The sequence below is a fragment of the Chenopodium album genome, chromosome 4 (genome assembly GCF_948465745.1).
Source record: "Chenopodium album chromosome 4, dcCheAlbu1.1, whole genome shotgun sequence".
NCBI lineage: Eukaryota > Viridiplantae > Streptophyta > Magnoliopsida > Caryophyllales > Amaranthaceae > Chenopodium > Chenopodium album.
The window spans coordinates 12067343-12139431 of NC_137837.1; the positions used below are offsets into that span (position 1 = coordinate 12067343).

Below are 72089 nucleotides of genomic sequence, written 5' to 3' on the forward strand. Positions count from 1 at the left end.
TAAATATCTACACTAAGAAAAAGAAAAATTAAATGTAATTGCAACCGGCAGAAGTAGCATTGCATTCATTCACCCAAATTCTTCCTCTCACAAAGATCCCTACACTACTACAAAAATTGGATAAGAAACCATACCAAATAGGCCTAAGAGACCAGAAAATGTATGGTTTATATCTCAATGGTCTCTTAGCATAAGAAACCATGTTTTTAGTGTTGTTAGTTTGATTTAACAAAGAAACCATACTATATAAATATGTATGGTTTCTTAGATACCTTTTAAATTTATAAAATAAAAAGGCAAAGAGACCATATATGTAGGAAATGCGGTGTCTTTGTACCTTTTTTTTAAAAAAAATAAAAAATAAAAAAAAATTGGTAATTTTCCCTAATAAATCTGTTAACTCTTTCAATTGCCTTGCAAACCCACGCGCCACCACTATAAAATCATAATCTTTGAAGAACAATTTTAATCTTCATTATTTACATTGCAGCAACACCAAAAATAGTATATATATACATATGAAATCGTATAATCGTTATAAGCATCTAATATTACAACAATTAATCAATCAACTAAAACTCTAATTACAAATCAAACTCACTAAATAGTTCTATTGTACTGTATTTTTTCTAATACCACCATAAAGCTCTTGTCTCTTGTTGTTTCTTCTTGCTTTTGTAGAACCTGTTCATTCATAATCACCAATTTATAATTAGTTTAAAATTTAATAGTCCAAGCAATTTCTAACAACAATCACTCTATATCATTGTTTTTAAATCATTACTGATAGTAAGTTATTGAATTAAATTCCACTTAATCAACATATTCAATTTATCATAGAAACTATAGATCCAGTAACAACATACCCAATTTTCTTATTTTATATTTAAATTATTGAATCGAAAATTGGACATATTACATAATGGAAGCATATTTTTAACTGGACTATATTAATAAATCAACGAAATTTAACTAAAAACATCAAACAAAAAACAAGTAATGAATCAACAAAAAAATTGCAAACTCAGACAAAGTACATATCTTAATCATATAAAAGAAGGTGAAGAAGAAAATGAGACCTTGAGGAACGATTGATGAAGAAATATTGGAGCAGCGATTAACGACGACGACCTCAAAGCTCCGATTAATGACGAGACCTTGGAGCAGCGAGGAACTCGGAGTAGCAATAGATATAGACGACCTCAAAGTGGTGATTTAATCGTCTACGCTTGTGATTGACTGTTGGTGAGTGGTAATCGGCGGCTTGCAACTCTTTGTATTTGTTAGGGTTTATTTTGATAGTATAGTTGGAATTTTAAGGTTACAAGATAGAGATAAAGGAAGGAAGTTACTAATATAATAAAAGGTTGAATAATAATAAAAAAAAATGTCTCTTTAACCAATAAAATAAGAATAAAAAAAATTCCCCTAAAAAAGAAGAATAAAAATATTAAACGTGTAACGGTGTAAGGGACCAGTGTTTTTTTAATTCATGGTTTCTTTGTCCTCAATCTGTTATACAATAAATTTTATTTATTTAATTTGTTCTAAAACACCATATTTCATAAAGTGTGGTTTCTTATTTATATCCTAAGAAACCATATTAGTTTGTTATATGGTTTCTACACCTAAGAAACCAACTAAGTACATTATATGGTTTCTTATGAATGGTTCCTTTGCCCTATTTTGTAGTAGTGCTACAACAATATATATATATATATATCTACTTGGGTAACTATAATTGACCAAGTTGTGGTTGAATTAAATGTCATTGTTTAGTGTTGAAGCTTAAAGGTTTTGATGATGATGAACTTAAAGAAAGCACACTTCAAACTAATAAGAGTTCTCTAAGTGTTGTGACTAAGACAGATGAAGTTGACTTTGGAAGTGGAAGAGTAGCCTAGCTTTTGAAGACTCATAAGAGAACTCAAGGAAAGTTATAGAAGCTAGAAGAGTTCCCTCACAAGAACTAACGAAGTTCCTTAATAGGAACCTGAAGACAACAAGTTAAGGAGTTGACTTAGTTTGCGTTGAAGACAACAAGTTTTGGAAGAACTTGGTCTGCGAAGTTCCAGTTTGGAACCGGAATGAAGTTGACAGCAGGAACTTAGTCATGGACTGCGTGAAGCCAAGTATCCTACGCAAACAAAGTATTTATGCAGCAATAATTCAGTTTTGTTAAGTCTTTATCTTTTAGAATTGTTGTAAATATGTTTAGTAGGTTTACGCATGAGATTATTAGAAACATGACAAAAGCTTGGCAAGCTTCTTAAAATTGGAAAGTTTAAAAAGGATAAGATTTTAGGAAAAGATTTTCTTAACAAGATTTATTTTCTTGAAAATCGGTTATCAAAAAGATATTATTTTTTGAGATAATTTATCTTTGATAGATTTCCTATAAGATTTTCTTCTAAAAAAAATTTACTTAAAAACCGTGTTTTTGGATTTAGGAAAATTATCATGTTTATCTTTTGAAAACCCTACTTTCTATACAAGCAAGTCTTGTATAAATAGTAGAAATCAAAATTCATTTTTTTTGTGAGTTTATGCGTGAAGAAATCGAAGTGTGCTTAATTGTGTAAGTTTGCCAAGTCTATATCTTTGTCATATTAGTTTCGGATTTCATGCGTAGCTTGCCTCTCATATATTAAGAGTGTTGGGTTCTTGGGCGTGTATGTGCATTCATCTTTGCATACAATAGTGTGAGCTTCTTGAGTGAAGCTGAGTGGGTAGTGCTCAGTGAGTACGAGTGAATCTAAGTCAGGGACTTAAATTGGGTAGGATAGGGTCCTACTGTGTAGCAAGTTCATTCTGGAATTTGTGAGTATAGGTCTGATTATAATAGGTTTGTAACTTGTGAAGTTAGCCCTATTATAGTGCATTGGTTTGGTTTGGAAATCCCCTGAGTCGAGATTATACTTCCAGTTGGGCACTGGAAGGTTTTCTTGTAAAATATTGTGTGTATTGCAAGTTCCTTTACATTCTGTTTTACATTCTACAAAAGGTAGTCAATAGAAACTCACATACAATTCACCCGCCTCTTGTAGTGTTCGTCTCATCTAACATTTAGTAATTGATCTTTATGTTGTAACTTTTTGAAAAATTGTTTCTAGTTGATCTTTTTTTAGTTATAAAAAAATTATTGTGGTGTAACATGATATTGTACTATAAAATTAATTTAATTTCGTTCTTTTTTTTTTTTTGAAATTTAATTTAATTGCATTATAGTTCAAGCAAATTTAGGTTTTTAATAATCTTTATGTTTGTTTGTATCTAATCATTCTCTTATTTTGTGATTCAAGGTCTATAACTCTATATGAATCATAGTGTTTTTATCGGTTCATTATGCTTTTACGTTATTAATTGTACTTTTTTAATCGTTTTGTGCATCTTTTTTAAGTACGCTATCTTAATTGTTTTAGTGCTTAAATTGTGGGTTAAAACATGAAAAATAAAGAAACCAAATCTTTGACTATTTAGTGGATTTCATTGTGGGAGGGAGCCCCACTATCTCAAATAGAGTTTTTGTATCTCAAAATGGCATTTTTGTAAATAAATAGATTTGTGCAGGATTGAAAAAGAGGTTAATTCTTAGCTTCAATAACAATCAAATGAATTAGATGAAAATTTTCTTCATGACTACAATAGATTGATAAACTCCCTCGTCGAAAAAGACTAGAAATCACAACAATTTGAAAGAGGGTATGAAAAATGTACGATTTGCAGCAACGATCGTTTTGAGAGAATATGTTTATTTGATTCAATTGTCATGTACTTCGTATTAATTAGATTTAAATCTCTTTGTAGATTTCGTATAACTTTATTTATGAATTATTCTTTTTTTTTAAAAAAAAAATAAAAAATTAAGGGTTCGTTTGGCATTGTTGTGGTTTTCTGTTTTCTAAAATTATATGATATGTGTCCCATAATGAATCAAAAATTATATAAACTTATCAAAATTATGATAATTTTGAAAACTGACAACAGAAAAGTGGAAACACCTTTTTCTTGTTTCCTACTTTTGGTTTTTGGTTTTCAAAAAAACAGAAAACTGAAAACCAAAACTGATGCCAAACAAGCCCTAACCTTTTATATATATATTTTTTTTTTGAAAGAACCTTTTATATTTCTTTATAATATGTAATTATAAATATTTATGGTCAAAGTTATGCATTGACATATGTAGCAATCAAAGTATTGCAACTATTACGAAATGAGGTAGTATTTTTTACATTTCCCTTTTCCATCACCAACTTCGTATGCTCCGGTGATATGTCTAGTGGCGTCGACAAGGCTGGCCCTTAGGGTGTGCGGCCTGCGCAACTGCACAGGGTCCAACGTTGTTTGGGGCCTCAAATTCTTACAATATATACAAAATGGTTGTAACAAATGTATAGTGAAACTGTTGTGCTTAGTGGTAATACTGGTAAATGTGGAGGTATTGATGCCTGTAGATACAAGGTTCGAATCCTGCTATGCATTTTTTTTTTCCAGTTTTTATTTTTTATTTTTTTTTTTATTTTTTGTTATCTTTTCTTTATTGTAATTTTAATTTTATTATTTAAAGGTTTGGATATTCTTTCTATTTTCAAATACTCCGTTAATCCGTTTGTGCTTTACTTTTCATTTTGGTCTTTTTTTTTTAATTCCATTCCTATATTTTGGAAGATCACTAACTATATACTAAAAGACACACTAGTAATGACACGTGTCATTTTCTAGTGTGTCATTCAGTTTCTTTTTTTAAAAAAAAAAAAATTCAATAACTATATACTAAAAAAAACACACCAGTAATGACACGTGTCATTTTCTAAACACAAATATTTATATAGCTTTAAAAAATTCTAAACACAATTTTGCTCATTTTCTACATCAGTTCATATCTAACATATCTTTCGTAATCCTTTAATTTATTTTCCTCAAAATTTGTCAACTATATATATTTTTAGATTTTTTTTTATTTATAAAATTTAATTGTAATGATAGTTTAATAATAGTTATTGCATATTACCGTGCATGGCACGGGAACTAACCTAGTTTTAACAATATTTTATACTTTTATCCCCACTAATGGTCCCTTAACTCAGTTTCATTTTTAGAAAATATTACCATTCTCTCTCCTCTTTACAATAACCCGTAAAAACTTTTATAACTTGTGTTTTTTTTTTCTTTTCAACATATTTCAATCGCTTCAATAATATTACAAAAATTACATTTATTTCTTTATTCTAAACCTCTACAACAAATCATAGTAGAGTATTTATTTTTTAAAAAAAATGCAATATTATTATACGTTTCTTTTTTTTTTAAAAAAAAGGGGGCCCAAATATATCTCAATCTCACAGGGCCTCCAAAATAGTTGGGACGGCCCTGGGCGTCGATGGTCCCTTGTAGTCATCCATAGTTTTTGTGGCTAGTTGGGGTTAGTAAATTAGTTGTCAAGAGTAATGTGAAACTTTCAATCTAGTATTTTTTTCATGACGTGGTGGTTGCTCGTTGTCATTGGTGGTGGCGGTACTTTGCAGTAAGAAATGTGGAGAGTTTATATAAAAGTGAGAATTGAAGTATCCTTCATTTTATAAGGGGGCACGTTCAATAAGTCAAGTCAAAACACGGGCGTTACCTGGTTATTAAAGTCAATTCTTTTCAAAAACTTATCGAAGAAGTATACGGCTTTCTTCAAAGTTTCAAACTTCGTCGGAGGAAAAGAACTAGTACTCGTATTAGCAAAACAAAAAGCAAGGGATCGGAAATGGTAGCTCGGAAGCTACTCGTCCGCCATGAAAACTCAACCTTCGACATCGATTACGACACCGATGATGGCCTCGAAGTACTCTCTCTACCAATCTCTTTCTTCAACCTTTCTCTCCAATTACATTTTCTGCTGTAAAATGTTGTGTTTGAATCAACAATCTTTTGATTTTTCAATTTGCAGGTGTTCAAATTTCAACTATTTTCTCTCACTTCAATTCCTCCAGATGATCAGAAGGTGAATTAATCTCTAATTTTGTTTGATTCACTTTGAAATTGGAATATTTTGTTGATCAATTTTTTCATTTTTTCGCTTTAATGTTACAGATCGTTTGTGATGATGATCATCATGATATTAAGATCATTTCTGATGATTCTGACCTAAATTCAATTGAAGAAAAGGTTCGTTTGATTTCAATTGAAGAAGATGTTGTAGCTGAATCGTCGGCAACTGGTGATTCTCATGTTAATGAAGAATTGCTCAAGTCTGATGAAGAATTTGCTCGATTGCTTCAGGTAATTGCCTTTTGTTTTACTTTGATTTCGCCTTTCTTTTTCGAAATGATTGAATTAAAATTCTAGCATTGATCTACTGAGCTGTCGAATTTGTGGAAAATTGTTCTAGTTATTTCTAATTGCAAACTTTATCAAGAAAATTATGATGATTGACTGTATTAAACCATATATTTTCGCCTCGTAAAATCCAAGATTTCTCTATATTATTAATGTTTTTGTACTGTGATTTTCCGGTGAAATTTTCGTATTACTGATAATGTTACAATTTTTTAAGGCTGAGGAGGAAGCACTGCTTTTTCAACAGTATGTTGCTCCTGAAGATAATGGACAAATAGAAGAACAACTACGGGGTTATATTGATAAAGTTTTTATGGTGATTACGAATTGTGATTTTAATTTTTTTTTATTCAGTCTAGATTCTTTGGTTAATCAAGAGTGTTACTTGCTACTGCTAACTGTCTTTTTTTGTAACATTGTAGTATGAGGACCCAACTCGCCAGGAAGCTGCTCGTAAGACAGTACCCATTGATGAGTTGGAGGAGAAAGCATTGGTGTCCATAGCGAAAAAGGTTGGGTTACTAATCATTTTCATTCAATGTTATGTTGCTAGATTATGGATGATGAATTTGATGTTTACGTTGTGTTCAGTCGTCACTTCATATGTGGGCAAATCATTTTTTGCTTGTAAAAAGTTTAACTCTTGATTCGGTAGTTTAATTACCTATTATACTAATTCCTATGTAAATATCTTGTTAAGGTCATTTAGTTTCACCAGCAAGCATTTTTTTTTTTTTGGCTTATAAAAATTTTCTTATCTGTGTTGAACGGTTGTACCTATAGGTCTAGTATAAGAGTAGCTATTTTTCATTTAAGGGCAGGGGCTGAATATCTATTTGTAAAGTCATAAATTAAGCATGGCTATATTTCATCCTTGAGTGTCACATATCTGCATTTTATACATGTCTTATAGGTTTATACTCTAGATCTCCTTACTTTTCATTGAATAACACTGTACCAGCAAGGGTGATTGCATCACATGAGATGGAAGTGGCTGGATTTCTAGCCATTGCTGTCCATAGGATTACAAAATAGGATTAGAAGTCATCTTGTCCATTAACCATTGTTTGCTTTTCTTGCTATGACTTTTAATGCACCTCTAGTTGTGTATTGTGGGCTAAAGTACTTTAGATGCTTTAACTGTATACTTTTGAGCTATAGACTTTCTATGAACATATTCAAAAAATTTAAGTTTATCTCTTTGCTTTTTAGGAGGGGAACTTTGAACCAACAAAAGATGAACGGGATCATGCTTTCTTGCTGGAGTTGTTGATTTGGTTCAAACAATCATTCAGGTATTCTAGCTATATATTTTATTTCATCTTCTCTTCATTAGACCATTCTAGCTGAGAGACTTTCTTATAATCTTAGTTATTTTAATTAGGTTTGATGCTTATTTGACATGTTACATGAGTGAAGTCCTCATACTCAAAGGCTCTCCTATTGTTGAGTTTCTTCTTCTTAGGGATAAAGTTAATGTTTAACATCTAGGGGGGCTAACCAGAATTACAAAGGAAATAGGTATTACTATTGGGAACCTATTTATGGTAAAACTGAGGTCTATCCCTTATCGGGGGAAAAAAAAAAGTATTCTGGTTTTAGAATATTCATGGTATTGTTAAGGCTCTTGTTCTAAATTTGAAATTATATAATCTTTCAAGGTTACATAATGTAACAATGTTAGCTGTTTTCCACTTAAGCTTTGACTTAAGCTTTGTTTTCTGCATCTTATTCTTGCTTAAATCAGACCAACCAGACCATGAGACCAAAAAAAAATTCAAACATTACTGTTATAGTAGGTTTAAAACAAACCTTCACTTAGGTTACCTTTGATCATCCAAATTCTTGGTGGTTAATTTTTGAACATTACTTAAATTCAAGGCTACTATGAATTAATTCGCTTTATTGTTGTAACTTACTATTGTAAATATTAAATCAATTATCTTTTGTCAAACTGTGATGCTTGGACATGGCTATCACATCACTCCTGCAATCTTGCTAGTATACAAGGTCATAATGATATGATAGACCGTATACTCTGTTGTCTCCACCCGAAATGGGATAAGGGTCAAACTCCTATTTTGGACTAAATTGAAAATTCCAATTAACATAGTCAATATCTTCCAGATATAAGATTTAAATTGAAATCCCTAAATGGAGTTTGTATATTCTAATTGGTATCAAAATCTTAAAGCATATAAGGGATCTCTAAAGCATAAAGAATAATTTCTCTTTGACTATCAACTTAAATGGAAAGGAGAATGATCTCTCTAACACAAAGGGAATACTAACATTACTAAGTTCTCTATTATTTGCCCTAATTTCCTTTATAAATTTTCTCTTTGAGTTTGCCCAATATGATAAATGAATTAGAGGGAATACAACTATTCTCTTAAATACACTATATTTGATCCTACTTATTTTGTTTCTTATCAACTTCACCCAACCAAAAACTTAACATGTAACAAAAGCTCAATGAGTAAACAAAGGGGACGAAAGGAATTATGACTATAACTAGTGATTAACAATCGATTACTTTGGTATCTGGGCATTTTTTTTCCTCTCTTGACAATAGTTAGATATATGCTAAACATGATTCTTAGTATGTGGGGATTATTTCTTTCCCACAAGGCATGGAAATTAATATGATGAATGGTTAAATTCATGAAGAAAACTCCTTTGCGATGTTTCTTATTGAAGTATATTAATTCATTAGCCATAGCTTATGGAGTGCAATACACTTAAATGACACAATTAAATTTCTATGTTCATATTGAGACTATGGCAAATTGACCATGTTAGTAATTGGTGGCACTTTGTTTCTGAAAGAATCTGGGATTCTAAGGGATGACTTATATAATTGATTCTTGTACTATCCAATGTGTGCTCAATCACTCTAATGGCACGTCCAAATTCATATTGTTATTTTCAACCATGTGTGTTTTAAATGGCTTATTGCCTTCTGCAGTTGGGTTAATGCTCCTCCTTGTGATAGCTGTGGGAATCAAACTATAGGCCAGGGCATGGGTGTACCATCGCCTGCAGAAATGAAATATGGAGGTTCACGAGTTGAGCTATATCGGTATGAAAGAAAATTTATATCTATAGCTGTTTTCCAATTCTGGTGTTTTGATGGATTCTTTTGTCCCGTAGCTATACTGCCATTTGTGAGTTTTGATCCTTTTGATATTATATTGCTGATCCTAGTTGCGTTAGCCTCATGCATCTTTCCATTTATTATATTAATGTTGCTTTACACTCGTTAGTCACTACTTTTACTTTTATCAAACTTAAAACTGAAATCCATCTTTATGTCGAATTCTAGATAGGCAAAGTGAAGCCCTTATTTGATGTTATGTTAGTCCATATATAAGTTTCAAGTGTCAATATCTTAGATGATGATGTTAATTCTGGCATTCCCAAAAAAAATTCACACATGAGATTGGTACGGTAATTTTTTTAAAAATTAAAATTAAAAACATATTTGTCTAATGTAAAATAAAAAAGTTGGAAGTGGGAAGAGAAAAAAAAAAAAAAAAGAGTAGGAATTTATTTTTGAAAAGAAAATTAAAAGGATCAACGCAATAGGAAGAGAGAGAGAAAAAAAAAAAAAAAAAGCAAAGTATGAAGTTTTTTTTGGGATATCTCCAAATGAAATGTTTTTCATTGTGGGCAAGATATGGTTAAATGTAAGATTAGTAAGATCCTCGTATCGTATGCATTAATTTGTCTATGGAAATATCTTCCTTCGACCACCTTTGTTGATGGAGGTAGTTTTTGTTCAATCATACTACCTCCATTTCTTTTTAGTTGACACGTATTCCTTTTAGAAAGTTATTTTTAGTCGACACGTTTCTTTTTGGGGTAAATTTTTTACCTTGCATTTACAAGCTACCCACTTGCTTTTTCATTCTCTCTCACTCTCTCTCCTCTCCTTAATATATGTGCCTAAATCAAACGCGTTAACTAAATAGAAACGGAGAAAGTATGAAATATAATTAGGATCTGATAAGATGTTGAAGAACATATAACATATAAATAATAGATAAGTAGTTTTTGGGATTAGAACTTTTATAGGATATAGAAATATTAATTAGGATCTGCTAAGGATATGATGTGCTTGAATATTAGCAATTTGGATAATTTGAATTCTGTAACTTAGCATTAGGTATAATGATATGTTTGGGGGTATGATGCCAAACTAATAGATCATGATATAATATCCATATTGTATTGGTGGATGAGAGTGGAGTTTGGGGGATGCAAATTTTAATATCTCGAGGGATTTAGACCAAGCTGATGCGAGTACATGGAATCTAGTTTTAACACTCCCAGGAATTCATGTGGGTATATAGTAATGTTGGATGATAAAGAGGTTTCGATTAGCGAGTGTATAATTACCTTGAGTCAATTCAATTTGCAGAAGAATTGACCAAGATGTTACCCACAAGATGAAGTCAAGTTGGTTTTAATCGTCTAATGGAGAGCACTGGGGTATTGTATGACTAGAGCATACCTTTGAACTTAAAAGGAAAATTATATTGGATGGCTATTAGACCAACGTTGTTATATGGATCTAAGCTGAAGGATCATTTTGGGAAGATGGGGGTAGCAATGATGCTTGTGTTGAGATGGATGTGTGAGAACACCTTAAAGGGCAAAATCAGAAATTAAAAATGAAGATATTAGAAGGAAGATTGGAGTTCATGCAATAAAGGAGAAGCCGGAGAACCGATTGTGTTGGTTTGGACATGTTAGATGGAGATTGTAAATACGCACTGGTAAATAATGTAGAGGGTTGGGAGTTTGGGATTGTCAAGATCTTAAAAGAAGCAAAGGATGACCAAAGATGACTTGGATGAAAGGAGTTCAAAAGGACATGAAGTTGGATTTGCAGGAGCATGGAAGGAGACTAGGACAGGATCATGGCTGGCCATTTTGCATGGTCCATGTACCCGACCTCTTTTTTGGGATTAAGATTGTGATTGTTGTATGAGTAATTATCAATGTCGAAAAAATTGTCTTGTTATTGGCTTATTGAATTATTCAAATTATTGAGTTATGGCTGGATAGTTGGATTGGAATTTTTTTATCCAAAAGCAGACCATTTACTTCTACTCATGTGGTGCTAGAATTTTCATTCAAATCTCTGACTTCATTTGCTAGATTTTTATAATTGCTTATTTGGCTCTCCCAAAAAGTATATTTATGTATTATGTGGCTTAAGAATTAATTTTATACGGAGTAATAAATTGTAATTTTTTTTTTTATTCTAGTGATTATATTTAAATAGTTTCTTATTTGGTGCTCTAAATACTCACGGACTTTTGCTGTCAACCTACAGCTGCAGCTTCTGCTCGAGGATTACTCGTTTTCCACGCTATAATGACCCAATAAAGGTACTTTTTTTTTTACTTTATTTGTGTGCTCTTATTTGCTTGTGCTTAGCTTCTGTTTGTTCTATTTGTATCGTTTGTCCATGCAGATCCTAGAAACTAAAAAAGGGCGTTGTGGGGAGTGGGCTAACTGCTTTACTCTGTATTGCAGAGCATTTGGCTATGAGTCACGTCTTGTGAGTGTCTTTATCTACTCTCTTTCCTCTTTCATTTTGCCTTGCTGATTATTGAGGTTCTTGCAATTATTACCTTCCCAAAGCTAACATTATATTGATATGTTTTTGCCTTTTCTTCTCTTTCATTTTTCTGTATATCATTTGCTACAATTAAAGTTATGTTGCAAGCTTCTCATAAGTCATAACTATAGAGTTGTGGCTCCTAGCTCAGTGTGCCGGATTCAATTATTATGATGAAGCATAATGCAAACAAAACCAATTTTTACCCACGTTTTTTTTGGGTAAGTAAGATATATATCAATCATGCGAGAGATGTACATTTATAAAGACCCCCCTATGTACAAACAAACAGCATCAACCAAACACACAACAAACTACACAAAATTCTTAACACTATACAGCCAATCACAAGATCTAGTACATCATTTGTCATCAACAAGTTGCTGAATTCTCCAATAAATCTTTTGTTTAACCCTCAAGATCAGAGCTTCTGGTCTAATAAAAGCTTTCTGCCATCATGCATGATTTCTAGCATGCCAAATATGATAAGTGAGAGCTTCAAACGCTGCAAACCCCTTTTTCCTTTGCCTAGCATCTCTAAACATCCTGCCTCACTTCCTCCAAACAATGTTCAGATCAAAATGCTGATCTGCATTCCTTCCCCAGCCATTGCAACAACTTCAGGCAACTGCTACTAAGGACATCTGAAAAACTGGTGTGTTTCAGACTCAGCCTGTTCATGACATAAAGGTAGCTAGCATCCTCACCAACAACACATCTCAGAAGTATCTGCCAAGTTCTTAGCCTGTTGTGCACGGCCAATCAAGCAATCAGAGAGTTAATTATTGGTGTCAAACTGTCAACTGTCATTCAATTTTTAGTTTGAATGACAGTCTTGCTATATATATTTGGTTGTTAAGACATAGTTATTAACCTCAATATTCTGTATATCATCACAAGACAATGTCGTGCTTGCTTAATTGAGTGAATGGTGTCTAGTGTTTCGAAGATGTTTTTACTGTAATGTCTTGAATGTTACAAACAAATTAAAAAAAAAAAATTGAAAGAGATCTAAAGTAAAAAATTACAAGACAATTGCAAACACTAACAATACATAGAAAGACTGAACATATTAAGTAGGTGAAAATCACACCATGTATACTAATCTATTTGACAAATATTAGTAATTACACACCTCACAATCACCCTAGATTGGGCATTGCAAAACCCTTCTCTGACAAAGACTTAGCAAAGCTCCCTTATAATGTTTCTAATCTCCCATTAGGCAATGGAAGAATATTAATCCTTACCTTCAGTAAGTTGACTGTTACTAATTCTGGAATATTACATTATCTACGATTTCATTGTTTTATCATTAACAGTAAACATTTATGGAAAGGAGAGACTAGAGTTCGAAAATACCATAGAAAAGAAATCACAATCATGACAAACAGCCTTCAAAAAAGTGCTGGGCATTCTGCATGGATGCACTGGCCTCTCTGGGATAGTGGGATGGACACGCCCACAGAGCTTGAACAGTATACCAGTTGTAGAAATTAACAAAACAGACCTTCCAAATAACAGGTGTAGGGCTGTGTATATGTATTGCCCTTAATCACTATCACTTTGTTTTGTCTTAATTTGTATCTCCACTATCCAACTCAAGACCTATCACTTTTAGACTTGCAACCTAAGCATTGATCATAGGATGGTTTTTCTATGTCAACGACTCGACTAGTGCTTAAGGTTACTTCAGCTAACCCTCAGGCCTCAGAACACAGATAAAAAAAATGGGGGGGGGGGGGGGGGGGGGGAGGTAAAGTAGCAAGACATTACAAACTATTATCATTCCTGGTGGAGTGGCAGTTGTGTTTCATGTGTACTTCCATCCTTCTCTAGTTCTCTTTCAATCACTACAACTTGTGCTTTACATATTTAATATTACCTTGCCGGTAATTATTTAGACTGGCTAATTGATTTGCAGCATTTAGTAGCTCTGTGTCTAAAGACTTGCAGTTTAAATAAATTGTCTTGGAGATGGCATTTTTGTCTTTTAGGTGTTTTTTTTGGAGAGAATTGTCATCTTAAATTTTGGTATTGCAGGTTTTGGATTTCACAGATCATGTATGGACAGAGTGTTTTTCACATCATTTAGGGAGGTAAGATAACTATTTGTCCCGCTTTTATGTACAGATATGCATTCTTGATGTTTGTGGTCCATTTTGGGGAAACCAAAGATGCAGTTTGGAAATTTTTTTAATGCAGTTGCCTCTGGCTTTTTATAATCATGACTACTGCCCTCAGCATTTTATTTTTTTATTTTGTAAATTTCAAACAATAATATCAGTACCTCTAGGGACATCCCCTTTAAGTTTGTCTCATGTCATTTTTAAAATCTAATGCTTCATCCTTATTTATGTTAAAAGGGAGCTAGATTCCTCAAACGGTATTGTTTGTCGCTGAACTTTTTCTTAGTCTTGACAAAAAAATTAAAAACGATTAAGGCAACAGTTTGATACTTTGACTGCATAATTACCATCCATCAAAAGTACATACTGTTCTAAATTTAGGAAGGTGGTATTCCTGGACATGGTAATCTGTAGGCATTTGATTAAATTATTTATGAATAAATTGTATGAAACCTCCCTTCTGTTTTTTCCCTATTTCCTTTGTGCTTTTCCATAGCTTTTCGAAGACTGATCACTTGGGTGGACTTGTATCTTCTTATACTCAGGTGGATGCATCTTGATCCTTGTGAAGGAATTTATGACAACCCGTTGTTGTATGAAAAAGGGTACTTCCATTTTCCTCCTCATGTCTGTGTGTGTATATATATTAATATTTGAACTGTGAGAACCACATGGGGTACATGTCATAGAGTTGTAAGGTACATCTCTTATAAGGTACATATCCAAAGTTTTAAAACTGAATTTTTTTACAAAAGTTGTAAGTTGCATGTCTTGCCACTACATAATACGTATCTTAGAGCTATAAGGTACATCACATTATTCACATATATTTTATAATTGATTTTTTTCACTCGTAAAGTAGTTATATAAGCTAGAGTCAAATTTGCACATTTGCCGAGACACAATTTTGACCATCAATATTTTTTAATGAGAGATTAGTAAAAAATTATGAAAAAATTAATTTTTAAAAGTAGACATTATGACAAATCCAACAACATATTATATGATCATATTTATGCATTAAATATTGGTAAAAAAAATTAAGTCTATGATGATATATGAATAGTGGAAAATCTCAACTCTAGCTTGTAAAAAAAACGGAGGGAGTATGAAAAATTAAAAAAATGTCTAATGTACCTGATACTTCTATGAGTATATGACATGTGCCCTATGTGGTTCAGTGGTTCTTACCTTCTTCTCACCATAGCCTTGGTTCTTACATGAACCTAAATTTGAATTATAATGCTTTCTTTGTTCAATAACTAATGTAATTTAGCACCTATATTGCATAGGTGGAATAAAAAATTAAACTATGTGATTGCTATTGCAAAAGATGGGGTATATGATGTCACAAAACGTTATACAAGACAGTGGCATGAGGTAATTTGAAGTAAAAATATTATATTGGATGCCAACACTGATTATGGTTCTTGGATTTTGTATTATTCTGTCATAACTTATACTGCCATCCCCCTTCTATATCTTTCAGGTTCTAACCCGCCGGAATATTACAACAGAGCAAAATTTATGCAAAGATCTGGAAAAACTAACAAAACAATGCCGAAAGGGTTTAAAACCAGAAGAGATATCTTTGCTTGAAGAACGTTACAAAATTGAGAAAGAAGCTATTGAAAGAGATCTTCATTCAAAGGGTGATGCTGCTGTTTCACTACCTGGGAGACTAAGTGGGGACAAGCAATGGCGCATTTCAAGATCAGAATATGAATCTGGCAAGGATGGCTTGAGTTGCACAACTTGTCCTGTTCGTTTGTGTGTCGATGAGCATGTTTCTAATATTTATAATTCATTGGGAGTTGTCATTTCCCAGTTTGCGGATAGCTCTCTTTCAGTCTCCAGTGGGGTTGATGCCCTAAAGACCCTAAGAAGGATCCTGACAGATTGTCAGAAGTGTCCTTTTAGATCTAGAAAGATAATTAAAACTTCACATGGTCTACAACCTTCTTTGCATCATTTATTGCCTGCTTTTGGCAAGCTAATGAACACCCTCTATCTGAAGTTTGAGCTCGACACTAAAAATGAGGTGCTTGTGCATATGGTTGGCCATCCTATAAAGACCTCCTTAGCTTTGCCGGTTGCACTAGATGCTCTGGATGATATGATTGTGAGCCTTGCTAAATGTCCCAGCATTTCAAAAGATTCTCTCTCTTTGCCTCTTCTGAGATTGAATAGAATACATTCAGGTTCAGTCCTTGCAAGTGGAGAAGAGCTTCCTTTTGGAATTGTAAGTCAACTGATGGAATCTTTGTGTTTTCTGCTCTATATATGTGTGGTGAGAGGTTCATATCTCTTAAGATTTTTCATCGATATATATAAACTGTATTTTCAGGCTACATCAGCTTTTGATGGGTTACAGTCATCAAAATGGGAAGAACCAAATGGAGCAAGAGGTATCCCCCCCCCCCCCCCCCCCCTCTTTTTTGATGGGCTACAGTCACTGAAGTTTATTCTTTTTTAATTCTGTCTACTTTCATTTTATCACTACTATTTCTTCGTTCCGTTTTTTGGGGACAGTTCCTTGTGACGATTCATGTTAGCAATCTTTTGGGGATTTGGGCTTTGTGCCATCCAATGTTTCTTTTTATGCAATCTCATAATATTATATTGTCATATGTGATCTATCCTTACGTTACCTTTTGAATTTTGGTATTGCAGGTAGTTGGATTGCATACAAACTGAAAGAGGAGCAGATGTGTGAGGTTGTGGCGTATGAGCTGATGTCTGCTAATGATGCTCCAGAGAGAGATCCAATGGATTGGTATGATCAGTACATAACACTACTACACACCCATCCCCAACCCCTCCCCCCCCCCCCCCCCCCCCCCAAAAAAAAAAAAAAAAAAAAAAAAAGGTGGTGCAAATAGTTTACAATAATATGCGCGAAATATTACTATGTAAATTAAATACCATCTTTTGAACAAGTAACAACTATGGAACAGAGAAAATATAACTTGATCTTTAGAATGAAAGAACAAAAGAGCTAAGCTAGTGTATTCAGTGATCTCTCTAGAATTTTTCCCATATGAACCATTAAGGTTGAGGTGGTGGAGTAGTGGCATTGCTCCTTAACTCATATCCCTAAGGTCTAGGGATCAAACCTCATGGAACTCATTGAGGGGTTTCTCTTATCTCCTCCTCCAAGTGAGTCCCTTCTTACATTTTATGAACAATCAATAGTAGTTAGCTAACATAAGAAATGACCTTAGCTCTAAAATGTTCTTTGGACCTTGCCTAATACATATAGTTTGTGTGTTTTACATATTCATCCTTATCGGCCTCCTGTCACGAGATGGCTTAAGTAATTTGAATTACCTATTAGTGAAGACACAGTTCTTTCACTTCAAGGACTGAAGGTGTTCCCTAAATTTCTCAATTATCTTCCTTGTGTTCAAGATGGACTAAAGTACACAATTAAAAACTTGTTGTGGTATGCCGGTATCTATAGAAGACTTGGTTCATCGCATGGAAGATGCATTCGTTAGGATGAACATTAAGACAAGTCATTCAGTGCTCCACAATTTGTGACACAAGCTGTTTTTAGCTCGTTCCTCTGAGAGGTATTGGTTATCTCAATTTTAAGTTGGCGAAGTACACTGCGTCCCCCAAGTAGTCAATGCCATCAAAGGAAATGGAAATGGTTTTGTGCTGTACCTTGTTTCAGTAATTATTATTGCATAATAGGGTACTTTTTCCCTTGGATATCATGAGTGTACCATAGGAGCTTCAGAGGGGTGAATAATTCCAGCCTTCAATAATTCATCCAATTGTTTCCTCCAAGTAGTTCTGAAACAGCTATCTTATAAGGGCATGTAGGTTAGCTCTATTTTAAAGTTTAATTTTATGGTTGATAGTCCTTATTGTCTTATTGATTGGAGTATATTTAGTAGCTGAACTAGTTACCAAGTGCTTTATTCTCACTCAACAATATGACTGTAAGGAACATGGGCTCATTCATCTTTTCTTATGAGAACAAGTAAACTGAGCCCTTTCTCCAGTTGAATAGCTGAGTGATTAGTTTGTCATCTCTTTTCTTATGAGAACAAGTAAACTGCACCTTGAACTTTAATTATTTGTTGTTATCTTGGAAGAATTCATAGACACAGTGGACTTCTTTTGGCCATAGTTGATTATTTCATTCTGGCAACACACAAATTGCTATTATGGCCTGTGACATAGTATGTACATGAAGGTCTTGTGGGGAGAGGGGCCTCTTTTGCTGGAAGGAGACAAAACCTCACTCTTTGAAAGAATATCCCTTCATTGCTGCTATAAGCTGTCTACTTTTTTCCGTGACCATTTTTACATTGAGCCCATACTTTTAAACAACCAATCTTTTTTTTTTTAGCATGTCTCCAATCTCAAGCGTGCAAATAGAGTATCCTTTCACATAAAAGGGAGCCCTTATGTTGAACAATGACTACTTTATAGTCCAAAAAGTACTTCATGTTGAAGTTAAAGATGTCGGCTTCTATAAACTCTCTTGTGCCACTGAGATTTTGAGATTTAGCTGGTTTAATTCTCCTTTTGCCAACACCCTTTAGGTTTGTTGCCACGCATTAGGGTGATGCATTTATCAGGTATCTCATCAAGACATCAACTAACCCTTGCACAAAAAGTTCTTTGCGCGCATGCACTGCATAAGTCGCCGATTGCAGTCGTTCAAGCTGTTTTGTTTTGATAGCCCAATCACTTTCTCTTCAAGTTGGTTTCCTCCTTTGGACTTTCCTGATAGCCACGCAAGTTTGTTTAGATGATTGTCATCTGGTTTAGCTGTCACTCAGATGCTTACACAGATCTCTTGATGCTTAGATTTGAACTCAACTCTGATAATAGTTATTATGGTCATCATGCACACAACCTTGCCTATAAGTTGGCACTTGAGTGCACATAACAGCACAAACACTTGTCTACTGGTAAACAGAGTAAATCAAGGGTCCATCAGGGTGGTTGTGCGGGCATTCATAAAAACTGGTCCGACGCAATCTTATGGACTTCAATGGATTTGAGATGCAACATTTGTTTAACACAACGTTAGTATAGATTATTATAGCAATGCAACATTTGTGGGTACTACCTTTGGTTATCATTAATCATCACTCTCTAAAGTGCTTTATATTAAAAATACATTCCCAAAAGTGAAAAACTTGAAGTACACTATAATTCTTTCTGAGCCTATTGAAAAGCATTGATAAGGAAAGTTCATGGAAATGAAGGTTGGATTCTAATGCCTGTTCCCTTTGATCCTAGCTTCTGTTTATTAGATATTGTGGCTATGTTACTCTGACACTCTGCTGTGCGTCTCCTCCGACACGTCAACACGATATGACACCCAAATATATAGTAGCCTTATATGAAATGCTATAAAATCCGGAGTGTCAAAGGATCCGATTCTGTCAGACTCGACATCTAAATCCAGTTTTGTGCAACATAGGCTTTGTGTATCTGTAAATATTTATGTCCCAATCTTCTGCAAATGTTTTCAGGATTGTTGAAGGAAGCAGTGATGGAGGATCCAGTTGGTATGTTTTGGACAGACAAACTTCTCAGAAATTTGATAGCCGTTTCCAGCGCAAACTATACAGGGTTGGATCACGGCATACACAATCAAACGCCATAAGGTATTCACCCCACCCCACCCCACCCCCCCCCCCCCCCGGCTTCCCCTTTCCCCTCCTTCCTTGGTAGAAAAGTACCTGAGTATCTATTAAATGCTGAGTTTTGCAGGTTCACCTTTCTGTCAGTACGAGATGTTAAGTCGACCTCAAGGCTACAAATTGGTAGTATTGACTTGTATGCAGGAAACTGCTAACATCCAGTGCAGGAGGAAAGGGGAGGCAGAAAGGGATTATGTATAAATGACTCCAGAAGGAAGAAATGTAATATTGTTACTACTGATTACTGGTGCCAGTTTAGTCTGTGGCAACTATTATGCTGCTTTGATTTTGACTGACATCTATTTATTCAAATACGAGGGTTGTATTTATTATTTTTATTTCAAAATCTATCAGGTTTGAGAAGTTATAGGCTGAATAAAAATATTGTATTCAGTTATCCCTCGCAATGTTGTAAAGATGTAATCCTTATATAACAACTAATTGTTATGCCCTTGCATTGCCTAGGTGCTTCGTATTGCACAGATTTGTAAATGTTGTTATTTGATCTTGGCTCTTTTAAGAAATGTTCACATTGTGTTCGAAGTTAATAATTGTCCCTACTTGAAAGAGTTGAAACATTCGTTTAACAATCGTACTTTAGACTTAACTTTTCTTATTTAATTTGAAGTACGAAGTATGAAGTGAATTATAAGCTTATAAATATGGAGTACATTGTAAATAGATCTTGTTTCAAAGTTTACTACGTAGTATGTTGTTATTTGATCTTGGCTCTTTTTATTTCAAGTTTTTTGCTAATGGCGTAGTGGTATGTACTCTTTCACCCTCCAAAAAAAAAGGTATATTGGTATAATGGGATTTACAGTATTACGTAGCTTATGATTCTTTTATTTAATTAATTTTCTTTAGAAGTTTTATTCAATTAAGGATTTTTTTGAAAATAACACCACAAATTTTACAAAAAATGGATTATAACACCACAATTTTTCAAATTTTGATTATAACACCACAAAAAAAAATCAAAAAATTTGGTTTCACCACCAACTAACGGATTCTTGGATGGAATCCGTTAGTAGGGTCCACTGTGGACACGTGTCACTCAGCGATTTATTTAAAAAAAATTAATTAAAAATAAAAATAAACCCTAAATCCTAACCCAACCCAGCCCCACCACCGGAACCACCAGCCAAAACACTGATATCCCCTGACCTCCCGCCGAAACCACCTTATCTCCAATCGGAACCAGCCGGAACCGGCGACTCCATCATTTCCGCTCCCAGAAAACTACCCCAATCCCACCTAGCCTCACATCTCCAACAACACCAAACTAGCCCGCGCAACCACCTCCGCCACTCCAAACACAACCAAATCGCACCCACCGAACTCCGCCTACTTCGACAACCCACAGATCTCCACCTGGGCAACGACCCCCGCCCTGATCCCCACCCTAGTTTGCGACCCTACTCCTTGCTAGCGGCGGATGGGGTGCTTTTCGGTGGCTGAGGTGTTTCAAGGATGGGTTAGGTGGGTTTTCGGTGGCTGGGGTGTTTTGAAGTTGTCTCCGGTGGGTTTTTCGGTGGCTTGAGGTGCCGACGGTGGGGCTGGGTTAGGGTTTTAGGGCTGCCGGCAGCAGTTCATTGTTGCCGGTGATGGATCGGAGCTAGGTTAGGGATTGGTATTTTTTTTTTTAACCAATCAATGAATGACACGTATGCTTAGTGGGTCCCACTAACAGATTCCATCCAAATATAAGATTAAATGGTGGTGGAATTCAATTTTTGGATTTCTATGTGGTGTAATAATAAAATTTTTTTAAAAGATGGTGTTATAATCCATTTCTTTGAAAATATGTGATGTTATTTTTAAAAAAAAATCCTTCAATTAAATAGCTCAAATATATTTATAATAGTTACTGAAAAACGATTTTTTTTCCCTGACCTTCAAGTAAAACTTTTTATTGACATTAAACTCACATTTTGGTTTATTTCAACATGATGAAAATGGAAATAAACATTTTTTTGTTGTTGTTGAAATAAACACTATATTATGGGATATATGGAGCATTAATGTATCAACTAGTCATACAGTAATAATAAAGTAGGAAAATTTGCTTTATTATTACTTTTCTTACCTTTTTTTTTTTTTCAATTTTTCCTACTTTTCAACACAACACTTTCAACCCTAATGCCTAATCCTCAAATTCTATTCGACTCTCCCTTGAAATAAAAAATTGAAATCTTTTTAAAATAAATTCTCACCTTAATAGCTTTCATCATTATTTAACTTTGCAAATATCTTGTACATTCTAGTTATAAAATACGTAGTAAAAAAGATGCATTTTTTAAAATTTGAAAGGGCAATTGAGCATCCCAGAATTTTTTTTTTTAAAAAAAAAAGAGAGAAAATTTAAATTTCTGGACAATGTTAGGTCAGAGCAATCAATGCTTGTTGTATGCACTCCTGTCTATCTCAAGTTGTGCTGCCCAAAAATCAAGCTGACTTGAAACACATTCTGAACCTGTTGAACCATATGAACAGAATTTCTTGACAGAATTCTCCACGCCGAGATAGTCATACACGTCCTCACTAAATGAAGGACTAATACTCTTAAGCTCGTCAAGGGTTAGGTCTTGAAGCTGGCAGCCCTTAGAGACGCACAATGCGACAGATCTTCCCACAATATCATGACCAGTTCTGAAGGGTACTCCCTATTGGATAATGTAGAATGAGAAGGATCAGAAAATGTGAAGGCAAGGAAACAATTGCAGAAAATATGGCCAGCAATTTAAACAGCAAAGATATTTTACACTAGCTAATTTAAATAATATGGGTTAAAATAGGCTAACACTTGAAAGAAAATTAACCAAAAAGAAATCATTCTTACAAGAATTGAACACTCTCACCTTCTTTACAAGATAATCTGCAAGTGTTGTGGCATCAAGATGGCCAGCGGGCAGAGATTTCTGAATTTTGTTTCTGTTAAAGGTAACATTTTGTGCAAACTCAGAACTTACTTCCAACATTCCTACGATAGTTTTCACACTGTCGAAGACAGGCTCCTTATCTTCCTGTTTAGATGACAAATGAGAACCATCAGGTCAGAAGAGCCAAATGGGAAAGAAACAAAGGAAAACCAGACAAATAGTCTCCAGAAATAGTCTTTCAGGATGATAATTGAGGATAATCAGCTTGTACCTGTAGATCACGGTTATAAGCATGGGGAAGTCCCTTGCATAGTACAAGAAGAGTTACCAGGTCACCTACAACTCGTGCAGATTTCCCACGAACAAGTTCCATAGGATCTGGATTTTTCTTCTGAGGCATTATACTACTTCCAGTAGAAACTGAATCATTAGGAGTCAAAAATCCGAACTCCTCGGAAGCCCATAACACCCACTCTTCACCAAGCCGGGAGAGATGGATGGCTGTGATAGAATTAGCTGAAAGGAACTCCAACACAAAGTCTCTATCTGAAACTGCATCAATGCTGTTTCACATAAGAAAATGAAAGTAGCCATTACAGAAACGCACATACCAAATTGGTTTAGAGGACAATCTATGGAGTCCCTATTCATATCCACGGAAGAAGACAAGCCTGCTTGCAGTATACAGGCAGCTAAACAGTGCCAAAAAGCATTGTATATAACAGCCCCACATTGAACAATTTAGAAAAGAAAAAAGTTCTTAAAACCAAAAGCATGCAAGGATAATCTAGCACACAATCAATTGCAAAACAAAAGAAACATACTGTAATTAAACTATTGAAGTATAATACACTATAACAACGAAACCTTTTAACAGTCAAAAGTTTGTTCATTAAACTATATTGATAAGGAAATTTGTCAATTATAACTCATTAAAGTATCCATTTTCAGGTTACAAGCTTACAACCATTTAAGTTTATTTTTGCAAATTACAACCAAAAAGTCACCTTATATTTTAAACTACAATCAAAATCTAATTTATGGCCACTTTCATCGGAATGTAACCTCATTAAACATCAGGTGATGTAAAAAATGAGCCCTAGCCTATACCAGTTTGGAATCAATTGATGATATAATGACAAATGACGTCATGTTTTGGTGAAAGTAGTTGAAAATTGGATTTTGGTTGTAGTTTAATATGTAAGGTGACTTTTTTGGTTATAATTTGCAAAAATCAACTTAAATGGTTGTAACCAGCAAAGTGGATACTTTACAGTTTGTAATTGGCAAATTTTCATATTGATAATAATAACGAATTAACAGTCACTCAAGTCATCATCTGCTTTACTAGATATAGTTACAAGGCAAATCGGAACAGAGGGATAAAACAATGCTGACCCAGTGACCCCACAGGAGTTAAGACTAGACAGCAGATTTCATGTTTAGTAAATAGAATGCTGAGCAACTCCGACAGTTCATGAATACTTGCTATCAAATACTGAAAATTTACCTGTTTCTCAAGGGAGCAGTGAATCCTAAAGCATCAGAAGTCATAAACCTATCGATTGGTAGGCCGGTGCCAGCCAATGCACATGCACCCAGAGGACAGAAATTCAACCTAGTTCTGCAATCTGTCAGTCGACCAGCATCACGTTCAAGCTACAGATAAAGACCAAGGCAAAATTAAAAGATTTATTTTTCTCAGAACAAGAAAACACGAGCAAAAAATGAATCAACTCCATTGATGTTGCAGTAACCAGACAGAAGAAGTAAGTAACTTAGTATGATACAGAAATACAGTAACTAAATGAACGGAACTGCACAAAATCTACATAACATTAAGAAGGAACATCTTGTCTCTAAAAATCTTAGGAAATAACAATAAGAATGAACATCAGAGATTTTAGCAACCATGAATTCTGAACAGAAGCATGAAATTTAAAAGTCAATGTACCTGTTCAACATAAGTTAAAAGAAGATGTTCCAATAATACAGGTTGTGCCCTCTGCAAGTGTGTGTAGCCAGGAACAATCAAGCCTTCATTCTTAAAGGCCAAGGTAACAAGTGAAACCTGCACGTTATATCATAAGAAAATTTAGTTAAGCGGAAATTAGTGAGAATTTCTATATAAAGCATTATATGCATCACAATAATTAAAGACTTTGTGCGGATAGGCAAGCAGCAATGGAACAAGAACTAGGTGACAAAATAGTTTTATAAATGTAGAAGAGGAAGTTGATCTATAAAATGTTTAAACACAAAAGGCAGGGCAATGTGTCAAGTTTCTGACCCTCAATGTCAGAGAAAATCTAAAAGTAATAAAAACAATGCATGCTAAGCTCGGCTAACACACCCATCAAACAGAACCTGGTAAGCTGCAATGAAAATACAAGTGCAGCTGTTTATTTGAAGTTTTATGATACTTCTCAGGCAATTCAATTAGAGGGAAAGGACATAACCTGAAGTTTTTTAATCTTCTTGAGGATCTCATCAATAGCATCTCGACACCACAAACGAAAGTCAGTTGAAACTTGATCATTCCGGCTTCGTGCAGTGTGAAGCTTCTTCGCAGGCTCCCCAATAAGATCAGTAAGTGCTGCTTCAATGTTCATGTGAACATCTTCCCTATCACTCCTCCATACAAATTCACCTGCCTCTATACGCCTCTTTATCTCATCGAGCCCTTGGAGTATACTATCTCTATCTTCAACACTAATTAACCCCTATAAATATATCAATAACTCCAGCAATCAGATTCTCATTTACTCTACTCATAATAACAAATCCAATCAATAAAACTTACTGCAATAACTCTTCACCTCAAATAACTAAGCAAATCATCAGCATTATGACAACATACTCCGGATTTTGCACAATGGGCATTCCAATATCACTTCAGTGAATCATGGATTAATAGAACATAAGTTTCAAACATGATATCAACGTTCCAATAGGTCTTGTATATAACGGGTGTATTGTATCATATATAAAGCACGCGTTATCACCACAAATCACATAATAGTCGACTACCCGCAATATATTGAACTCATTATTCAAATAAAAAAAAGTCAATTTACAATTCACATGCCAAAACTCATACTAATAGCTAAACAAATACACAATAAATAACAAAATTAATAAACCCTAAAGAAATAAAGGTAAAGACCTGATGAGCAAGCATGGTAGCATGAGCACGACTGCCCATAATATCATGCTTGTAAAGAGCTTTATCGAAGGAAATTGACTCAGTAAACTTCTCAACAGCTTCAGTGACACTCTCCTCGAATCTACCACCCCACAATTTGACCTCTTTTTCTGGGTTTTTTAGGTCATTTTCAGAGGAACTCATTGTAGTACCAGAAGAAGCGCAACGAAGAAAAGGGAGGGGTTTTTGGGAATTGGGTTTTCTGGGAATTTGAAGAAATGGGTTTGGAGTGTGAGTTTGGGAGGTGTTTGAGTTAGTGGGTATTGAAGAGAAGATTGAAGTTTGATGAAGAAGGGAGGAAGAAGAAGCAGCAGCCATTGATAGTTGAAGAGAGAATTTGATGCGTTATTGAGTGGGATACTGATTACTGGGGTTCTGCTTACTCAGTGGTGTAGGCGGCGATTATAGCAACAATGTGTTAATGAATAGAGAGTTTTGTTGTTGTTGTTTTTATTTATTTTTTTATTATTATTTTAAAAAAAATAAAAAATAAATTAAAAAAAAATAGATTATCCATGCAATGCACAATTTTAAATATATATATATATATATATATATATATATAGTGTAAGGCTCTGTTCTTTTGAGCTATTACTTGGGTTAGTAATGTTAATTGTTGGTTGTTTGTTTTAGAAAGTGATTATTTCCTAGGAGACTTTTAATTGAGTATAAAAGTGATGTGTTGATAAAGTGCTGGAAATATATTCTAAATACTACTTTTGATGTTTTATAAAGAGGGTTTAATCACCCATTAAAAATGGAGATTATTAGGGGTTTTAAAATAATTTTCATATTTTTATTGAACTTTAAATTTGCTGTAATCTCATGTGTAAGGGTGTACTTTAAGGTTTGTTATGAATAAAATTTAAAGAACTATGTACAAGCCTTTAATTTTAAGTAAAGGGAAGGTTTTAAAGTGTTGTTTAATTGGATTTTGAAGGTTTTTAAGTAAGTTAGTATTGTTGTAAATTTAATTGCTTGGGTATTTATTAAATTATTGTTGTTTTGTTTAGGGGAAGACTTTATAGAAGGTGATTTCTAGTTAGTAAAGTGGCATACCAACTCGTATATTCAAGGTACGTACGAGTTACGAAACCTTGCTTTTAGGTGCATGTTTAAGGACGGATCGAGAACTTAGTATCATGTATAGGGATGACTGGGTTAAATTATTTGGTTATACATTGTGAATTTTCGTATGACGCGTACTATTCTATATTGCAAGTATTGTTTATACTCTAATTATGCAAGGTGCGCTTAGAGGCAAAGGTATGTGATTGGTGAAACGGTACGATTAATTTATTACTCATTCATGATTATGGAAACAGAATGAGTAAAGGAAGAATTTAAGTCTTATATAACGAGGTTAAGTTTGTGGGGTGCCTTATGCACTCAAGGTGTTTATACACCGAGGTAGTTAAAGGATTTAATAATAAATGTTGCTTGTCACTAATAAATCAAGAATTGAAATTTGAAAGTTTGCTTTACTTTATTGAACTAATAATGGATTGATTGTGTTGTTTGCAAATGAGTCATCACCAAGTCTAAACTTGTAAAACACGTAAAGTGCAAGATGGATGAGCAATAAAACTCTAGATTTGTGCACTGATGTGTCTATTTTATACAGTATTTTACCCCCGTCCCTTGGTCATAATTAGTAGTGTTTTTGGCTCTTTAGAGCCACTTTTATTACTAATTGGTGTTTTCGTAGATTTGGTTGACTTTTGCAGGGATTTATGCTTTTGGAGTATTTTCCCGAGATATTTTGGAGCAATCACGAACATTGGAGAAGCACGACCAGATTCTATAGCCCAGGGCCGGTTAGAGCCATCAAACCGGTGATTAAGGGCTCGGTATAGGTGATACCGGGGCATTTGGACCGAGTATTCAAGACCGGAAGAGGAAACCCAGATTGGCCCGAAGAATTAAAGCCCAATCGTAGTCCAAATAGTGGCCCAAATGAGCCGCCCGGCCAAAGAGGCTGGCGCCCGGAGAAGCTTAGGCTGGCGCCCGGTGACGCGCCCGGCCGGGCGCGAGATAAGTATTATGAGCAAAAAAGGCGCGCCCGATCGGGCGGTGCCTCGCCCGATCGGGCGCGTGTATTTATTAGTGGACGCTTAACGTCGTTTTAATTTGTTTTAGTTTAGGATTTTTGTACAGAGTATAAATACTCCTCCATAATACGATTTTAGTATCTTCTTCTTCTCCTTTTTACACTTTCTTTACTCTCTTAATTGTTCTCTTAGATTTCTTTCTCTAAAAACCTTTGTTCTTAATCTACTCTTAATTCCAGATTTATTTTGGTAACGATTTCTCTTCCCTTAATCTTAGTTGTTTATTTTTTTTCCTTTCATCATGATTTATTTTATTGCTTTGATTAGTTTAGTTTTTAATATGTGTGAGTAGTTTTATTTCTAGGGTTTAAGGGGATCCATAAATAATATGAAGGGGTAATTTGTTGTTGTTAATTATCAATGCTAGATTAATTTCCTATTGATTGATTTAATGCTCTGTGACTAGATTAGGCCTGATCTTTTATGCATGAGTTTAACAATAATGATTCGAGATTCGACAGATGAGAATTAATGTTTAGGTCTAGTTTCAATAGGCAGATTAATTTATAAATGGTTAAGTCGAGATTCGAGAGATGAGATTTAATACCGGTAAATTAATTGTGTGATTGTAATACGTAGCGAAAGCCCTTTACAATCTGGTTAATTGATGCATTAATGATTGACTATTATTGATTATTGGTATGGCATGATAATTTCTTATTGAATTGTTTCAACGTTTTACAATTGCGGTTTGTAAAAGTATAGCAATATTGAATTGATGAATCGAGCAGATGTTAATTTGATATTAAAGGCTATTTTCAATAGGAACTTAGATTTAGTAAATTGCGAAAGCCTGTTAGATCTATGGTGATTAATAAATTGCAAGAGCCTGTTAATCGTGTTATTTATGCAATGTCAATGATTGATTACTGTGGGGAATAAATTTCAAGCTTTAATCCCACTAGCTTGAACCCCACTGTGATCATACACTAAAGTACGGTGGCGTCCAAAAGGGAAGAAGATAGAGCAAAAGAGTCGCCAACAAGTTTTAGGAACTTGTAAACCGTTCACGAGGTGAAGGTTACACCCCTTAACGATCCAAGAGATCGTCAACTCCATAAGGTCTAGAGCCAAATAAGGGTTTGGGGATGAAGGTACAAATCCAACCTAAAAGAGATTGAACCTGCCCTAATAATAGGCCTCTACTTTATTCTGATCGTATTCATGTGCGCTTTCTGATTAACATGCAATCAATAGGATTAACCCTAAACCTGTTTATTTATGTTGGTTGAATTTAATGCACAAACAAATCTATTATTGGCGATCACTTGAATTATAATCATAATTAACCTAACAAGATTATTAAATATCTTATTAAGCGTGATTACAAGTACCAATTCCCTTTAACATGCAATAAAAGGCGTGATCAAGCAATAAATAATAAATAAGCATCAAGCAACATAATAAGTCATGAATAAATATCATGACAATAAAATTATAATAATCATAATAATAAAATAATCATCATCAAAATAATAATAATAATATTCATAATCATTATAACAATTATAATCATAATCATGTTCATGTTAACATTAAAGCATAATAATAATAGCAAGATCATAGGCATGATACTAACAAGATTAATAACAAACCCTAGCATGTCACTAAGCAATAAAAATCAAATCTTTAACCCTAACATGATACTAACAATCATGAATATTAGGAAGAACATAGGAAGCATCGTAACAATCATATTTAATATTAAAATTACCCTAGACATGATACTAGGAATATCATAATAATAACAATGTAAACATGATTCTACATCATAATATCAATTAAAACCATTAAAGTACTTACTTTGATGCCTCGTACCTCTTCCTAATAACAAAATACACACGTTAGTAACTTCAAGGAAAATAATAAACAAACAATTAAATTAAATAATTGAAATAGAGATTTGGGACCAAACCCTCATAAATTAAACCTTTCACGTCTAGGGCGAAGACAACTTCGAATATGGCTAGGTGTTTCTAGATCTTGTGAATGCGGAATTTTGTATGTGAAAACAAAGTTTGAAAAAGAGAAAGAAGATGTATTAAAGAATGCTAAAGAATTAATGATTGTAGATGAAAACTTGTGAATGAGGAGAATTGGTGAATGTAGATGATGAATGAAAACGGAGTTTTTAATACTATATTTATAGAGAAAATCAGCCAAAAAGATAAATTAAACAAAACAGAGTCTGACGCACAGAAAATAGAGCTGGCGCCACCCTTGGCTAACTGGCGCCAGACACCAACACTAGCGTCAGGCGCCAATTGCTAGCGCCAGGCATGGTTCCAGGCGCCAAGGCCTGGGGTTAGGCGCCAAGCTTATTTCCAACGCGTTTTCGAAAATCAGATAAGTTTACCGTACTGGAGGATAAAATCATATAATTTCCTCGAAAATGCTATTTGATTTTGATTAAAACTCTGAAAAGTCAACAAAAGTCAATTTATCAATGCTAATTGAATTAGGAATGAAAAGAACCTTCTAGAAGAATCTAGAAGACTAAAACCATTCCTAATTGCATTAGGAATGATAAATCATATTAGGCCCTCCCCTAGATCATTGGGCCGTATATAAAGCTCAAACCGGGCCCAATTTAGTAAATTGGACATAACTTCCTCAATATTCATCGGAATTGGGCTTATAATATATCGTTGGAAGGGTCTTTGCAAGCCCCATCCAACTACACTACTATTGGACCCATATCATGGACCAACCAAACTGGATTGGCTGTTTTCTTAAAATAAGTTTTCAAAAACAGAGAGAAGAGAAAAGAATTAAAACTTATCCGCAACACTAGACTTTCCACACTTTCGCTTCATTCGATTATGATTCGACGCGAAAGGTACTCATCACTGGGTTTGGTTTTGGGGAGACACAAATGGGTGTCTACAGAAGCCCCCACTTTGACTGAGTTTGGAGAAACGCAAGTTTCGAAAACAAAAGTCAAAGTATCGATAGGGACGGAGAATGATTCAGAACGTTCTGCAATCCTAAATCACTCTTGTAACGCCGATAACTGCAAAACTAGCATTAGTTAAACAGATAAAAGAGTTAAGAAACGCGTATCTTGTACCGTCGAGTACACGTCTCTGAAAGTAACTGATTTGCTGCCGCTTCCTTGTTTCGATGACCTCCTGCAAGCTAGAGAATGACATCCCGCTTGAAAACTGCTACGCCTGTAACTGCTTCCAAATTAGAAGATTGCTTCGCCTGAAACGATCTTCCTCCGCTATGATAATATTCCACATCCAAGGGAATACCATCGAAGATTATTTCTCTCGAAACAATCCTCATCCGCATTGATAATATTCCACGTCCAAGGGAATACTATCGAAGATTACTTCTCTCGAAACAATCCTCATCCGCATTGATAATATTCCTCTTCCAAGGGAATATCATCGAAGATTATTTCTCTTGAAACAATCCTCATCCGCATTGATAATATTCCTCGTCCAAGGGAATACTATCGAAGATTATTTCTCTTGAAACAATCCTCAGTTGTTTGTGACAACTCTCCACAATCTAGGGAATGCCACCTTGCTGTTTCGATGTTCACTCGTCTCTGATCAAAGAGCTTCTTTTTTATATGACTCCGATTTCCGCTGTGATAGTCTTCGAAAAGATCACTGCTTCTTAATGTTTGCCATGCCAGTATGTCGGCGCTTTGCTGCTTGTGAACCAGTATGTCGACAATCCTCTTTTATTTGGGAATAGTTGCCAACACAACTCTTGTATGATGTATGACAATCTAACTTAGGGAAAGTTGTCAATGCCACGTAACAATCCATCCTTGAAAATTGTATAGGAGAGCATTTTATTAAGGTTTATGACGCTTTTTACTCAAAATGGCCCGAATATGGCCTATATGACCTTACTTTGCCCATTTCCTACATTTCTTATTAAATGAACTTTATTTATCTCATAACATATCAATATTATCTAGTTATAGGTGTATAAGGAAAGAAATCACATCAAAAGAGCATATTAACACAAAATGGCCCTAATATGGCCCATATGACTTCTATTCAGCCCATTTTCTACCTTTCTTGTGAAATAGCCTTTTTGTTTCTCATAACATGTCATTGTTGGATAATATTAGGTGTCTAAGGCTAGAAATCACATCAATATAGCATTTCAAGAAGTTTAACAACGCATTTTACTCAACATGGCCCAAATAGGGCTTATATGACTTCTATGTAGCCCATTTTCTACATTACTTATCAAATGAACTATTTCTTTCTCATAACATGTCAATGTTGGGTAGTTGTATGTGTGTAAGCCCTAAAATTGTATAGGAGAGCATTTTATTAAGGTTTATGACGCTTTTTACTCAAAATGGCCCGAATATGGCCTATATGACCTTACTTTGCCCATTTCCTACATTTCTTATTAAATGAACTTTATTTATCTCATAACATGTCAATATTATCTAGTTATAGGTGTATAAGGAAAGAAATCACATCAAAAGAGCATATTAACACAAAATGGCCCTAATATGGCCCATATGACTTCTATTCAGCCCATTTTCTACCTTTCTTGTGAAATATCCTTTTTGTTTCTCATAACATGTCATTGTTGGATAATATTAGGTGTCTAAGGCTAGAAATCACATCAATATAGCATTTCAAGAAGTTTAACAGCGCATTTTACTCAACATGGCCCAAATAGGGCTTATATGACTTCTATGTAGCCCATTTTCTACATTACTTATCAAATGAACTATTTCTTTCTCATAACATGTCAATGTTGGGTAGTTGTTTGTGTGTAAGCCCTAAAATTGTATAGGAGAGCATTTTATTAAGGTTTATGACGCTTTTTACTCAAAATGGCCCGAATATGGCCTATATGACCTTACTTTGCCCATTTCCTACATTTCTTATTAAATGAACTTTATTTATCTCATAACATGTCAATATTATCTAGTTATATGTGTATAAGGAATGAAATCACATCAAAATAGCATATTAACACAAAATGGCCCTAATATGGCCCATATGACTTCTATTCAGCCCATTTTCTACCTTTCTTGTGAAATAGCTTTTTTGTTTCTCATAACATGCCATTGTTGGGTAATATTAGGTGTCTAAGGCGTGAAATCACATCAATATAGCATTTCAATAAGTTTTAGGACTTACCTCATCAAGCTGTTGAGTGTCCGTACAATGAGTCACAATGTCAAGCATGAATCTCATCACATACAAAGCACAATCAAGTCCATTCTCTTGTTGTGCGCACTAGCATATGACAAACAAATCACATCAGTGAAACATGCAAAGGAAATGAGCAAATATTTACTACCATAGATTTTCAAGATAATCACAATATCATGTAAATTACCAACGGTGTCTTCCATGTTGGACCCTTTGGAGCACGACAATGTAGCTTCTTCATAACACTGTAGTATAAAAAATTTCATTCAAATTTGATTAGTCGTATGATTACTAAATTAGTTATTATTAGAAATAATCATCACTAGGTTGCTATATATATTTACTTTTGCAATATAGACTTCACGAGCCACTTCTCCGATGATCGAGCTGAATCAAGGTGATAAATTGTGTTAGTGGAATTACAAATCACCATGAGGCTCCAATGCTCCCTACATAAGTTCATAATAGACAAGGTAATTAATATTTAGGAGTCAACATATAATGAGGCCAAATCGATTGAATTTGACATGGTTAGACTTACTCTCTATAACATGGGGCGAATATGAACTTGTCTCCCGCACGCGCTGCTTCCCTTATACTCTGTTCAACATAGTACAACACGTCATGGGGGTTGCCTATGATTTTAGTAGTGGATAACTGCTCGGGGCATAACCACCCAACTTTACAAGGAGAATCAGTGTCAATTAAGTGCTCCTGTAGTGCTCTGCGTGCATGAACATTGAATAATTTATCAGATGTAGGATAATCACCATCAATTTGAATAACTTGAAAAAAGTATAGATTATGTGGGCATTGAAGTACCTCATGAATGTTTGAATGAGGGAAATGTTAAGCTTTGCACCACGTAGAAATTCCTTCACATCTTCTTTGCTGATCCATGCAATTGCATCCTCATCATAGTGGAACATTGCCTTAGCAAGTGCAACTTCCATGGGATCGACCAAATGACAAGCACGGTTGTGAAGAAAGGTCATGTCAGTAGAGAGCGATTGAAGAACAATGTCTTCAACAAGTGGAGTAGGTGACATGGGTGAACCTTTCGAAGAGTGCAACTTCGACGCTTGTTCACTCTTGGACCGTTGTTCACTTAGCTTCTTCTTAGGTGATCAATTCTTTTAGGCTTCTCCACCCTCTTTCTCTTTGAAGTTTTGCTTCCATTGGAAATCTGAAACAGTTTGAGAAATAATAATTTTCAACTCACAATCACTTATACATATGTAATTATGATATGGTTTGAGAATGTATAAGTTTAGTAGTTAAGAAATGAATAAAATAGTCAAGTGATTATGAGTTTATAAGTTATAAATATGTGATTATGAGTTGTTTCAAATGACAAACACTTATAAATATGTGATTATGAGTTGTTTTGAGATGCAAGGAGTTTATAAGTTGAGAAATGAAGAAAATAGTCAAGTGAGTAGCCATTTCGGCTCAAAATGGCTTTATTTTGATGAATTGGACCCAAAAACTTAGAACTTGGCGATTTTTATGTAATTTCAAATGACAAACAATTATAAATATGTTATTATGAGTTGTTTTGAGATGCAAGGTGTTTATAAGTTGAGAAATGAAGAAAATAGTCAAGTGAGTAGCCATTTCGGCTCAAAATGGCTTTATTTTGATGAATTGGACCCAAAAACTTAGAACTTGGCAATTTTTATGTAATTTCAAATGACAAAAACTTATAAATATGTGATTATGAGTTGTTTTGAGATGCAAGGAGTTTATAAGTTAAGAAATGAATAAAATAGGCAGGTGAGTAGCCATTTCGGCTCAAAATGGCTTTATTTTGATGAATTGGACCCAAAAACTTAGAACTTGGCGATTTTTATGTAATTTCAAATGACAAACACTTATAAATATGTGATTATGATTTGTTTTGAGATGCAAGAAGTTTATAAGTTGAGAAATGAAGAAAATAGTCAAGTGAGTAGCCATTTCGGCTCAAAATGGCTTTATTTTGATGAATTGGACCCAAAAACTTAGAACTTGGCGATTTTTATGTAATTTCAAATGACAAACACTTATAAATATGTGATTATGAGTTGTTTTGAGATGCAAGGAGTTTATAAGTTGAGAAATGAAGAAAATAGTCAAGTGAGTAGCCATTTCGGCTCAAAATGGCTTTATTTTGATGAATTGGACCCAAAAACTTAGAACTTAGCGATTTTTATGTAATTTCAAATGACAAACACTTATAAATATGTGATTATGAGTTTTTTTGAGATGCAAGGAGTTTATAAGTTGAGAAATGAATAAAATAGGCAAGTGAGTAGTCATTTCGGCTCAAAATGGCTTTATTTTGATGAATTGGACCCAAAAACTTAGAACTTGGCGATTTTTATGTAATTTCAAATGACAAACACTTATAAATATGTGATTATGAGTTGTTTTGAGATGCAAGGTGTTTATAAGTTGAGAAATGAAGAAAATAGTCAAGTGAGTAGCCATTTCGGCTCAAAATGGCTTTATTTTGATGAATTGGACCCAAAAACTTAGAACTTGGCAATTTTTATGTAATTTCAAATGACAAACACTTATAAATATGTGATTATGAGTTGTTTTGAGATGCAAGGAGTTTATAAGTTAAGAAATGAATAAAATAGGCAGGTGAGTAGCCATTTCGGCTCAAAATGGCTTTATTTTGATGAATTGGACCCAAAAACTTAGAACTTGGCGATTTTTATGTAATTTCAAATGACAAACACTTATAAATATGTGATTATGATTTGTTTTGAGATGCAAGAAGTTTATAAGTTGAGAAATGAAGAAAATAGTCAAGTGAGTAGCCATTTCGGCTCAAAATGGCTTTATTTTGATGAATTGGACCCAAAAACTTAGAACTTGGCGATTTTTATGTAATTTCAAATGACAAACACTTATAAATATGTGATTATGAGTTGTTTTGAGATGCAAGGAGTTTATAAGTTGAGAAATGAAGAAAATAGTCAAGTGAGTAGCCATTTCGGCTCAAAATGGCTTTATTTTGATGAATTGGACCCAAAAACTTAGAACTTAGCGATTTTTATGTAATTTCAAATGACAAACACTTATAAATATGTGATTATGAGTTGTTTTGAGATGCAAGGAGTTTATAAGTTGAGAAATGAATAAAATAGGCAAGTGAGTAGTCATTTCGGCTCAAAATGGCTTTATTTTGATGAATTGGACCCAAAAACTTAGAACTTGGCGATTTTTATGTAATTTCAAATGACAAACACTTATAAATATGTGATTATGAGTTGTTTTGAGATGCAAGGAGTTTATAAGTTGAAAAATGAAGAAAAGAGGCAAGTAAGTAGCCATTTCGGCTCAAAATGGCTTTATTTTGATGAAATGATGAAAATTGCTTAAATTTTTTTTAAAAAAAATATGCAATGGCAGCCGCACCGGGACACCCGAGGGAGCTTCCCCCGCTGCCGGAACAGCGAAGGCAGCCCGTGCCGAGGCCACAGCAGCCCCGACAGGTGGCTGCCAAGGCTGTAGCAGCCACGGCAGGTGGCTGCCAGTCTGCTGCAGCCTTGGCAGCAGCCTGCCTGGGCTGCTGCTGCCTCGACAGGTGGCTTCCATGGCTGTAGCAGCACAGGCAGGTGCTGCCGTGGCTGCACCAGCCATGGCAGCCGCCTGTCGAGGCTGCAGCAGCCCAGGCAGGCTGCTGCCGAGGCTGCAGCAGTCTGGCAGCCACCTGCCGTGGCTTCTACAGCCTTGGCAGCCACCTGTCGGGGATGCTGTGGCCTCGGCGTGGGCTTCCTTCGCTGTTCCGGCAGCGGGGGTGGCTCCCTCGGGTATCCCGGTGCGGCGGAAGTTGCATATTTAAAAAAAAAAAAAATTTAGAACTTGGCGATTTTTATGTAATTTCAAATGACAAACACTTATAAATATGTGATTATGAGTTGTTTTGAGATGCAAGGAGTTTATAAGTTGAGAAATGAAGAAAATAGGCAAGTAAGTAGCCATTTCGGCTCGAATTGGCTTTATTTTGATGAAATGCGCCAAAAACATTAGAAGTTTGCTTCTTTTATGCAATTTCATGTCACAATCACTTATACATATGTAATTATGATATGGTTTGAGAATGTATAAGTTTATTAGTTGAGAAATGAAGAAAATAGGCAAGTGAGTAGCCATTTCGGCTCAAAGTGGCTTTAAATTGATGAATTGGACCCAAAACCTTAGAACTTAGCGATTTTAATGTAATTTCAAATGACAAACACTTATAAATATGTGATTATGAGTTGTTTTGAGATGCAAGGAGTTTATAAGTTGAGAAATGAAGAAAATAGGCAAGTAAGTAGCCATTTCGGCTCGAATTGGCTTTATTTTGATGAAATGCGCCAAAAAAATTGAGAACTAAATAATTTACCTCCTTATTAATCAACTTCACCCATGCACGTGGCCAATCAACGAAGCTACCTACAGCTTGCCAAAGCGTTGTTATCTCAACCTCCTCTATCGGTACGGGTAGTGGGATGTCTTCGAACCCCGCAACCACTGAATCGATCCCAACCGAGTAATGATGTGGCCCCGCCGTAGCACCCATCGTTGGTTGGGCACTACCATACGCCACCAAACTCAACGCGGTACTATTTGCATGCCCCGGGGCTAGAAGTGCACACCGGGTGTCTTCCTACACAAGTATATATATAAAAAGAAGATAGTTAAATAGGACTTTTACAACAACATAGATATAACAAAATTCATTAAGGTAGAGGGTTACAAATCACCTGTAACTATGGAAATTCATGCGGTGTTGGATTTTCAAGCTCCCTCGAGTCCGCATGTGTAGGAGTAGGAACCTGCAACAGTACATCAATCATTGCACCTCAAATCTCAATTAACTCGGTATTTTAAAACTTTTAATAATCCAATTGATTTTACCTCAGGTGGCACATCTTCACCACGTATCTCATCTCCTCCATGTCTATCACCTTCTCCTTGTCCTTTTAGTTCAGAACATGAGTCGACCGGGGTACTAGTGAGGAACGGCAAAGTCGGTAAGTTCATCAGCTTCGCTTAAGCATTCAATTCACCAACTAACTCGTTGCGTACTTGTTCCTTAATTGATGCCACCTTGGCATCCAACTCCCCCGGTGAGTTAACACTGGCTCGAGATCTACCCGATTTTGTGTATTCGGGACCCATCACCTTATTCCATCCCAGCAATGACCCTCCCGAACCTACTACTCGTCCTGGATGGTATGGCCTTCCCAAAGCCATGGTGAAAGGGTCATTCTCCACACTTGGTTCAAATTTGCCCTCCACCATCTCTTGAGTGTGCTCAAGCTATAGCATAAGGAAAAATGAGGTCAGTAAAACAGTTAATGGTTTGTACAGTGATTAGATGCAAAAGTGACTTAATTTCAACAATTCATAGGTAACTTACAAGCTTATCCGCCAGTTTTTTGGCTTCCGGACCCTTGATGAACCATTTTCCGGTTTTCTTATCAAACGAATGGAGAGAACAAAATAAATCACCGGCACGACTCACCAATGTAGTGATCGTGGAACTAGAGGGTTCCTTCGATGCCACTAGAAGCGCTTTAGGGTATAAACCCGAAGCGGCCCACTCAGGTCTCTTTTCACCAAAAGTCTTAGGACCCATACGATGGACGTATTCCTTCTTTTCTGCATTCGCTTGATTTTGCTCTCGAAGTTCCTACAAAACAAAAAATGTTAGTCTCATTAATACAAAAAGTGTCAAGCTATTATTCAATTGAGATCAGATTTACACAAACTTACAATGGCTTTCTTTTGACTCTTCATTCTAACGAACTCTTCCCAATCATCTTTTGACACAGTCGGCCATATTTGCCACGGGAGACGGTCATCCTCTTTGGCATTCTTCTTCTTTGTTTGCACCTTCTTCTTCTTGTGGATCCACCAATTAGTCAACTTGGTCTTAAAGCCTCTGAATCTTTCCTCTAATAAAGAGACAAACACCCTTTTCTTCTCGGGATCATTAGTAAATTAGTGCATGGATTTACGTGAGGATGAAGTTTTGGATCGTAAGGGATGGAGGAGAAAGATTTATGTTGATGACTACACGGAATAATCAAATTTGGTTCATGTTAGCCGACCCCACTTTTGGGATTAAGGCTTTGATTGATTGATCATTAGGAATAGAAAATTGCCTCTGCAAGCACAAATTAAAACCGATTATTAGTTTCTATTTAGTAACAACCATAAGGTTAAGGTATCTTAAATTGTCTAAATGTGCCAAAAACACACTTACCCTTGTATCATCCCAAAATGCTTGAATCAAACCCGGAGGTACTTGCCGCATTACAAGTGTAATGGGGATTTTCCGCGAACATATGCCAACTTGATTAGCATATTGTCGACGCCATTTGGGCCCGGGTTGGCCTTTGTTGTCATACTCCAAGACCATGGGACCGTCCGGTTTCTTAAAGCTTCTCGTCGGACCCCTTCTTTTTCTTTCAGCCGGTGCCTTTTCCCCCCCTCCACCACCTGTGTTGTTTTCATCTTGTCCTTGGCCTTGACTTTCACGAGTCGGGTTCTCACCAACAATCTCACGTGCTGTATTTACAATGGCCGGTGCACGTTTAGCTAAAATTTCATAATCGTCAAGCCTACGCTCGAACTCATCTTGAGCCTGATCCTCTGGCTCACCCAAGTCATCCTCCTTATTCACATCATAAGGCACATCACTATCATCGGAGTCGTCATCCTCGTACTCGTCCTCATACTCATCATCGTCAATGTCCTCTACCAAAGGAGGATCATGATCGTCCGCCATGAGATATAAGCACCTGTCAAAGCAATCATAAAACAATATTAGTGTATAGTAAAGTATATGCATGATAGTTATTATGGTTATGTAGAAGCTATTTAAGCCATTTTCACCTACTTATTATGGTCCTATAACCTTGTATATGCATGATAATGAGTACAAAATGCCAATTTCAATCTACATATGGAAAATAGGTTGTTAGAATGAATAAATGTTAGTTCATACACAAAACAAAGGAGTTGGGTTAAGTAGAAGCTATTTATGTCAGTTTCACCTACTTATGGTCCTATAACCTTGTATATGCATGATAATGAGTACACTTAGGCAATTTCAAACTACAAACATGTTAAATATATTGAATGTAGGTTGTTAGAATGAATAAATGTTAGTTCATACACAAAACAAAAGAATTGGGTTAAGTAGAAGCTATTTAAGCCAATTTCACCTACTTATGGTCCTATAACCTTGTATATGCATGATAATGAGTACACTTAGGCAATTTCAAACTACAAATAGATCATTTTCGCCTACTTATGCTCCTATATACATGATAACTAAACTATATTTGCAATGAAACCATTACTAACTTTTAATCAAACTACCTCATTCTGAAATTCCTTCGTTGTGGTCTGATCGCATATAACCTGCTTCGTTGTCTATGTCATTTAGTACAACAGGTCTAGGAACAGTGAAAGGTACTGAATCATCAAACGCATCATATTCTTCCTCATCCTCAACATCTCCAATGCCTAGGATTCTTCTTTTGCCAGCTAGCACTATAGACCATTTTGAATCCATTGGGTCAGTTACGTAGAACACTTGCTTAGCTCGAGATGCAAGGATAAATGGTTCCGCACTATCATTCAAGTGGCCAAGATCTACAAGAGTAAAGTCCTCATGTTTGACGTTACGCCTGATATTATCAACCCACTTACACTTGAAAAGAGAAACCGTGAAGTCACAATAATCAAGCTCCCATATTTCTTGAATTCGACCATAGTATGACAACTCTGCATCGACAGGTGATTTATCCTTAGAACTTGCAAACTCCCTTGACGATGCCACAAGAGTTACACCACTGTTTTGGGTGGAGGAAGATTTCAAATCACGAGCCTCGGTCCAAAAAGTGTACCTATTGATATCATATCCCTCAAATGAACGGACATCATCCCTAGGACCGTACGCAAGCCACCGTACTGTATCGGTCACATTAGTATCATTCAATCCACTCATTACTCGTTCACAAAACCAATCAACAAATTTCTTATTATGCAACTGCATAAGTGCCCTTTCACCTTTGGATGGAAATTCGGCACGCAAACAAGCCATGTGCTCGTCTAAATATGGGTGCACATCTGAAACATGGTGCAACACATAAAGGTGTGCTTGTAAGAACTGATCTTGGTCTGGTGACATTCGTTTCGACCCAATTGTGCCATGACCATCAAGTCTACCTTCATGTCGAGAAGTAGGAAGACCAATAGGTTGAGCAAGGGCTATGTAGTCCGCCACAAAGTTACCTATCTCCTCACCCACTGTCCCTTGCATTATACTTCCTTCAGGGTGAGCTCGGTTCCGTACTTTATCTTATAATGTACCCATGTGTCTTTCAAAAGGGTAGCACCACCTCATGAACACTGGACCGCACAACTTAATCTCACGCACCAAATGAAGAACCAGATGAACCATTATGTCAAAAAATGAGGGTGGGAAATACATCTCAAATTTGCACAAAGTCACAACCACATCTGCTTGCAAAGCATCTAGTGTACAAGGATCAAGAACTTTGCTACAAATTGTATTGAAAAACGAACAAAGGCTTGTAATCGCTTCCCTCACGTGTTTCGGTAGAATACCACAGATTGCAATCGGTAGGAATACTTGCATCATAATGTGACAATCATGGGATTTCATACTTGTCAGCTTCAATTCTCCATTTAAGGTTACAAATATTTTCATGTTAGATGAGTACCCTGATGGAACCTTAATGTCATACAAACATGCACAAAACATACGTTTCTCTACCCTTGACAATGTATAGCAAGCCGGGGGTAAATAATTCTTTTCATCCTTCCCTTTACCCTTAACTTTCTTCTTTGACACATCTTTGGTCTTTCCCTTTCCCTTGCTCTTCTCCTTCTCTTTTTTCGAAACATTTTCATCTTCTATTCTCGGCTCCTTCCCCTTTCTAACCTTTTCTTGAGGCCACAATTCTGGACGAATCCCCATCTCTTTCAAATCTAACCGTGCACCCTTTCCGTCCTTTGTTTTGCCTGGGATATTCATAAGCGTCCCCAAAAGAGCATCACACACATTCTTCTCTATATGCATCACATCAAGACAATGCCTAACGTCACGTTCTCTCCAGTACGGCAACTTCCAAAAGATTGATTCTTTCTTAAACAGAGCAGCTGAGACCACAGTTTTTTCTGATTTTCCAAACACCATTCGTATCCCTTTCACCCGAGCACTAATCTCAGCACCAGTCAATGGTCTAGGCGCAGTATCCTCTTCCACGGTTCCATCGAAAGCCTTTTTCTGCCTACGGTACGGGTGATCACGCCTAAGGAACCTTCGAGTCCGTAGGTAGACATCTTTGTGAGAATGAGTCAGGTATACGCTTGATGTGTCATCAATACATATGGGGCATGCTTTTTTCCCTTTGACCTTGTACCCACACAAGTTGCCATATGCAGGGAAGTCATTCATGGTCCACATAAGGGTTGCACGCAATGTGAACATCTCGTTCTGATGAGCATCAAAAACGGAAACCCCTTCGTCCCACATCTTTCTCAAGTCGTCAATAAGCGGCGCAAGGTAAACATCTATGTCGTTTCCAGGTTTCTTAGGACCAGTTATTAGCAATGAAAGCATTACATACTTACGTTTCATGCACAACCAAGGAGGCAAATTATAAATCACTAAAAGTATCGGCCATGTGCTGTGTTGGGTACTAAGAGTGCCAAATGGATTCATCCCGTCCGTGCACAACCCAAGCCTTAAATTTCTGACTTCATTACCAAATTCCTCAAATTTCAAATCAATGTTCTTCCACTGTGGAGAGTCAGCTGGATGCTTCAGCATTCTGTTTTTCTTTCTTTCCTCTGCATGCCACCTCAAGTTTTTAGCGTCTTTTGGTATTGAGAACAGACGCTTAAACCTTGGAATAATGGGAAGATACCACAACACCTTAGCAGGAGGTCCCTCCGTGCCAGGATTGCAACTCTTGTGCTTGTACCGCGACCGCTTGCATCGTGGACACTCGTGCAGTTTTTCATACTCATTTCGATACAAAATACAGTCATTATGACATGCATGTATCTTCTTATACTCCAAACCAAAGGGACACATGAGCTTCTTTGCGTAATAATAAGACTTAGGAATTTCATTCCCATCAGGCAACATATCACTTAATGCGGTCAACAAAGAAGTAAAACTGATGTCCGTCCACCCATGCTTCGACTTAATGTTGAAAAGTGTTTGCACGGCCGATAGTTTGGAGTATTTTTTGCAGCCGGGATACAAAGGCTTTTTGGAAGCCTCCGTAAATAATTCAAACACTTCACCTTCAACACCTTGCAACATCTCATCCACTTGTTCATCCTCGACCTCATCCGCCTGATCTTCATCGGCTCCATCCTCACCATTATCAACAATATACTCATCATTCTCATATTCCTCGTCCACATGAATCTCAGTGCTTCTAACACGCACATCATTCCGATCAAGATCCCCACTGTACTCTCCACTTTCTCCGTGCCAAATCCACACATGGTATAATTGCCTAAACCCACGACATAATACATGATCTCTAATGATTTCAACACTATCGACCACATTCACACAATTACAATCAACACAAGGACAATAAAGGCCTTTGCCTCCCAGTTTGCGTTGATAAGCTAAAGCCCTCTCGCAAAACTCTTGAACCCCATTCCAAAATTCCAATGTATCGCGTCTACCATACATCTAACCACGATCCTTCTCCATTTAGTAAATTGTCTATAAACATATATAGCAACATATAATTTATAATGTGTAAGTGCTACATATTTTATGTAAATCAAATTCAAGTACAAAACGTGAATATACCATTCATATAGTGAAAAAATGCATGTTTCCAAAGGGTCCTTATCACTCCAACCTAACCCATCCTTGAATGTCTACTCTCACTAGTGAATGTATGTCAACTTTCCAATTTTAAGGAAAATCCGGCAGCATTTCCCCCTAGTTCTCCAAGTACACGATGTAGATAATTAATTACCCACATATGTACCCAGAGAACATAGTGAGGAAATGGTAAGCCAAGATGTTCCTTAAAATCGAAAAGAAAACATACATTCACCACCTAAGTGAGAGTACACATTCAAGAACAGTCCCAATCGGGGACTATTCAAGACTTTCTCCTAATGAGAAAGCCTTGAACGGGTATCTAGGCATAAGATGATGCAATTCAAGTATTCTATATATTGTTGTATTTATTTGCAATTAAACAATACACAAGTTGCAATTTCATGAATCACCTTTTATTAAATGGATAAATAGAAAGAAATATAGCTAATAAGTAAAGTTTATAAGTCATACCAGTATAGCAACTACCCACTTGAGCTCAATATGTAGTCCTCAAGCTAATTAAACTCGTGCTTCAATTCACATATGAATCTATATATTAAAAAAACAAAAATTAGCAACGTCACTAATTCTCTAATATATTCACAAATCTCTAATGTATTCACAATTCTCTAATTTATTCACAACTAATTAAGTGGCAATATCACTATTTCTCTAATTTGTGCACAATTCTCTAATTTAATCACAATTCTCTAAATTATTCTCAAATCTATAATGTAATCACAATTCTCTAATTTATTCACAATTTTCTAATTTATTCACAACTAATTAGTAGCAAGGTCACTAATATACACATTAAAACATACAAAAACTCAACTAAGGAACAAGGTAATGCAAAATTATTAATATATTCACAATTACCCATTAAAACAACCTAAAATTACACATTAAAACATACAAAAACTCAACTAATTAAGTAATATTTTTACTAATCTCTATTATATTCATAATTACTCATTAAATCAACCTCAAAATAACCCATTAAAACATACAAATTTTTCAACTAAGGAACAAGGTAATGCAAAATTAATCTATTGTATAATATGTATTTAAAATTTTCTTAACAATAATTGTTCAAAATGCTTGTTACCATCATATAGACTTCCCACATTGAATATCACACAAGTAGAGCAAATCTATTCAAGTTACAATGTAGCACAATTTTAATCTAAAATAAGATGAACCCATTAATTTTCTTCGCATTTCATATACAATCTAAGCAGATCGGTAACAAATCTACCAATTTGCTCTACTTGAAAAGATGAAATTACCCTAAATTAGTTGGAGGTGGAAGAAGCTAAGGGGATGAGAGAATGAGGAAGACCCTCGCTGGTGGAGGTCGACAGGAGGTGGAGGCGGTGCGCGCTGGTGGAGGTGGAGGCGGTGCGCGATGCTGCTGTTGTTATTTGTTTCGAACAGAGAAGGGCGGTGGAGGCCGGCCATGAAAGACAGAGAAGGGCAGGGCAGGGAGAATGGAGGTGGAGGTGGAGGCAGTGCGCGCTGGTGAAGGTGGCGGCTGTGGTGGAGGGAAAAGGTGGAGGCACTTCAAATACTCTAAAAGAGAACGAATGAAGGGAAGGAAAGAGAAAGAGAGGAAGAAAAGAGAAAAAGACGCGGTCTTTTTTTTTTTTTGAATTTGGCACCGGTTTGAATGGCACCGGTTCAAACTGGTGCCTTTTTTATTTTTGGCACCGGTTCAGGCTGAACCGGTGCCTTTTCTCTTTTGGTAAAATCCCGCCCAATTCTAGACCGGTTTTGGGCACCGGTTTAGCCTGAACCGGTGCCATATGGGGGGTGCCTAATGCTTTTTTTCTACTAGTGTATTGATGTTCCAAATGGAGCATAAGTTGGACAACCTTGTCTATTGCTTAATCCAATGAAATAAATAAATAAGTTAGCTACTATCAACTAGTGAAGACTTAATAAAATTGATAGTTGAGTCGTGTGTTGAGTCTATAATTTAATGATGCATGATGTTTGATTATTAGTAGTATGTTAGGAATTTCTTAATTTATTTCGCAGCTTGTATGTACTCAGCTTTGCTGATTGCGTGCTTTTGTGTGTGTCTTTCTTTGGTCATGGCCTTCGCCTTTCAATGACCCTGTGACGATCCAATTTTTACACTTGTAATATTGGGGTGCAGATTAACCACAAGTTCTTACACATGCAGCATTCGCATCAGGGTTGTGGGATTTTGAGTGGTGAGTTGGATATTATTCGCAGTTTATTTCTTTTCATAAGTTTAAATTTATTTAAACTCTAGTTTCATTTATTTGCTACTATTGTTGGGTTTTGAATAAGGGCCTTAATGGTTCCAACTTGTAACACTTAATTTGGTTTCATTTGTTGGTTTTGAAACTTATTTATATAATTGATTTTTTCGCTGCTATTTTCTGATAAAGCCTTAACGTTTGAACACGTGGCGGTAGCACGCCAATAATTCGATTGAATATTGTTCAGGGTCCTCACAGGTTTAAAGAGAGAATTATTGGGTATTACACTAATTATATCAACCAATAACTAATCATATCAATCAATATCAATATAATATATAAAGCTAAACTTTTAGCCAGATCACAAGACAACGACACTTGGCATTTCAACTTTTCCTGTTAAGACTTTAGAAAAAGATAATAATAATAAGGAAAATTTGAATTTTGGTACCTCGAATATGGGGGTAATTGAATTTTAGTACCCATCTAAAATTTTATTTTAAATTGGTACCTCCAAAAGTGTAACTTTATAGGTTTTGGTACCTCCGTCCATGTTCTGTTAAGTTTTCCGTTAGTGGAGTCTATTATCTAATTATTTAATAATTTAAATTATTAAAAAAAAAACATTTTTAAAATAAAAAAACAAAAAAAAAACTTATAAAATAAAAAAAACCACCAGCCACACTTCCCTCCTTATTCCGGCCAACGGCGACCACCAAGCCACGGCAGTTGCCGCCGCGACTAGGCACGAAGCCCAGCCACAACAGCTGCCGCCGCGGCCAGGCAGGGGTGCCAATAAACCCACCACCCACGAACCCAAGAACCCAGAAACCCACCACCCACGAACCTCGAAACCCACCACACCCCACCACCCACAAACCCCCGAAACCCACAACCCCACCACCCACGAACCCCTATACCCACCACCCACAACCCACGAACCCAAAAACCCACCACCCTACCACCCACGAACCCTGAAACCCACCACCCACAACCGAGAAATTTAACCCTAAAACCCTAAAAATTGATTTGGGGGAAAGGGGGAAGGGGTGATGTCGAGGCAGCCAAGAAAGAGAAAGAGGAGGGAAATCGGCGACGGGAAAGGGAGGGGGTTTTCGATGTGTGGGTGGGGGTGGCGTCGTCGCGGGGAGGCAGGGCTGGTGGGGGGGTAGGGGGGTGGCGTCGGCGCGGGGAGGCAGGGCTGGGTGGCGGGGAGGTAGGGCTGGGTGGCGGGGTATTATTATTTTTTTTAAGTTTTTTTTAAAAAAATTATTTTTTAAGTTTTTTTTTAATTAAATGTTTTTTCTTTTTTTTTTAATAAATTAAATTATTAAATAATTAGATAATGGGACCTACTAACGGCAAAGTTGACAGAATGCTAACGGAGGTACTGATATCTATAGTTTAGTCATTTTTGAGGTACCAATTTAAAATAAAATTTTAGATGGGTACTAAAATTCAATTACCCCCATTTTCGAGGTACCAAAATCCAAATTTTCCTAATAATAATAATAATAGTAATAATAATAATAATAATAATAATAATAATAATAATAATAATAATAATAATAATAATAATAATAATAATAATAATAATAATAATAATAATAATAATAATAATAATAATAGTTCTCTTTGATTTTTTGATTTTTATTTTTTTCCTTTTGTACCTTTCTGGATCCGCCATTTTGTATAAAAATATTGGTATTTTATTGAAAATCAAAGTTTTATATCACTAATATATAAAACTAAACTTTTAGCCTGATCACGAGACAACGACACTTAGCGTTTCAACTTTTCGCCAAGTGTCGTGCCGGGCACGCGACAATTCAATATTCATATGACATAAAGGATTAAATAAAGAAGATAATTTATATTAGAATAAAAGTTTGGATAGATTTAGATAGATTATTTTGTAGGATAAATAAGTTAGTATAGAGTTTACTAGTTTAGTCCCGTGCGTTGCACGGATTAAGTAGTCATTATTTGTTTAAATAGTTCTCAATTTTATATTTGAAAAAAAAAAAATCATAATCTCATTAATTAATTTTGAAACTGCATTTATTTAGTTTTGGAATATAAGAGGAAAGAAAAAAGGATAATGTCAAAATAATTTAGGCGGGAAATTTTTTAATAAGAAATTGATATGTGTCCCTTAATAATGTCAGCATGTTTTGTTTTATTAATAGTAATAGATTTGCAATAAAACTAAAGACATTAAAAACATAAATTTATTTCAGAAATATCATCCAATAACATAAAAATAGATGCAACTCTAAATTGATTTTTTTTCCCCTTAATTAATGTGACCAAGCTACTTGTGTAACTTTCAAGAACTATCTGAAAGCTCAAACTCTTACCCAAATCCACCCACAATTTTATGAGCGGTAGTATTATATATATATACTTCCTCCGTTCTTTTTTTTATTGCACCATGAGGCATTTCACGCTTGCCAATGCATTACTTTAGCTGTTAATATCTTCTATTATACTTTTGTAAAAATTATAAAAATTTGATATTTGAAAAGAAGATTTCGAGACGAATCTAGCTAGATCTCTCATGACTATATTTTTCCTAATGGATAAATCACAAATGATGGTCAAAGAACATTAAATAAATAGTGTCAAAGTCCAAATGGTGCAATAAAATAAAAACGGAGGAAGTATATATATATATATATATATATATATATATATATATATATATATATATATATATATATATATATATATATATATCATGAATAGAAAATTCGATCCAATAGCAACATTATTTTTCTCATATAAAGTGTATATTTTTATAATATATATTGTGCTTTTATAAAAAACAATAGTAGTATTATATGTTTAAATATTCTGAATTATAAGTAATATACACCTCTTATATAATACTTTTATTATCAATGATATATTTAAAACTTGCATATAGATAAAAAAAAGTTTATCTTAAAATTCAATAAACAACCTGGATATTGTTTATTAAACTAGTTTTATATGAATAAACTCGAATTGATTCTCATCATCCGCGCCTTGGTGGCTCTCTAAATACAAAAAAAAAAAAAAAAAAAAAAAAAAAAAGTCGACCCTGTAAGGGTCTGTTCTCTTCAACTCAATTTTAGTTCACTTCAACTCCAATCAGTTCAGTTCAGTTCAATTCAGTACTTAATTTCCTTCTCTCATAAACAATTCATTTCAGCTTTATTCAGTTCACTTCAGCTCCAATTTGTTTAGTTCAGTTTAGTTCAATTCAGTTCAGTAAATCAGAACAAGCCCTTATAAGGACTGAAATAGCTGAATTTAACTGAACTGATTGGAGCGGAACTAATCTGAATATTTTATGAGAGAAGTAAACTAGAAACTAAACTGAATTGATTGGAATTGAATTGAACTGACTTGAAAATAAGCTAAAGAGAACATGCCCTAAATTGATCAAATCAACTTGTTAATATTAATAAAGCTAACGAACGCTTTACCATTAGGTAATATTTTAAATACTTATTCAACGCCCGAAGACGTTTGTTAGCAAGTTCCATATTAGTAATAAGCAAAAGCTAATGAGCGCCCCAAGGGCGTTAGATAAGAGAATAAAAGTGCAAATATTAGAATAAATTAACATTAATTACAACGAACGACGCGTTATTTTGTCATGAATTCCTAACTTAATGCCGTTTCAATCAATATATTTTTATCCTTATCTAACGCCCTTGGGCGCTCGTTAACAGGATGTTAATAATAATAAAAAAATATAGCGTAGTTAAGCCAAATTGGTAGTCCTTATAAGAGACAGAAAGCTGCACTTACACTGCATTATTATTCTCTTCTTTCCTCCTCAAGGATCCCAACTCTCTCTCTTCTCCTGCTTGTCTTGTCCGCCATGGCTGCCGAATCCGCCTCTGCAATTCAGAGAAGCCAAGTATTTCTCTTTCTTCAACTCCTTTTCATCTTTCAATTCGCCTGTTAATCTCTTTTCTTTTTGATTCTGCAATTATTTTTTTTTTTTCAATTGAATTTACTCTTAATTTTTGTTCGAAGGTGGATTTATTGGAGCACATCGATTGGAGAGGTATTGAATGTCTCAATCAAAGTGGCACTCACACTGTTGCCAATGCCCTCAAACAGGTTCGTCTCTCTATGATTTTTCATCAATTCTTTCAAATTTTGAATTTTCTTTGCAATTTTGAAGTAATTTGTGAGTGTTTTTGATTGAAACTACATATTTGAAAATTAGGGTTTTTCTTTTTGTAAGTTTCGATTGATTAGTTTATGATACTGTGGAATTCAATCTGGTTGATGCTTCTTTTGCTAGCTGTGTTTATTTGAATTTGATTTTTTTTTGTTCTGGGTTGATTGACTCATTGAGTGTTTCATCAATTTATTCCAATTCGTTAAAAATAAAAGAGTATGCATGAATTACTAGATTTATTCTTCGCTTTTAGTAGGGAAATTGAGAAGAATTTATCCATGCGGGAGAATTGGAAATAGGTGCAAACTTACAATAGGGATGTGTACGATAATTTGGCAGGGGGGGGGGGGGGATTTCATTCCCGGACTAATTGTTCTCGGTCTTGGGACGGGTAGGAGTGGTTTCTAATTGTCTACGTTTGAGACATTAATAGAAAGCGCAAAACAGTTTTGGACCTTCTGGTGTACAAACTGCAAAGTGGTGGATCTACGATTTGAGCATTCTCATACTTTTTATAAGTTAGGGATGTAGCACTAGTCCGTTCAAGAAATTCAAATACCAATTATATAAACCGTATCAATATACAATCTTGTTATGTCTAAATTTGAGAAATTAATAGGAAGTATAAATCCATCATGGTGTGAATAACAACATAGACTAATAACACTTTTTGCTTCCCCAAATGCTCTTCAATTTAGTTTGGAATGTACCTTACACATGCAGTGGTGAAGCTAGGAATTAGGTAATGGGGGTACGGAAATTAAACCTATTCAAATATACTTTAATCATTTATGGAGTATTATTTATTTGCTATATAAATTTTGAGTTTTAATTTCCAATATTTACAACGTATATTGAGAGGCAAATAAATCAAAACCAATAATATAACAATTTAATTTAGTTCCATATGATTAATCACACTTTTTTTTTTTTTTTTTTTTTTTTTTTTTTTTTTTTTTTTAACGTAGTACATTTTAGTTAGTACTATATGTGAAGTATAGAGTAAGTAAAAGTATTGACAATCAAGAGTGTTGGATCTTGATTTTTTTAAGGAAACAAAAAAAAAAAAAAAAAAAAAAAAAATTATACCGATGACCATTATAATATACTGTATATAATTTGTTTATAAAAGTCAAAATTTTAATTAAGAACCATTTTCTTACGATAAAGATCTAAGGAAAAGAAAGTAAAGAATGAATACCTCATAAAATTGTTATATGCGAAGTACAAATCCATTAATAAATACAAATACAAGTATATAAATAATACAATGGTAAACAAAAGAGATGAAAATTGGGTTTGTTTAAAATAAAATTTAAGAAAAGATTAAAACTGGGTATTTAAAAAAGGCAAAAAAACTGGTACATCAAAGAGACTTGTTTTTACACAAAACCGGTCTCTTTGATTACGTGTTTTTAGCCGCCCTCTTCTAGCATATGTCCGTCTGTCACACAAAATTTTAGCTCATACATTAGAGACTGCCTATTTCAGAAAACTGGTCTCTTTTCTAAACTGTGTTTTTTTTAATGGGGTACAGTTGTACCTCTGTGTACCCCCCTGGATCCGCCACTCTACACATATCAGTAATATCGTATTTAGAATTTGTATAAACTACTACATATTATGATAGCTATGCCTTAAGGGAATGGAATATTGTGATGTATGCTCATAATTGTGCTCATATGACAAGTTCTAGAAAAGAACTCAGACTGAAGGGCTTAAATGTTTGCATTCTGTTTATAATGTACGAAGTACATGCAAAACTTTTCTTAAATCAAGTATAGGTTTTATAGATGCCGCATGCTAACGAGGGAGCCTTAGTTTATCTCCTTGTTAAACATAGGGGTAAAATCATAATATCACAGGCAAAACCGCTATCTCAAGTAGCGGTGTTACTATGAACAATACAAAAAACTATGTATGTATTTACAACTTTGCCATATGATAAACAACAATAGTTTATCAAGGAGATAAACTTAGATTTTCTTCATGCTGACATCCATGTCTAGCTTTAGGATATTAATTCTGTGTCTGAAATCAAGAGTGAGTGACTTGGATATGTTGTGTATTTGACACCCGCATTCAAGTAACATAGCTCTTATATAGGTGGAAAACTTGCCTTGAATCCCTTGGTTCTCTTATACAATAGATGTTTCCTGTACTCTTCATTTTATCGCAAGTACAAGTGTTGGATCATTGATACTTGGACATTGGTAGGACATATAGGCATTTCATTTTGGGTGAAAATCACTAAATTGTTTCACAAAATAGTTGAGTTGGACACTTGCACACATAGTCAGTATTATGAACATTAAACCATCCATCGCAATCCCGCAAAAACAAAAACCCTAATACATCATTCTCAAAGAATTTAACTTTTACACCTTGAAAACCTAAAAATTGTTGCAGCTTATTTATTGTAATAGGTGAGAAACCCTAAATTTGCATTCGTCTGTTGTACAGGCAAAGGTGGAATACTACATAATAGGGAAATTTGCAATCGTTTGTTTGACAGAGAATATTCTAACAATATTACATAATGGGAATTGATGTTAATATGATGCCTTTTTTTTTTTTTTTTTTTTTTTTTTTTTTTTTTTTTTTTGTTATCAATCTGTTTGATGTTACTTTGAGATTAATTATTTTATGATTTGCTTTTTTAATGTTCTGCTGTCAATTAACCAGGGTTACCGTGAAGATGATGGCTTGAATCTAGAGAGTGATGCTGATGAGCAACTTTTGATCTACATTCCATTTACCCAAGTCATTAAGCTGCATTCTATTGTCATCAAAGGACCAGAGGAAGACGGTCAGTATAATAATATCAAGTTTGACCTATTTCCCAATCTCTTGACAGATCAAACAAAAAATAGAATAATAAAAAAAAATAAATGTTATGGGAAAAAAATTAACCTTTTTATTTTATTTTATTTATTATTTTTTTTAGCATACGCTTATATGGTGTATTAGCTGTCAAAGTGTCAAGTACTGGTTTGTGATCTTGATTTTTTTCTTTTGACTATTCATGCTGACTCTCTATGTAAATTTTTTTTGTGATAGATTTTGGTTGTTAATCTTGGGAATCGTTTTGTGAACGCCTCAGTGCTACTTGGCCTACTGTAGGGAGTAGCATGTATCTTGCAAGTTCTTATCTGTGGTACTACGTGCACAATTTGTGTGTCTTGAGAATTGATTATATTGCTTTCCTTTGTTTCTTGATATATTTATTTGTTGTTCCATCTCTTGCTTCTGTGGAAATGGTGATTGTGCTGTATTAAGAGATTATGATAGCTCAAGCTCATTGTGGTCATTGCTGCTCTCATAGTTTCCTAGGTATAAAAGACATATCCACAGTATTAGAAGTAAGGATTATGGATCTTGTGTAAAGCTTCATTGCATGTCAGTTTGTGGGTAAACTATGGTGTGGGTTAGAAGTTAGGACTTAGGATTATGTGAGAAGTGCTTTTCCTTGCTGCTTATTCATTGAGTTCAAACTAGGGATTGGTCCTGTATCAGGTGATCACTGAACTTTAATGTATCAGGTTAATTTTGATTTTCTTGATTGGGATGGTCGATTACAGAGAGGCTATTTGGGTTGGGGTTTTAAAGAAATATACTTCATGGGGTTCTTAGAGTAGCTTATCTAGCTACTGTGAAGATTCTTGGTGAAGCAGACTGGGGGTACTCTGTTCTGATGAAAGTGATAATAGGGCTTATGTTTCCATGTTACTTATGAAATTCAGTTTTTGGATTTGCTGGTCAAGGATGTCGTTGATCAAGTCATGAGTTTACCCAATCCATCGTTTGAATTGTTTTCTAATGCAAGACTTGATGATGAACCATGGTTCAAAACACTAGTTGCATCTTTTATCAATTATGTAAATGTTTGGGAGATCAAATTGTGGAGGATTGATCTCCATTAATGTTTCGTTTATTTTATATCATTTTTTAAAATCAAAATTCTGGTATTTTTCTGTTCTCTTACAAAATTATCATGATACTATTTACCTATGTTACTCGGACTCTTTCATTTACCTCACGTGTCGGACACCGACACGACTCGTGTCGGACACCGACACCAACACTTGGACACTTCATTTTTAACTAAAAACACAATTTTTTTTCAAGAAAATATGCAAGTCTGATACTTGGACACCCGTGTCTAATTGGACACTTCATCCGAGTCCAAGTAACATAGCTATTTACATATCTCCTAGAAATTGCTTGATATATTGCAAAAACTTTGCTAATGCCCTGGGATATCTTGTGATTTTCTTAGAATTTTTTTTCTTTGTTTGTTTTTAACTTTTTAAGTTGATCATATGAATACAAATGGTATTGAAGCTCTAAGCTGGATGACCAGAGAGGTTAGCATTGAGCATGCACTGTGGTGGAATATTAAAATAAAGGAGGCATAGACTTTTAATGGACCATTTGAGTTCATGTGGAACTTGATGTAGTTTTTCTAAGTAATTATAATAAGCAACTAGGCATAGGTCAATACACTGAATGGATATGTTATACAATGCCTCCATTTGGGGGTGTAGCAGCTCAAATAAATCATGTCATACTTAAAATTGATTAATTGTGAACACCTCTTTAATTGATGATGGAAAAAGTTTAAGCTTGTGATTGTTTTAGATACCTATTATTTTCACATTTTCTTGGTTGCAGTGGACATTAAATGCATCATCTTAATTTTGCAAATTTATTTCTTCCTGCAATTTTAGTAGTTTGTCAAAATTCTGAAGAGAGTTTTTATTTTCAGGTCCTAAAACTGTCAAACTTTACTCAAACAAAGAGAATATGGGATTTAGGTATCTTTTCATGGTCTCATGCTTTGTCTTGATCTGAGAATTCTCAAGTATTTCTGGTTCTGACCTCTGGTTAATATTTGTGGCAGTAATGTGAATGACTATCCTCCTAGTGATACAGTTGAGCTTTCAGCTGAAAATATAAAGGTAACTGATCAATGCTCCCTGTTTTCTATCATCAACTTTATTAAAAGATTTAACTCCATCTTAATAAAATATGTTTACAATGTGTAAAACTTTGTCAATTGCAGGGAAAACCCGTAGTTTTGAAGTATGTCAAATTCCAAAATGTTCGCAGGTATGCTTTATTGCTGAAAAGCCTGAAATAGCTTTTCATATTTTTTCTTCTGTTACCTTATAATAGCAGTAGTTTCACATGTTTTACTTACAAAGTTACAAATATGTTAAATGCTGGATATGTCTCAAATTCTTTTATCTTAATGTCAACTTTTTGTAAACTTTACTAATAGATATATAGGAAATTAATAATCAAAGTTATAAATGGGCAAATGCTAGAATCAAATTGCTACAAATTTACGGAAATGAAGAAAAGTCCATAATCTTGACAATAATATGTTTTCTAATTTTTTTTGTTGGGATGTATGGACAGCTTAACAATTTTCATCGAAGATAATCAGTCTGGATCGGAGGTGACCAAGGTTCAGAAGATTGCTTTGTACGGAACAACGTAAGTTCATCATTGGTGTGAGTGAATCTTGTGTTTCTTTGTAATTACTGTTTATTGATAACATTTTTCCTGACTTGTCATTCTGTTCACTGCTTCAATCTTGTTTGCATGTGTGTGTGTGTGTTATTCCCAGGGGGGGGGGGGGACTTATAAAAAAGCTCAAGTCGTTTAGACCCCAAAATGCGCATGACCTGTAACGACCTGCACCTTGTTGGGTGGTTGAGGTTATGCGGTCATCAGAAAACTTTAGGAAGGTGTCTGGTGATCTTCATTATATATCCAAGAAAGTAAGAAACGAGCCCGGTTAGAACTAACCATGTTTCTCTTTAGGTACAAAGCCTCATTTTTTCCAAAAAGTTAAATTGTAAATCAATGTTAGATTTTCATATATATAAAAGAAAAAGATAAGTGTTGGTAGTATGATTCTTTGATGACTTTACTTGAGATGGTAGCCACAAGTGACAAGCTACTTGAACCTGGAGTATCATAATGTGCACATCATGATCTACTTCTAGAGGAATGGGATTGCTAAAAGATCAGGTTACACTATCCATGAGCTCATTCAGTTGAAATGATGCTGAAAGAGAACAAGTGCTGTAAAGATAGCACTAAACTTCAAATGCTTTTGTACTGAAGGCCCATCAGACAATGAGTATCTCGACATGATGTGACTACAAAATTCTTAGTTTGCTAGTACTGACTAAAATTTCCATTATTTTTAAAAAAATAAAAATGATTTTTAAACTAGCGGCAATTAGTTCATGTGGAGTTTTGAGGAGGTCCAAATGTTCTTTTAGAGGAATGTCTTCGTGAACGCTCTCTCCCGGCAATTACCTGATGTACCACACTGCCATCAATATATAGTCTCTACTCACTACTGGCCATTTGAAGTGATAGGTTAGTGATGGGTTTGTGGAAATTGCCTATGCTTTAGCTCCTGTGTACATTTTATTTATAGGTCATCATTTGCAGGCTTGGACAGGACATGGTTCAGGCTGAGCCTCATTTGTTGTCCAACTAGAATTATAGGGCAGAGCTTGACATTTTTTCACGAGCCTGGCAGTGCTTCCCTTAACTATTTTTTTCTAAAGAAATGAATTGCCTGCAGGCTATTGGGCTTAGATGGCCTTCTATGCTTTCCCCACTAGTATCATCCATTTGACTCGTGTATAATTTTACATCTAGTTCCTGTTCACTGGAAAAATTAAAAAGTAGAATATTTTATAATTTATCTTTCAATAAGAGTACTATGCATTGCTCATGATTTCATGAACACTGTTTGAAATGGTTCTTTGTGCTTCTCATTGTTTCTCTATACCCTTCCATATTCTATTTTCTAGAAGTCTGGGATTGAAGGAGACATCTGTGTTGATCTTTTATTGTAAATGTTTGTTGACTGAATTAGTCGGCTTCTTGTAATGACTTTAAAGCTGTTTAGTTCCCAAAGACACTTGCCTGTGATGGCATCTAGGTTGTTCTTGCTATAGAGCTGATAATGTATTTATGTATCTGACTTAATGTGATCTTATGTTTTGGTGGGCATAACTAGCTCTGAATATACACCCAATAACTAGAAATCTGTAAGGAGCTTAAGAACCCCTAATCTTTTAAGGCTCCCTTTACCTGTGCACAAGGCCCTTTGATCAGTAAATTTTTAAAATATCCTAATGGGCCTTCCTGATGACTCTGAGTCTGTGCCTTAGTCAGGAGTCATGATCCTTGGTTTGATGCTTTGGGCCTTTGGTTCATCTATATTTCTGTGGTGATGTGCAGCAAACCTGTAATTTTATTATGCTATGCTAAACCAAGAAAATCTCAAGAATTCTGAATTCCATTAAAAAAAAAAAAAAAAAATTGAGATGCATCGATCAATCCCTATTATCATTTTTTACTAGCGTTAAATTTTCAGTGTTACTGACTTCCTAGGGCCATCGTAGTTGGGACTAGCTATCTTGATGAAAATATGATGATGGATGTAAGTGTTTTGATTGTAAATGCTTCAGTTGAGAGGTAGAAACTAAACGATTGTTCAATGCAGGGTTGAGACAACAGATATGAAGGGTTTGAAGAAGATTGAGGACCAGCATTAATCTGGAGCTGGGATATAATTGAACAATTGACCTGAGTATTTTAACTTTCCAGTCTTATTCGGTTTTTCAATATTGGATTACACTAGCCATGTATTGGCTGTTTATGACGATTTATACCCCAAAGCTGTGACATCTTATGTGCTTGAGTGTCCAGGATGTGCTGCCCTTCATAGCTCTTTGATGTGCCATTTTTCACCTTATGGTCTGGTCTATGGACTGGACAGGTACAGGTTGTAACCCACATCATATGTGTCGAAACTGGTCAATGGTTTGATGTTAAGCGGAGTTTGGGTTCACAAACTGGTCCCATACTGGATCTTGGATGACAATATTATGTACTCGTAGTTTTCATTTCGTTTTCTTGCTTGTTAATTTTTCCTCATCAGGCCTCGGTCACTCTCATAGTTTCGAAAGATTATAAATTAGCTGGGCATAAACCAAAGTTGGTCTAACTAATAAAAGTATTACCATTTCAAGTCAACAAAACTGATCAGCAAGAAAGCAAAGATAAACAAATTAAAATGATTGTGAAGAATCTGAGATCAGTTTAGTTTGGGACGGTTCATGTTTGGGTGTAGACAAGCATTGAGCCTCTAGCTATATTGGTCCTTTAACAACCAGGCAGTTGAACGATCAATTCGATTAGTCTTTGTTCTAAACATTTGATTAAATTAAACTGATTAAATTAAATTAAATTGATTGCAAGTTTGCAACTGATTTTTCTTTTTCAGATTAAAGATTAGTTTTTGCTTATTCCCTGTTTATATGTAGATTGAAACTATTTTTAAGTTAAATGAAACTATTTTTAAGTTAAATATATTTTGTAATCATTTTTCGCAAGACAAAGAAAATTGATGACTAATATTATTACTGACTTACCGAGTACTAATATAAACTACAAATATCTATATGTGGCTAGCCACATCGTGTGGTTGGGTTAATTATTTTTTTTTGTGTGAGAGTACGTAACCCCAAAATAAATAACCCTAAAATAAGTAATTCTAGCGAAAACGCGTTAACCTAGATTCAAACCTGTAATCTCCAACACACTAAGGTGATACACTTATCATCTCAACCAATTATTATTAACATTTTAACGTAACATTATATTTATATATTCCTTTCATTAATTAAGTAAATTAGATGTTATATAATTTATTAATTTTTCACAAGATTATAAAATAAATACATATATGAGGTAAAAAAAAAAGACACCCGAGGCAACACCCGGACCACACGCTAGCTATACAAACAGTCGAATATAATTACAAATTAAAGAAGTACTACGTATAAACTAGCAACTTAGGGTATCGTCCGAGGCTCCGAGCCACACACTAATTTACTCATTAAAACTTATTTATATTATAAAAGTTAGCTCTAAGGTCTTGTTAGATTCGCCAATAATGCTACACGTAGTAATGATTAGGACTTATGAAGGAACAGTAGCAGTCTAAACTCCCTTAATAAAAGGTTAGGAGGGAATAAACAAAGCATGCATGGTACTCGAAGAAGCCTAGAAGCAAAGCACCAAATAAACAATGACTAATTCAAACTAAATACTTGTATATGGTAGGTGTGTACGTGTATTTTCTTGTCCTAAATACTAGCCAATATGGTAGTAGGTGTATATTTATATAGTTATCCACAATTTTCTTAATAATTTATGTAATATGAAATTATTTGAAACACCCAAGTTAGCCAAATTCCTGCAAAATATAATCAAACTCAAAAGATATTGTATGTCTGCATTGCACCTAATGAAATTAAACAATTTTTGGATCTTGTTTTATTCTAGAGTCAAGCCTTCACCAAATCGTGGGGAGCATTATATGATTACCAAACTAATAATTCATACCAACCTTATTATAAAATTATTTGTATATGTATATATAGATACATTTACAAATGTGACTAATTCATTTTTTGACATTAATTTGATTTTTTTTTAGCTATTATACTCCTAAATCAGGGAAATTAACCCTTTTGCATGGCCATTTCATACACTACTTAAGAAGTTGACTTTAAATAGTGATTTTCTTCCGAAAATTATTTTGTTCTAAATTTTGTTGTACTAAAAAATGTTGGAGAAATTATTGGCAAAATGTTGTGTAAAGTTTGAGAGGAAAAGAGTTGGATTATGGGTGCTTTTTAGCTTTGTTCTTGTCACCATTAGCCTTTGTACAGTTCTCAAGTCTTACATGGATCCTCAACCTATTTGTAAGTTTACATTATTATTTGCCTTCTTTTTGTATGAACTTATATGCATATATGAGTTTCTCCTATTGCTCGTTTGATGACTCGATCTTAAACATCGAAATCCTTAATTAAATTCGTGTTAGTACATTTTGATGAACTCTTTTGTAATATTAGATAAGCTTGTATTTTTTTTATGTAAATTGGTTGTTTCACTTGTTAGGAATTTGATATGCATTTCAATATTTAACATTTTAACATAAAAATGTTTGTTGTATGGACTCAAAAATCTAGTTACATTAGTTCATATGATTATGATTTACTAAAATGACAGTTTCAATACAACTTACAAGCTATTTTTGAATCTTATTTTCAGGGGAAATCAATTTGAAGAGGCTTAATTCCAACAATAAGAATACAGGTTGGTGCTATATACACACTAATTTCTTACCATTTTGAGGTTAAAAATCTTCTTTTTCTTGCTTAACTACAATTGATCACCTCTTAATATTTTTTTTAAAATTTATTTTTTGTAGTTAAACTCGTTCCACACGACAGTTTCGAGCCATTCCTAGCACCAATGTGTAATTTTTCAGGGGAAAAATCGGATTATTGCGAGTTTAATGGTGACATAAGGATCCATGGAAATTCTTCCTCCATCTTTTTCAACTCACCTCAACTAGAAAACATAGAGTTACAAGAAAATAGGACTTGGGTTATCAAAATTTATGCTCGAAAAATAGACGAGTATGTCATGGGACAGGTAAAAGAGTTGAAGCTTAAACCAGTATCATCAGTACAAGAAATGCCTAAATGTACTGTAAATCATTCAGTTCCGGCCATTGTGTTCTCGACTGGTGGGTATGGAGGCAACATCTTCCACGACACGAGTGATATCTTGATACCCCTTTATCTTACATCCCTGCATTTCAACAGGGAAGTTCAATTCTTAATACAAGATAAGCATTATTACTGGAATGAACGGCACAAAGTTACACTGAAGGCACTGTCTAAGTACGAAATTATTGACTTAGATCATGACAAAGAGATCAGATGTTTTAATAATGCAATTATTGGTGTTAAATCTCACCGAGATTTTGGTATTGATCCTGAGAAATTACCATATGGACTGACATTAAGGAACTACACACAGTTCACAAGGAAAATTTATTCGTTACAGAGGGATACCGCGATTCAGATGACTGCAGAGGATGACAGGAAGCCGAGATTACTGATCATTTCTAGGAAGAAAACTCGAACCATATTGAATGAAAATGAGATAGTAGCCGAAGCTCAAAGATTAGGCTACGATGTAGAGGTTATCGATGCACGAATGAGCCTTAAGAACTTCTCCAAGATAGTAAATTCTGCTGATGTGATGCTTGGTGTTCATGGAGCAGGACTAACTAACATTCTTTACCTCCCCGAAAATGCTGTCCTGATTCAGGTAATTCCTATAGGACTGCAGTCGGTGTCGAAGATCTTTTACGAGCGTCCTGCTAAAAATATGAGTCTCAAGTACTTGGAGTATGAGATTAGTGTAAGGGAAAGTAGTCTCATTCAACAATATCCCATTAAACATCAAGTAATTACAGACCCGGAAATAGCTAAAAAGGCGGGTTGGCCCGAGTTTAAGAAGATTTATTTGGATAATCAAGATGTGAGGTTGGATATGAGAAAGTTTAGAACAGTTTTGGTAAAAGCGTTGGAACTTCTTCGGCAATGAAGCTTAAGATATGTGCACATTTGTATTTAATTGTGAACTAAGCTTCCTTGTGCAATACTGTAAATGCAAATACTTTACTTGTAAATGCTTAAAATAGTGATTAGCAAATGAATTTGGAGCAAAATTTATTTATGTATTGTTATACAAAACTAGTGACTAAATGTGTCAAAAGAAATGTTAACACTAGTGTACATTTCATTGGGACATTAGTTCAAATGTGTTAGTGAAATTCAAGTTTCGGATGATGAAATCACATAGTTACGGCGTTACATCAAGGCATATGTGACCAATTTTTCCACTTAATCTTTCGAATTTACAACAAAGCCTCCAAATAATTCATGACAATATCAATTTTACCATGTTAATTAACAGATTCCGTCAACCAAATAGATCAACTAGTACTTTTCTCAAATACGTGAACTAATCCTTAGAATGTGTTAGTGATAGTTTGGGGGGAAAAAAATATTAGTGATTAGGGATGGCAACGGGTCGGATTCGGATTATGCAAGTGCAATAGCAAATATCAAACTAAAACCATATTTTTAGTAGACCCAACTCCAAATCAAATTATTTATTTTCTCGAACCCAAAGAATCGAATCGGAACGGATTAGGGTTGAATCTGATCTAGATTGGCAAGCCATAGGTGAAGTGATCTACCCACCAAGAATGAAAAACAAACAAACAAAAATCCCTCCTTTTTCCAATTGTCACCAACCCCATAAACATATGAATCCAATCCAAAATAAAATCAAATGAAATTCATTCAATAATCTCAACATCAGATAAACAACTAGAGGAACACCACTTTCCTCTAAACCTCACCTCTCATTCCTCACTCACCTTCAAACCTCTCCAATGGCGTCCGCCACTTTCTCTCTCCTCCCTTCCACCTCCATCTCCCCCTCCACCAAACTCCTCAACCTCAAATTCCGCCATTACCAGACCTCCAAACCCTTCTTCTCCACGACCATCAAATCCCTCTCTTCTCCTATCCCAACTCCCACCCTCTCCCAAGACGATCTCAAGAAACTCGCCGCCGAAAAAGCCGTCGATTCCATCAAATCCGGCATGGTTCTCGGCCTCGGAACCGGGAGCACCGCCGCATTCGCCGTCGCCCGAATCGGGGAGCTTCTCTCCTCCGGTAAACTCACCAACATTGTTGGAATTCCGACTTCGAAACGCACCCAAGAACAGGCTGCGTCTCTGGGTATTCCGCTTTCGATACTTGATGATCATCCTCGCATTGATCTTGCTATTGATGGGGCTGATGAGGTTGACCCTGATCTTAATTTGGTGAAAGGGCGAGGTGGGGCGTTGTTGAGGGAGAAGATGGTTGAAGCTGCTAGTGATAAGTTTATTGTGGTTGTTGATGATACTAAGCTTGTTGATGGTTTGGGTGGTAGTCGTCTTGCTATGCCTGTTGAAGTTGTTCAATTTTGCTGGAAATATAATCTTAAGAGATTGCAGGCATGTTTCTTTCTTACTACTCGTTTAATGTTTTGTTGTATGTTATCAGTGATGTAGATGAGATTCGATATTAGGTGTTGGGTACCAATGGTAGTACTAATGTACTATACTCGTGACTTTAACCAATTAAACTAGTTGGTATATGCCCGAGTTTTAAAATGTAGCTATATATATTATTTAATTTAATGTTGTTGTAGATATAGTTCATGTGGTTGTGACAATTTGTTCAAAATTGCGTTTTTAGTGTGCTTTTATGGTTAATTTGGCCCTTTTATACAAATTAATCGAGTAATAAATGTTTGAGTAAGATAAGGGAAATTAAGGGGGTACTATAATGTTCAATTTGATGGCATTGATTGTTGGAACATGGAACAATGAATTTGTGGCCTTTAGTTCATGGTATCTATTGGTTGGGCGGTGGGAGTTCTACCATTGAGCTCGGACTTGATCGTCAAAGGTCAAGTGATATAGAATAAAGAGTGTATTTGTGTGTGCTGCATTTCAGGCTACAGAAATCAGTCTATCATTATAATTGTAGACTCAGATTAGACATGAGCTCTCTTTTGGTGGTCTTTTGATTGTTTGTTTTAATTATTTCTATTGATGATACATGGGTACATTAGAAGATTTCATCAGTAATAAATCCCATACTTTGATGAATGAGTGTAAGTGTTGATTTTTTATTGGCATGAGTAGAAACCTGTATAGGTTTTGTTGATGATCAAAAGGCTTAGTCTATTTTACTTGGACTCAAGTACTTATATTGGCCATGAGTTTATGTCTTCATTGTCCTGACTCGGCTTTTTATGAAAAAATTTCATGATTTTAGCTGAAAATTAAGTGTCCAATGTCATAGTGTCAAGGATCCTTCATGGGTTTATGTCATGAAATAAAGAATCTGGGACTTTGGGTGATATAAACCTTAGGTCATTTCTATGGCTGTGGATAACTTGCAGTTGAAGTTATTTTTTTTATAAACTTTTGACTTATCCTTGTTTATATTTGAGAGTAGCATTTGTAGATTCCCTCAGACAAGCATTTGTTATGCAAGCCTGTTTATATCTTTGCCTGTACTTTCTTGGTTGCAGGAGATCTTTAAGGAGTTGGGTTGTGAGGCAAAGTTGAGAATGGACGGGGATGCCAAGCCTTATGTGACTGACAACTCAAATTACATCGTGGATTTATACTTCCCAACATCCATCAAGGATGCTGAAGCTGCAGGGAGGGAAATTTCAGCCTTGGAAGGTGTAGTGGAACATGGGTTGTTCCTTGGTATGGCTAGTGAGGTCATCATTGCTGGGAAAACTGGAGTAACTGTGAAGACCAAGTGATCTCCATTGGTTGATGGATTTCCGGGTATGGAATAGTCTCCTTCTCCCAGCAATAACTGCTTATTCTTCATCTCTACGAATGTTCTCTCACTTCCTGTTATGTTAGATGGGCATCTTTGGTCTGGTTTGATATTTTTGCATCTTGTTGTATCTAATTTTATTGTGATGTTATTTAGTTGTGTTATGAAGTGTAGATGAGAATCAATGCTGAGATACAGAGATAACTTATTGAATTGTGTACATTACGCTTTGGTGAAATAAAAATTTCCGACTCTTAAATTCATGAAGTTCTGATTTTGCTTTCCTGTTGATGGTTGTCAACTTCCTTTTAATGTTTTACATGATGTAAAAAATGTTTAGTTTGATCTAATGTCTGTTATCTTGACTTCTGGAAATGGCATGTGTAAACAATCTCTAATGTAACAACATCAAAATTTTATAGGTAGGTCAATATCCAGAAGTTGCTCTTTTTATTTACATTGGAAGTTGTTCCTTTTTTTTTTTTCACATTGGATATGTTATAGGGTTGAGAGAGATAGAATCACCATGAATGTAATCTGGAGCCCATTTGATTGAGTGCATTGAAACTTTTTAGACACTACCAGCATACTAGTCAACAACCACCACCCCTCAAAAAATTACCACTACCATGTATCCTCTGTATGGTGGGATTAGGAAGGTCTATATCAATTCAAAAGATTCGCGCAAGACATTTTTGGAAGGAGTATAATTGTTAGGAAAGTTAAAATTTAACATGCAGAAAATTGCAATACTAATATTATTTTACGGTTACCCATACTAATGGACTAAAAGTGATAGTAGACTAACAGTACATAAGCCTTTATTTATTGTAACAATAGTGGTACAAAATCGTATTTCATAAATAATGTTAATTGCTGAAAGTAGCAGCAGTAATAGAATATATAAGCATCACCTCATATATGCTGCCACTCTCTCCTTGATTCTATGTATGTGTTGTGTGTGTGTGTGTTGGGGGAGGAGGTGGTTCTGGGGAAGAGTATGAGTATCACAATAAAAAATCATAATCGACGGCTGTTGAGAAACATCATTGCCATAATATCACAGCCAGAGATATCACTGTTATAACAATCCAGTTGAGCTTCCATGATCGCATCCCTGTTATGGATGAGTAAAAAAGGGGATTAATAAGACAATATATCCATGTTTCAAGTACTAAAGCAACAACATTTGAGCAAGGTTGTAAACTTTTTCTACTAGTTAGCCTACCATGGAAGACCCCTTTTTATTATCTGAAGTTATTGAAGTCTCTGTGAATCATTTGTATTACCGTGGAATTCTTAGGTCATCATTCTATGTGATTCAGTTGAATTATTTTCTTCAGTATTTTATTCCATCTATTCCTTAAGTTTCTTGTAGGGAATGTAAAATAGACAAGTATGCTGCATTATATTGTTAAATAAAATTTTCATGTAATATGGAATATTACATTTGTACATGTTACCCTAGAGTGACGAGTATTATGAAATAATAATAAAGTGAATTAGTAATAAGGAACAAAGGATGAAAGTATTTATCTTTTCCAAAACGTACTGGCCAATTTTAGCTATTAACAGCACTTGTGATAACTTAAAGATGCAGGAGTAAAGGGAAATTTTCCTATTTTTTGGTTGATATTCAGCTCACCATGGTTTTCACTTCTTGAAGTCTCACTGATACTTGAACTAGGACTGTGACCTAGTGTAACAGATGTCTTTGAATTACTTGTTACATTGATTCCTAGGTTGGAGCAATCAGAGCCGAAAGCACCTACAAAACCAACAATCAAAAATGCTAATCTGAGGAATTTTCTTTTAACGGCATGCAAGTAGTTAAATGCATTCCTATAAAGCTCTTACAGTCACTGTAACATGGGAAGTGTGACACATTGAAGAGATTGTAGGATCCTGGTTGACATTCACACGAATGCTTGTAGTCTGATGAGTTTGTGCATGTCCCTTCGCCACAGTAGACCCAATAGCAAGCTAGAACATCAAAATCTCACGTTAGAAACTTTGATTAATCATATAGTTTATTGGATAAATAGAGTGTTGTTTACACTTACGATTAAAGATAGCGGTGTCGAATGGCTTTGTGGGGATGGGTGGCAATGGAGCAGGAGCTGGCATGCAGGAGTAGTTTATAGAACCTGTTTAAGATGTTCATTTTTCCATTTAGAAAGATCACAATTTGCTATCAAGCAGTTTCATCATAACAAATACAGAACCAAGAATAGACATTAAGAAGAGTCGTCGTCTTTCATCAAGTATTTGTGCATGTTTAATAAGAGCTATTTAGCCTTTTCTGATCTATGCACTTGTCTTGAGATTGTTTGTTGCTTCTTAATTTTGAATTTTTTTGGTAACCTATCTGCCTATGTTGTATTACTCTTAAAATCTCTTTCTATGTTACCTAGACTAGTTTTTAAATCAAATTTGTATCGAGGTAACAATTTGTGCCTGCAGACCTTGAAATAAATTAGTTGCTTTTGATATATTGCTAGATGCATTTGTTTTGGTGTTTCCCCTAATTTTCCTTGTTTTACAGTGATTGTGCTTCTTTCCATTTTGATATATTTCAAATTTGTTGTTCTAATTATAAGATTTTTCTTATGCTTTTAATGTTTTTTCAGTAAAAACTACTTATATTGATTCTTTCCCACCTTTCTTGATCAGTGAGCACTACTTCCTTTTCTCTGCCTCTATATATATACCTGTCTTTTCTTTTAGTAAGAGGTTCTTTTCTTTGAGGTACTCACTACCATAGAAAGCCAAGAACTATGGAAGATGAACCCTTTTAAAGAAGCAAAACTTACAATTTGGTATTATACATGGCAGAAATTGGAGATATTGTTCCTCATTGTCTGATAGACGTGTTCTTCTCCAACCTGAATCACATTCACAAGTGAAACCATGTGGTACATAGTCTGGTTTTGATTTGCATGTTCCTTTCCCGCAACTTACCTGACTGCAAATTTCTGTTATCATAAAAAAAAAAAAAAAACATCAGAAAACATGACAGCAACTTTAATTTCGTGGGCTGAGTTTGTAGATTAGAAAAATCAGGTTAGATTCTACTGTAAGGAGAGTTGTTTACCTGAATCTCCTAAAGCAGTGGTTGCGAGAGAGATTAGAAGTAGAGCTGCAAATGCTATTAGACTGGAGGAAGCCATTGATTATTATGTAAATGAGAGAATACAAGTTAGATATAGTCTTTTTGTTACCAAAGTTGCAGGTGAAATGTATAGGATAGCTGAGAGGCTTAGAGCTAAGAAACAAGATTATGCTATATATAGAATATTTTTCTTCATGGCAGTTTTTGTAAAAAGCTTACTAGAAACATAGTTGTAGGACTGTAGGAGTCTTTATTTTTATTTTTTTTCGCTTTCTTCATCTCCTAACCCCTCCCTTTCTTCGACCGTGTTTACTTTGAAAATTTTGAAGAAGATGATGCAGGTGCTTCTAGTAGTTTGAAGAATTATTCAAACACATTCAATTTTTAAGTGTGATGTTTATATTATGACTTGCAAGCTACATTTATTTTTGTTCTAATATGCTTAATTTTTTGATGAAAATTCTGTCTTTCGTTGACAAATTTCTGTTAACTTTAGATATAAGCAGCTACTTTATGTTGAAAATTGCTTCTTTGAAGAGTTTCTTGTAAATTTCAGTTATATATTTATGTTGAATTGTCATGAAAGTTGGTGCAGAAGTCAGCGAAATGACGAGTATAAACAACGGTTAACGGTACCTGCCCCAACTTTCAAAGTGAACGCAGACATTGTTGTTTTTTTTTTATCTTGGTTTCTTTTGTTTTTTCTTTTAGTTCATTTATTTAGTAATTAATTATTATTATTTCTTTGATTTTGTTTTTTTTTTTTTTTTTTGGGGGGGGGGGGGGGCAAGGGAAAGGGTCATATCGAGCATGAACCTCTCACAAATTCTTTGATGTTTGGGAAATTCTCATTGGTAGCAATGTAAAATTGCACATTCTCAATGGTAACAAAAATTTTTTCAAATTCTCGAAAATAGCATTACTTTTGATAAATTTCTCTAATATGACAATATTTTTGTATTTAACAACTAATTAACTTTATTAAACAATAATTAATCTTTTTTTTTTTTAAAAAAAAAAATAAGAAAACGCCACCTACTCAAGCCCCCAGCCCCCACCTTGACCACCCAATTCAACAACAAAACACAGCAGCCCACAACCTCTCGTCACATCGGCCGACGCCAAAATCCCCTCCTCGTCTCCGACGAATACTATTCGCCTCTCCCCCTGCCGTCTCCACTCCGTTCATCCCCTTAAACCACGCACCACTCGAAACCCTTGAATCCCCAAAAAAAATTCTAGGGTTTAAATCTGTCGCGAATCGTACTTTCTGTTGCTTCAAATTGTAGCTTGTTCATCGACAATTAGGTTTCTTGCTCCTCTATTTGGCCAAAATATGAACCTAACACCATTGTTGCCGCCTTCGAAAGGTTTAATTTTTGCTGTGGGTTGAGTTTTTCTCTCTCTTCCCTTTTGTGCGTTTAGGGTCGTTGTTAGTTGTTTCTCCTTATGTTAATTATGGAGGGCTGAAGATGGTTCGGGGTTTGGGGGGTCGTGGTGGGGTATCGTCGGCTAGTGATTTCAGGGGTAGTACGACCGGCGGGAGTGGCTAGAGTAGGGAGCAGGGGCAGGCCGGCAGGCAGGGTGGCTGGTTATTTTATTTTGTTAACCAATGAAAAATTAGATTTATATATTAATTTAGAATTTTAATTTTCAGTCTCCATTTAAGATATTAACAAATGAAATTTGAGAATTGAAAACAAAAAATAATAATTTAAGATTTAAATTATAAAAAAAAAACAAAAATTATCTTTTACATTAGGATTTATATTATTTTAACGAATAATTAGAAATTAAAAAATATATTTTGATTTAATGATTTTATCTAACTATCCGATGAATGAGATAATATTTATTTCAATTTATAAATTCAAGTTCTATAATTTAGAACTTAACCAAATATTTTACCTTAAATTAATAAAAACAAAAAATATTAAGAAATTACAAAAAAATATACAAAATGAAATATTTAAAAACCGTGCATCGCACGGGCTTACATCTAGTGTTTAATTAAGCTAAATATTTGTTAATTAGAAAAATATTGTCATGTTAGAGAAATTTATCAAAAGTAATGCTATTTTCGAGAATTTGTATAAAATTTTGTTACCATTGAGAATGTGCAATTTTACATTGCTACCAATGAGAATTTCCCTTGATGTTTTGATTTCGATTTGGGCTATAAACCACACTACAAACCGAACTTTCACCCCTTGTCGTGCAAAGATTAGAACTAGACATTCAATTGGGTCTTGAATATAAAATTGACCTGTATATGGATCAAACTCGACCTCTTAAAGATCAATCCAAGCATTGACAATTGCTCCCAGTACTCTTTCTCTTATAAGAACTATCTATTGTCCTGTATCTCCATAGGCTGAAAACATCAATGATCAATACCATGAAAAAATTGATTGTACATATAGAATTTTCTAGCATACGTTGTCTTTAGGTTGCACAAAATTACAATTATGTTGGATATTAGACTACATCTTTCACAATGTTACAAATTATGTTGGATAATTTAGAAGATGAATGAGCATTTCGGTGCAGGTTTGAATGTTGATGCTCTTCAACACCTAACTTCATTGTATCTAGTCGAGCAGACTCGAGCTACAAAGGATTCATCATGCACGCGCGTCCTTTGTGCAATATTTTTTTTTCTTTAATGGTATTCCTCAATGGCTCAATGCTCTTTCAATTTCTTCTTTTGGATGGACAAATGAAGATTCATAGTGTTTTACCTTTCAAAATAAAATTGTTGTACATGCCATTGTGAACTTAAAATTAAATTGTACTCCGTACTAGTTAAAAATGAAAATTGTTCTTTCAAAAAAAAAAAAAAAAATGAAAATTGTTGACTTGTATGCGAATTTGTACAATTGTAACTTGTATGCAAATTTGTACAAATTTACATGATTAAAATGTTTAGGAATTATATGATAAGAACTATCTTAACTATATCGGGAACTCCAACTTTGCATTTGATAGGGCAATTTAGCTGCCTCTAGCTATTCTATTGCTTAGTCAATAACAGCAAAATTTGTGCATATTGTCCAATAATTTTCCTATGATATCCAAATGTTCTTAGGAAATGGCCAATCAAGCATTGCTCTCACCTTTTTTTTTTTTTTTTTTTTTTTTTTACTTGTAACAGCTTGACGTCTACACTATTTATAAATATCACTTTGATTAGCTTTGATGATTGAGATTTATAGGTTAGGAAAAATATAGTCATGTATGATCTTGTTATACTCGTTTCAAATTATACTTTCATAATATCAGACTTTTATAATTTTTACACTTGGTAATTAAAAAAATTAACGGTTGAAATAATGCATTGACAAGTATGAAAAGAAAAGTGTTGCAAGTATTAAGAAACAAAGGAAGTAAAATGCTACACTCTTGCTAGATATTAATGCCAGAAGTAATTAAGTATGCCACTTGAGACTTCCCAAATTAGCTAATGGGTTGTGTGAACAAAGTCCTCAAAATTCACCCTCGATTGTTCTACAAAATCAGCTTTGGGTTTAATATTAAAAAGGATTATTGTCAAAAAAAAAAAAAAAGGGTAAACTTTTATATTGGTTAGAATGAAACACTTCACAAGAAGGATATGATTAAAATCTGAAGGCATCTCGCAACTAAAATCAAGCTATGCTTTCCAAAGTGGTTAATCTCTCTACTAACTACTCTGTAAGTTGTGAGGTGTGATGGCACTATGGACCGACTTTATCTTGTATCATTTCATCATTTGTGATAATTTTCTCCTCCATAAAAATAAAAAATAAAATTGTCATTTTTTCAATCACAAACACTAAAACACCGAGATGATAAAATAGAATTGACAAAGTAAGCACGTAAAATAGAGGGAAGGAGGAATTTTTATTAATTGATGAAGAAGTAAAGTAACAAAAAGAGCTGAGCTTTGGAGAGGCTCAGATTTCCCCAAGGAAAACAAAATTGTAGTAACCTAATGAATACCCCCTGTTATTGTTGCTCTGCCTCCCATTTCTGTGAACATTCTGATGAAGTTCCAGCCATCTCACCATCTCAGTAACAGCGATTTCCAAGGTGCTTGCGTCTTGCATGTCAGCAAAGTTGCTTGGCTAGGTGAGTACAAGCACTTCCGAAGTTCAAGGATGGGAGCGGGGAAGTTGGAATGCTGCTTTATCCAGAGTAACACTTGAGATCTCGAGTTGAGGCCTTGAAGTACTCCCTTCTATAGACAGATAACAAAAGTAATACA

At 34.8% G+C, this 72089-nt stretch overlaps 5 protein-coding genes and 1 pseudogene across 6 annotated transcripts; 4 read left to right on the top strand and 2 right to left on the bottom strand.

Moving 5' to 3' along the window:
- The first annotated feature begins 5660 nt into the window (after window positions 1–5660).
- LOC145626696 (peptide-N(4)-(N-acetyl-beta-glucosaminyl)asparagine amidase-like) lies at window positions 5661–20241 on the top strand. The gene is made up of 17 exons (XM_081679157.1): window positions 5661–5830; window positions 5936–5989; window positions 6079–6267; window positions 6542–6640; window positions 6747–6836; window positions 7537–7619; window positions 9293–9406; window positions 11669–11723; window positions 11810–11896; window positions 14000–14055; window positions 14631–14690; window positions 15378–15465; window positions 15575–16327; window positions 16433–16493; window positions 16759–16861; window positions 19587–19721; window positions 19828–20241. Exons 1-17 carry the CDS (start codon window positions 5753–5755, stop codon window positions 19910–19912), a joined length of 2190 nt encoding a protein of 729 aa, XP_081535283.1. The 5' UTR covers window positions 5661–5752; the 3' UTR covers window positions 19913–20241.
- A 1721-nt stretch (window positions 20242–21962) lies between these two features.
- LOC145626697 (argininosuccinate lyase, chloroplastic-like) lies at window positions 21963–26235 on the bottom strand. Its single transcript, XM_081679158.1, has 7 exons — window positions 25806–26235; window positions 25099–25362; window positions 24594–24710; window positions 24150–24298; window positions 22911–23202; window positions 22619–22783; window positions 21963–22423 (listed from the first exon to the last, which is right to left on the bottom strand). The coding sequence occupies exons 1-7, from the start codon at window positions 26160–26162 to the stop codon at window positions 22154–22156; spliced, it is 1614 nt and encodes a 537-aa protein (XP_081535284.1). The 5' UTR covers window positions 26163–26235; the 3' UTR covers window positions 21963–22153.
- A 23771-nt stretch (window positions 26236–50006) lies between these two features.
- LOC145628919 (PITH domain-containing protein At3g04780-like) lies at window positions 50007–58365 on the top strand. Its single transcript, XM_081681351.1, has 8 exons — window positions 50007–50131; window positions 50251–50337; window positions 53087–53210; window positions 55170–55218; window positions 55305–55362; window positions 55467–55513; window positions 55826–55903; window positions 57942–58365. The coding sequence occupies exons 1-8, from the start codon at window positions 50093–50095 to the stop codon at window positions 57991–57993; spliced, it is 534 nt and encodes a 177-aa protein (XP_081537477.1). The 5' UTR covers window positions 50007–50092; the 3' UTR covers window positions 57994–58365.
- Window positions 58366–59977: 1612 nt separating this feature from the next.
- LOC145627656 (alpha-1,3-arabinosyltransferase XAT2 pseudogene) lies at window positions 59978–61912 on the top strand (annotated as a pseudogene). Its single transcript, XR_014111405.1, has 3 exons — window positions 59978–60210; window positions 60563–60607; window positions 60723–61912. The product of XR_014111405.1 is annotated as an alpha-1,3-arabinosyltransferase XAT2 pseudogene (transcript).
- Window positions 61913–62663: 751 nt separating this feature from the next.
- LOC145628920 (putative ribose-5-phosphate isomerase 3, chloroplastic) lies at window positions 62664–64998 on the top strand. Its single transcript, XM_081681352.1, has 2 exons — window positions 62664–63380; window positions 64469–64998. Exons 1-2 carry the CDS (start codon window positions 62769–62771, stop codon window positions 64709–64711), a joined length of 855 nt encoding a protein of 284 aa, XP_081537478.1. The 5' UTR covers window positions 62664–62768; the 3' UTR covers window positions 64712–64998.
- Window positions 64999–65444: 446 nt separating this feature from the next.
- LOC145627657 (uncharacterized) lies at window positions 65445–67901 on the bottom strand. The gene is made up of 6 exons (XM_081680018.1): window positions 67826–67901; window positions 67545–67706; window positions 66795–66878; window positions 66589–66714; window positions 66377–66499; window positions 65445–65848 (listed from the first exon to the last, which is right to left on the bottom strand). The coding sequence occupies exons 1-6, from the start codon at window positions 67899–67901 to the stop codon at window positions 65778–65780; spliced, it is 642 nt and encodes a 213-aa protein (XP_081536144.1). The 3' UTR covers window positions 65445–65777.
- Between the last annotated feature and the right edge of the window lie 4188 nt (window positions 67902–72089).

Excerpts from the sequence above, each read along its gene's own strand:
- LOC145626696 (XM_081679157.1), top strand. The coding sequence starts at position 5,753 with ATGGTAGCTCGGAAGCTACTCGTCCGCCATGAAAACTCAACCTTCGAC. Across the intron at positions 11,897-13,999 it reads TTGGCTATGAGTCACGTCTT|GTTTTGGATTTCACAGATCA; the intron begins GTGAGTGTCTTT and ends TTGGTATTGCAG. Across the intron at positions 16,328-16,432 it reads AAGAGCTTCCTTTTGGAATT|GCTACATCAGCTTTTGATGG; the intron begins GTAAGTCAACTG and ends CTGTATTTTCAG.
- LOC145626697 (XM_081679158.1), bottom strand. The coding sequence starts at position 26,162 with ATGGCTGCTGCTTCTTCTTCCTCCCTTCTTCATCAAACTTCAATCTTC. Across the intron at positions 25,363-25,805 it reads CTACCATGCTTGCTCATCAG|GGGTTAATTAGTGTTGAAGA; the intron begins GTCTTTACCTTT and ends ATATATTTATAG. Across the intron at positions 24,299-24,593 it reads TTTTAACTTATGTTGAACAG|CTTGAACGTGATGCTGGTCG; the intron begins GTACATTGACTT and ends CTTTATCTGTAG.
- LOC145628919 (XM_081681351.1), top strand. The coding sequence starts at position 50,093 with ATGGCTGCCGAATCCGCCTCTGCAATTCAGAGAAGCCAA. Across the intron at positions 50,338-53,086 it reads TTGCCAATGCCCTCAAACAG|GGTTACCGTGAAGATGATGG; the intron begins GTTCGTCTCTCT and ends TCAATTAACCAG. Across the intron at positions 55,219-55,304 it reads AAAGAGAATATGGGATTTAG|TAATGTGAATGACTATCCTC; the intron begins GTATCTTTTCAT and ends TATTTGTGGCAG.
- LOC145628920 (XM_081681352.1), top strand. The coding sequence starts at position 62,769 with ATGGCGTCCGCCACTTTCTCTCTCCTCCCTTCCACCTCCATCTCCCCC. Across the intron at positions 63,381-64,468 it reads ATAATCTTAAGAGATTGCAG|GAGATCTTTAAGGAGTTGGG; the intron begins GCATGTTTCTTT and ends TCTTGGTTGCAG.
- LOC145627657 (XM_081680018.1), bottom strand. The coding sequence starts at position 67,901 with ATGGCTTCCTCCAGTCTAATAGCATTTGCAGCTCTACTTCTAATCTCT. Across the intron at positions 66,500-66,588 it reads CTTCCCATGTTACAGTGACT|GTGCTTTCGGCTCTGATTGC; the intron begins GTAAGAGCTTTA and ends TTGGTTTTGTAG. Across the intron at positions 65,849-66,376 it reads TTCAAGAAGTGAAAACCATG|GGATGCGATCATGGAAGCTC; the intron begins GTGAGCTGAATA and ends CATCCATAACAG.